This window comes from Marmota monax, unplaced genomic scaffold, assembly GCF_021218885.2.
Source record: "Marmota monax isolate L192 unplaced genomic scaffold, Marmota_monax_Labrador192_F-V1.1 WCK01_AAM20220418_F8-fsc00115, whole genome shotgun sequence".
In the NCBI taxonomy this organism is placed as follows: Eukaryota; Metazoa; Chordata; class Mammalia; order Rodentia; family Sciuridae; genus Marmota; species Marmota monax.
Genome location: NW_026694419.1, coordinates 2,684,895 through 2,756,983, shown reverse-complemented (window position 1 = coordinate 2,756,983; position 72,089 = coordinate 2,684,895). Strand labels below are relative to the sequence as shown.

Genomic DNA, 72,089 nt, shown 5'->3' with positions numbered 1-72,089 from the left:
ACAGCTGAAACTATTCTGTAGCTCATCTTAAAGTCTTAAAATCATGTGTTTTTAATCTATAAGGTTCATTTATATATTCATAGACCATCTCCTTCCAAAAAGTATCCAAGATAACTCAAAAAGATTTAGCCCATTAGAAAAGTTTCTCAAAATGCTCACCATCTCTAGCAGTCGGAGAAATGCAAATCAAAACCACCCTAAGATACCATCTCACTCCAGTAAGATTGGCAGCCATTATGAAGTCAAACAACAATAAGTGCTGGCGAGGATGTGGGGAAAAGGGTACACTTGTACATTGCTGGTGGGACTGCAAATTGGTGCGGCCAATTTGGAAAGCAGTATGGAGATTTCTTGGAAAGCTGGGAATGGAACCACCATTTGACCCAGCTATTCCCCTTCTCGGTCTATTCCCTAAAGACCTAAAAAGAGCATACTACAGGGATACTGCTACATCGATGTTCATAGCAGCACAATTCACAATAGCTAGACTGTGGAACCAACCTAGATGCCCTTCAATAGATGAATGGATAAAAAAAAAATGTGGCATTTATACACAATGGAGTATTACTCTGCACTAAAAATTGACAAAATCATGGAATTTGCAGGGAAATGGATGGCATTAGAGTAGATTATGCTAAGTGAAGCTAGCCAATCCCTAAAAAACAAATGCCAAATGTCTTCTTTGATATAAGGAGAGTAACTGGGAACAGAGTAGGGAGGAAGAGCATGAGAAGAAGATTAACATTAAACAGGGATGAGAGGTGGGAGGGAAATGGAGAGAGAATGGTAATTGCATGGAAATGGAAGGAGACCCTCATTGTTATACAAAATTACATACAAGAGGAAGTGAGGGGAAAGGGAAAAAAACAAGGGGGAGAAATGAACTACAGTAGAGGGGGTAGAGAGAGAAGATGGGAGGGGAGGGGAGGGGGGATAGTAGAGGATAGGAAGGGCAGCAGAATACAACATACACTAGTATGGCAATATGTAAAACAGTGGATGTGTAACTGATGTGATTCTGCAATCTGTATACAGGGTAAAAATGGGAGTTCATAACCCACTTGAATCAAAGTGTGAAATATGATGTGTAAAGAACTAAGTAATGTTTTGAACAACCAATAATAAAAATTTTAAAAAAGGAAAAAAAAGAAAAGTTTTTCATAGTAGTTTTTAACTCCAAACTTTCTTTTGAAAACTAACTTATACAGGCTTCCCTGTTATTTCATTTTCAAAGAGACTGCATTCCAAAACTGCATCTTGGGGTTGATTCTTTGGAAGATGGAATTCATTTTTCTTTCAGAAACACTGAAGGGTGAGTTCCCAGCATGGACAACCCCCCCTCCCCAATCAACCTCGTACGTACATTAATCACTTGAATTCTGGGTCCTAGAAGTATCACTGGGCAGAGTAGATGAAAGAAAAAAAAAACTATATACAGAAGATAATTCTAGAAAATGTGAAGTCTGTCTTATCTCCACCCTTTTCTGTATGCTTCTCTCTCTCCTGCTGGTGCTTCTCCAGTCCCAGTGCTATCTCAAGTCATCACTGCTTTCCTCCATTTGGGCCTGTTCCAACCCCTAATAATGTAATTTCCCCTAATCATTGCTTCTTTCTTAGCTAATAAAACTCCAATGCCTGCAGAATAACCTTATCTTACCTTCCCATTAAAACACTGATTGAACGTCCATCTGTGAATGACTAATGGATTCCACATATTTAGAGACAAGAAATATATATTATTTCAAACATTTATGATTTAGGAGAAAAGAATGTAGTGCATATTAATAGAAAGGGAGGAGATTTGGGTTAGGATAAGGTATTGCGGGTCCAGGGCCTCCAGAGTTAGATTCTTTAAATTCTTTATTTTATTTGTGTGTTCACAGTGTCTGCCTTTATATTTAAAAGAGAACAACAACTGATTTAAGCACATCACTTTATAAAATGCTTCCATATGTTGCCAAAAGCTAGGGTTCTTGTCCCCCATGCCAATCCAATAAGGAGGACATGGTTTTGAGAAAAAGGAAAAAAAAAAAGTGTATTGCTATTCTAGCAACAGAGAAACAGAGGGGATTCCTGTCCCAAAGGCTGCAATTCTGCCCATCAGCAGGAACAGGGGGGCTTTTAAAAAGGAGATTCAGAGAATATGAGACTAAGGAAGAGAAATCAGGAAGGAGATTAAGGAAGAGAAATCAGGGAGGAGAAGGTTAGGGAAAAGCAGATCAGGGAGGAGAAGATCAGGGAGAAGAAGGTTGGGAAAAAGAAAAAAATAAACATGTAAGTTTCAAAGCCACAAGGGATATGGTCAAAGCATCAACTGAACCCCTGTTACACATATATGTTTGATCCAGTAGGGATTATTCCTGTTTAACAGAAGAGGAAACCAGGCTCAGAGAAGCTAAGAGCATGCCTTTCCTGGGATTTCTAGCTATTGGCCTAAAAGCTTGGGATAGAAAGAACCTAGTTCCTAATATTCCACTTCTCTGTCAGGTCGGGGCCTTCGGTCACCCCTCCAAGCTTCCAAAGTTCCCAACATCTCCATGTTTGTAGGTAAGGTTTAGGCAGCGCTGGTGAAAGAAAAGGCATGTAAAATCAAGGATTTGGCTCAGGATTGCCATCCCAAGCGAAAGCTGTTTTTGTCAAAATTCAAATGTGCCTACTTCTCTTGGAGGAAAAAAATGGTTGCTATGCTAATGGTTGATGCAAACTTGAGATTCAGTCAGAAAGGAGTGGGGAAGGGAGTGGAGAATAAAAGGAAACAGCCAGGACCTGTGGCACCTACCTATAGTCCCAGTTACACAGGAGGTTGAGGCAGGATGGCTTGAGGCTAACCTGGGCAACATGACCAGACTCTGTCTCAGAAAATAAAAAGACATAACTCATGGGGCCATAATACCACGGTTGTAATCAAAATGAAAACGAAGTCCAACATGCATCAGTATCACTGGGGGGAAAGAGTGTTTACCACCAGCTCTGAACTTGGCAGAGAGCTTCCTATTCCTGAATGTCATGCATGGATGTTCAACTTGGTTTTCTTACCTTTTTTTGTATGGTGGGGGGTGGGTATCAAACCTAGGACTCCACACATGTAGGCACATGCTGTACCTCTGAGCTATATTCTCCAATCCTGTACTTATGTTGCCTTTCATTATATATAAAAAAATAAAGATCCATTGTCTATGTATATATATATATATATATACTGATTGTATATATATATATACACTGATTGAACGTCCATCTGTGAATGACTAATGGATTCTATATATATATACATAGACAATGGATCTTTATTTTTTTATATGTGGTTCTTTTTTAGTTGTAGGTGGACACAATAACCTTTATTTTATTTTTATGTGGTGCTGAGGATTGAACCCAGTGCCTCACACATGCTAGGTAAGTGCTCTACCACTGAGCCACAACCCCAGCCCTTGCCTTTCTCTTTTGAGGTCAACTCAGCTCTTCAGCAGTGCAATAAGTTAACACAGGAAAATATTGGTGCTCAGAAGTCCTAGGCATAGCTTTTTAGAATGAAGTACTGGGAGTCCACTGGGGTGCTCCTTGGGGCGCTTAAACCCACAAATTCCTGAGAGTCTTGATCTGTTTCCCACTAGAAGTGCTCTGAAGAAGTGATGGGGAAAGAACAGAGCCAAACAGTTTACTCTTTTCATTTTAAAATAGTACTAGGCAAACATTTATCAAAAGCCATACAACGAGGAAAAATCCTGACTGTGTTGAAAGGAAGGTGCTACCCCATTGCCTGCGTTTAAAAAAGCAAGTCAGAGCAGGGTAAGTAGGGCATGGCTGTAATCCCAGTGACTGGGGAGGCTGAGGAAGGAGGATCATGAGTACAAGACCAGCCTGGGCAATTTAGGGAGACCCTGTCTAAAACAAAAATAATCAATCAAACAAACAAAAAGTCATAGGACCCTGTTAAGAGGATCAGGGAGGAGGGTGGAGCAGGGAGAAAGCTAAAAGGAGGGCTGGAGGGCTGTGGGGGGTTTCTTTAAATTTCTGCTAGTCTGTCAAACCTAGACTAGAGAAAATCCCAACAATGAAAATGTAAATCCATTTACTTTAAAGGAAGGCTAAGTCTGTAAGTGGGCAGATGGGATCTTGTTTGTTTCTAGTTGAAAGTGATTGGATCCATTTGAAATTCAGACCTCCTCAAAGAAATGTTTTGAACAACCAATAAATAAATAAAAAAAAGAAATGTTAAACTGAAATAAAAGAAGCATTTTTTCACTTTATTTTGAGTTTTATTTTGATGATTAGGGTGATTCTGGTTTGTGTGGAAGAATCATGTTTGGGTTTACTAAGGTATAGTAATGTTTGTTTGCTGTACAATATTTTATTAATAAAATATTTTAAAAGCTGGATCTCACATATTTCTTTACATTGGTTATTCTTAATTTTCTTCCTGACACCCTCCCCACCACATTACTGGGGATTGAACCCAGGGGTACTCTACAACTGAGCTCCCTCCAGCTTTTTTTTTTAATTTTAATATTTTTGGAGTTCTGAGAATTGAACTCAGGGCTAGTAAGCACTCTACCACTGAACCACATCCCACAGCCCTCTTTTTTTTTTTTTTTTTATCTTGAGACAGGGTCTCACTAAAGTGCTAAAGCTGGCCTTGAACTTGGTTGACCTGGAATTTGTGATCCTCCTGTCTTGGCTTTCTTAGCAGCTGGGATTACAGATGCCTAGCAGTTACTCTTAATATTCTTTACTGTGGTGATATATTATTTATTATTATTTATTTATAATCTGTGGACTGGGGACGTAGCTCAGTGGTAGAGTGCTTGTATGCACAAGGCCCTGGGTTTTAGTCCTAGCATGAAAAGAAAAAAAAAATCTGAGCCTCTCTCACCTTAAATTTCAGTGCAAAATATTCTCCAGTATTTTCCACCAAAACACTTTGCATTATGTCAGCACATGAGTCTCACAGTTTAATAAAGCAGCTTCTTTAGTATTTATAGAGTCATTTACAGAACAAGTATATCTTTGAATGTAAATAATATATAAATGATGAGTTTTAAAATATTTTTTTTAGTTCTCAATAGACCTTTATTTTATTTATTTATTTGAGGTGCTAAGACTCAGGGTCTCACACATGCTAGGCAAGCGCTCTTCCACTGAGCTGCAACCCCATCCCTAAATGATGTTTTAGATCAATTTTACATTAAGATCTGCTACCTTCATAACTCTATACTGAGACCATTTTTTTTTTGTTTAATGAATATTTGTTGAGTAAATGAATTCCCATGTTAAATGCTTAAGGACAAAGTAAAAAAAAAATTAAAGCAGTTTGAATTGGATGATATGGAACAGATAGAAAGAGTAGATAAAATGAAGTTTCATTGGTAGCAGAGGAACTTAATGCAGTCCTCCTGCTTCCCACAAAAACCCCAAAGTATTCATAGCATTTTGTAGTTTACTAAGCTTGTTTAAATCCATCATTTCATAAGATCTTCATAATTACTATTCCCCAAATGTGTTAAGTATGTCTTTTCTCTCTACCTATACTGCTATTCCTTCATACAGACTTTTGTTTCCAAATTTGCTATTTAAGATTACAATAGATGGTTTTTACTCTATTTCATTTTCCACATAAATGGTAGAATATTTTCTCAAGGTGAAAATCAGAATATGTCACTCACTGGCTTAATACCCTCTTGATATCCCACAGTCCTTAGAATAAAATACATATATCTTATTGGGGTCTATAAGGCCCTATGGATCTGGACTGTGCCTACCCTCTGACATCATCTCCTGTCATTCTCCTTCCTCTTTTACTTCAATCCTGGAAAGAATCTTCTTTAAATATTATTATTATTATTATTATTACTGGAGATTGAACCCAGGATGCTAATCATGTACTCTGTCACTGAGCTACATCCTAGTTCCTCTCCAATATTATAAAGTTTGTCTCATCTCAGTGTCTCTGATGTCCTACTTCAAAAACTCATTCACCACCATGAGCTAAGCTATAAGCTAGTTTCTTCTCATGGCTAAAATAGTATCATCTTCATCCTCATCTAAAGTTTGTCTTGTTTTCTTTATAATATTTGTCACAATTTGTAAATTTATTTATTTATTCATTTTTAGTTTATTCCCCCCCCCAAAAAAAAAGTTATAAAGAAAAGGAGTTTATTTTGGCTCAGGGTTCTGGAGGTGCAATCTTGAGGGGCCATATCTGAGAATGGCCTTCTTGATTGGAGAGTCCAGAGACAGACAGCATCATGTGGCAAGAGACAATACACATGTGTAGTGTCTACTTAATTTTTAAAAATTCACTTCCCATCTTGACCTATGAGCATACTCTGTCCATCTTTTTTACTGATGAACAGCTAGTATCTAGCACAGAGCCTGCTGAGCAATGAAAACACAATAAAATTCTTGGAGAAATAATTAAAAAATGAACAATAACTCACTGACATGCATAGGCTTTTCATGGTGGCCAACATTATTTACTAATGACCACACAACTTTTAAGTGGTGAGCCAAATAAAAGTGAAGTCTTTCCAGGGTTTAGTCCATTCATTGCATGGCCATCTGGCTGTCTCCCCTTCCTGCTACACACTTCTATTGAGAAAATTGCTTAATAGAAGCAAAGCTGAGAACGCAGCATATTGTTTTACAGTAAGTCATTTTTTTAATAAGTAGAAAGAGTATTCTAGAAGGATGCTTTTTTTTCTTTTTCCCCCAGAGTTGGGGATCACAGGCTAGACAACTGCTTTTCTACTGAGCTACATCCCTGGCTATGGAGTACCCTAAAATAACTTTAAAAAATATAATGTAGTAAATACATAAATCTATAATAAGAGTTGTTCATTATTTTCAAATGTTATGTACTGTACATAATTGTATATGCTGTACCTTATAAACTGGGAGCATGGTTATGATATTACCATGGTTGCCACTGCCATGATGTCACTGCGGGTTATACATTTTTCAGTACCATTATAACCTTTTTTTTTCCTTCCTTTTTTGAGGTACAGGCAATTGAAACCAGGGCCTCATACATGTTAGGCAAGTACTCTACCACTGAGTTACATCTTCAGCTCTCTTTATTTTAGACAGTATCTCACCAAGTTGCCCAGGCTAGCCTTGAACTTGCCATCCCCCTGCCATTATTTTAGGCAGACAATTCCTGATATATTAAAGCCTCTTTAAAGCTTTTATTTATTTATTTGGTACTGAGGATTGAACCCAGGGGTACTTTATCACTGAGCTACATTCCCAGACCTTTTTCTTTTTTTGAGACAGGGTCTTGTTAAGTTGCTCAAGGTCTTGCTAAATTGCTGAGGCTGGCCCTCAAATTTGTGATCTTCCTGCCTCAGCTTCCCAAGTTGCTGGGATTACAGGTGTGAACCACCACACCCAGCCTCTTTAGCTTTTTTAAAGAAAGTCAGCATTCAATTAATTTTTTTTTTTTTTTTTTTTTTTGGTGCTGGGGATTGAACTCAGGGCCTTATTCATGTGAGGCAAGCACTCTATCAACTGAGCTATATCCCCAGCCCTCAAGTTAATATTCTTAACAGTAACAATAAAAAAATTTATAAATACATCTTCTTGTTCATATGGGAAAAAATAACAATCAGTCAATAAATGAATGAAGGTTTCTGAATTTTTTATTTTATTCTATTCTATTTTATTGGTATGAGAGATTGAACTCAGGGGCATTTTACCACTGAGATACATTCCTAGTCCCTTATTTTTTTTTTTATTTTAAGACTTTAAAACAGGGCCTCACTAAGTTGCTGAAGCTGGCCTCAAACTTGCCATCCCAAAAAACAAAACAAAACAAAACTTGCCATCCTCCTGTCTCAGCCTCCCAAGTCACTGGTATTGCAGGTATGTGCCACAATGTTTGGCTTCTTTCTAAATTGTAATAACTATCAAATAACTTACCCAAACCAAGACACAACATACAGGAAAGCAAGCAGCAGCTCCAGAGAAGAAACTCAAAGACTGGTAGGTCCTACCACATACAATAGAATCTCACAGAATACTAGGCTGCAAGTAGAAGTAGCTTGTGCAAATACAGAAATTCATTAGGAGAATTCTGGAGTGTTTGGTGGCACATAAGGAGAGTAATAAGAGTTCTGGGGAGTTGAATTCAGGAACCCAAGACTTGAATCACATCAGTCCACATAGTTTTGATCTCTGTTCCTATCCACATCTTTTCTAAGATTTAATTTTCCTAACCCATAGACACAATTAACATTTCCATTTTATGGATAAGGAAATTGAGGCATAGTAACTTGTTTAGAATCATTAGGTTAAAAATTAGTAGAAACCAGTTGGGGAGGCTAAGGCAAGAGGATTGCAAGTTTGAAGCTAGCCTAGGCATCTTAGCCTAAGCATTTTAGCCTACTTACTGTAGCTGAGTGGTAGACCACCCCTGGGTTTGACCTCCAATATTAAAAAAAAAAAAAAGAGAGAGAGAAGAAAGAGGAACTTTCTAACTCAATTTATTTCTTTACCACAAAAAGTAAATTTTACATTACACTATCTCATTTTAACTTCATCTACAATAAAAAATTAAATGGAACCATAAAAGAGTTCTGTGGTCTCTCTGACTTTCTGGTGTTATCCCACTAAAATCTCTGAAGGCACTGATGTTGATACAAAACCCCCAGGTATCAGCTAAAATCTGGAAAGTGATATATTTTAGTCATGGTCATGTGTTTGCTTTAAAGAACATATCACTCTAATTTTCATTGAACAAAATATGAAGAACCTGTTTCCTTGTTTTAAAAAAAAGAATAGAATGCACACTAATCAAAATACTCAAGAATGAATTGTTAAAATTCATGGTGCTGAGGACCTTGTGCATGCTAGACAAATGCTCTAGCACTGAGCTACATCCCCAATCCTTATTATTTCCTTTTTGGAAACAAGAATATCTGTAAATGTTTAAACCAGATGGTTAAAATTGTAGTTGCCTTGTAATGTATAAGGTTTTTCAATAAAGTTCTTGCACAACTGCATTTAAACGTACAACATGATAAATATGAAAATAGGTGATTAAATTGGGAGAAATAAACAGGGTAAGTTCCTAGGCAAAGGAAGAAACCTAGATTCCAAGATATACAGATAAGAAATTTTTATCCTGTTAATTCATTTTATTAGAGTCTAAGTTATCAATTTTTTTTCTTTTGGCTTAGGATATAATTTAGAAAAAATAAAAATGTACTTGTAAAATTAAGGCGATCTATCTTATTGAATACTGTTAATGAAGGAAAGAATGAGGCTTGACTACCCATTCTTTCTAGTTTTAATATACCGATTTTAATAGTCACTTGCTTGGAATAATAGTAATACATTTTTGTGGATTTTCTGAGGAGGGCTTGTGCTTCTCCAGGAAAAATTTTTTTTTTTGTTTATAATACTCTCATTTAAAAATGTGTTACATATAACAGCCCCAGTTTGGTTAGCAACCTTTAAATGTATCACTTAGTCACTAGAGATAAATAATTATTCATAACTGTTGCATTCATTTTATTTTTAACTGTTCAGTGATAATCCAGAGGATTTAAAGTATAAATCAGAGTTATTGTCCTTGTCCAGTCACTACATTTTATATTATTCATTTCATAATAATCAGTTGTAAATTTGCTCTTAACAGTGTTCTACTGCATCCACTGATGATGCAGTCTGCTGTTCATTCAGTCAATATCTTTGGTGAAATCACAGTGTAAGGAATTATGCCAATGTGTTATGGATACAAAGGTAATCATGACATGATGTCCCTTTAGAAAGCTGACAGCATGGTGTTGCAGAAAAATCCTTGCACAACATGTTATAATAACGTGGTAATGACACTGATGGACATGAGTCCTGGGTATTTTAGAAGCACAAAGGTGTTTGTAGGTAGGTAGGAAAGACTTTCTAGGAAGACTATAAAACAAAGACTGATGAGCCAACTGATGAAGAAGACAACAGAAATGGTAGGATGTTCCAGACACACACAGGAGAAATACCACCATTGCTAGGGAGCAAGTGAAAGTACAGGAGGAGGACAACAGACAAAAATAGAAGATTAGATGGGAGCCAGATCATAAAATTATTTAATTTCATGTCAAACAGCTGGAACTTTATTTTATATGCAATGAAAAATCATCAGGCTATTAATTAATTGATTAATTATTTTTTCATAGTGCTAGGAATCAAGCTCTTGTATGTGTTAGATAAGTGTTCCACCACTGAACTATAGCCCAGCTCTGAACTTTTAAGATAGAGAAAGAAATGGAAAGATTATGGACAGGGCAAGACCAGACATTAGAAACCTAGTTAAGACATCAGCTGCAGAATTCAGGATAAGAGGCTGAACTGGAACAGTAATAGCAGAGATGGAGAGCAGGAAAAGGATGTTAAGATCTAATTAGGAGAGAGATGGGTAAAGGGAGGAAATGTGGAATGAATTCTTTAAAAATCATATTATGCACATATATAAAAATACCACAGGGAACTTCACCTTTATGAATAAGTAAAAAGAACCAGTTAAATATAAACAAATAGATGAGCAAAAGGAAGTTTAGTAGAGGAAGGAGAACAGGAGAGGGAAGGGAGAAAGGATAGGAGAGAAAGGGGAGAGGATCATGAACTGTCATTGAATTCCATGCATGTATTGAGTTTGTCGGGATGAATCCAGCTACTATGTATAACTATAAAGCTCTAATTAAAAAGATAAAAATCATAAAAATAAATAAAACACATCTAATTTTTTTAAAAAAGAACGAATTAAGCATAGTTTGATGATTGGTTGAATTTGAGAAATACAGAAAATTGGAAGGCAACTGTGAAGCACAGCACTGACATCAAGTGATAGAGAATAATAATAATTATTATTATTATTCTCTATCACTGTAATAGAGAACACAAGGAGTAGGGAAGGAGTATAAGGAGAAGGGAAGTGATGTTTTCCATAATTTTAAGCCTGTTGGGTTTATGATGTACCCAGAGCATACACACGGCAGACGGCAGCTCTGGAGAAAGTTTTCAGGTTATAGCTGTAAACTTGGTCTCATTACAATATCAGTGATAGTTAAAAGCCATATCAGTGAGTCAAGTAACTCAGAAAGAATGCAAAGCCAGAGAATTTTTCTTTCAATTCACTGTGAAGTTGTGAACTTGTACTTTTAGTAGTGTGCTCATCTCTGCCATTAACTCTGGATTTTGAATACAGCACTGGTCATAAATGGATCCACCTGCCTGATTTATCATTAATTTGTGTATCTTTAAGGTTACTCTTTAAAGTTTAGACATGGAGGCTCATGTTAGGTGAAGAAGCACACAAGAAAAGAAACAAGCAACTGCCTAGGTGAGGTGGCTACTGGAAAGGCTAAGGAAGAAAGAGCTTGAGTTCAAGGTCAGCCTTGGTAATTTAGCAAAATTTTATTTTGGCTCAAATTAAAAACTACAAAAAGGGCTAGGGATGTAGCTCAGTGGTAAAGTGCCCCTGGTTTCAATCTCCAGTACCCAAAATAAGAGAAAAGAAGGAAGGAAGGAAGGAAGGGAGGGAGGGAGGGAGGGGAAAGAAGTATGAAACAAGCAACTAAACAAAAGTATCTAAAATTGAATATTTTGACTGTCCTTCAGGATTATTTCTTTATCTTCCAGGGTTTGAAAATACTCCCAACATACTAATTCTTCAGTTTGCTGTACTTCTTAGTTCAGTTTTTATATTGGACTCTACCTGTCCAGCAAAGATGTCATTGTATATTTAAACATTCTAATTCTTTGTTTTTTTAATAGGTCATTTGAAAATATGCTGTCAAGGTAACAATTTAGCATTGCCACCAGAAGATCTCCTGTGGAACTTTTAAAATGACAGCTGAATTCTTTGATTCTTTTCTAACCAAACAACCTCTATTACTTTTTGTTCACTTCTAAGTCAAATCAAGAGTACTTTCTGAGCAGCTTCAAGGAAAGAACCATGAATAAAACTCTTGTAATGACATTTCAGAACCATGTGTGGCAACCATGCAGATTAGCACTCCAAGGGCTTCTAAAAATAGACCTTGTATAACTGGGCAAAATGAGTGGGTGAGTAGATTTTTCAGTAGGGCCATGACCTCTAAGATTTTCTGTTGTCCTTCCTATGGTCAATAAACTGAACAAAGTGCTAATTCTTTTTCATAGGAAGAGTCTGTTATGAGTCTGGGATCAAATTTTAAATTTTATTTTGCTTTTTGTCTCATATATATATATATATATATATATATATATATATATATATGGGGTGGGGTACCAGAGATTGAACCACTGAGCCACATCCCAAGCCCTTTTTATTTTTTATTTTGAGACAAGGACTAGCTAAATTGTTTAGGGCCTAAGTTGCTAAGACTGGACTTGAACTTGCAATCCTCCAGCCTCAGCCTCCACAGTTGCTGGGATTATAGGTGTATGTCACCGCACCCAGCATACTATTGCTGTTTTTAATGGAAAATGTGGGTAACCTGTACCTCCTCTTCTATGTTCCATTTTCAGGGTAAACAGTTTAGTACCACCATTCCAACAATTCCAATTCGTGGCAGTATTTCATAAGCCAGGACTCTGATTCAGAATCCTAAACATCATATTGTTCAGCATTAATTAAGTTAATACTAATCAACTGGAACTGACAAAACAAAATGAAACTCCAGTGCCATTGCTGGTCCTTTGTCCTGATTCAGGACAGGCATCCAATATGATTTTTGAGATAAAATGTGGACTGAGAGCTGGGCTTAATGGTGCACTCCTGTAGTCCTAGCTATTAGGGAGAATTATTTGAGTCTAGGAGCTTGAAATCAGGCTAGGTGACATAATGAGACCCTATCTCAAAAAAAAAAAAAAAAGGAACTAAGAATACAAAGATAAGCAGAATCATATTCTGTCTCCAAGAAGCTCACAGTGGAGTAAAAAAGAGACATGCCAGCCATCAATGAGCAATACAATGAGACAAATGAAATAAGGGAGATTATCTCATACATGCAGATTAAATCTGCTTTTACAGTTTAAACAAGAAAGGGGAGAAGAAAAAGAACATTCTCTTTTTGGGGAGAAGAGGTACTAGGAATTAAACCCAGGGGCACTTCACTACTGAGTTACATTCCCAGCCCTTTTTTGTTTTGCTTTAAGTATTTTGTTTTTTAGTTGTAGGTGGACACAATACCTTTATTTTATTTTTATGTGGTGCTGAGGATTGAACTCAGTGCCCAGCACGTGCTAGGCAAGCACTCTACCGCTGAGCCACAACCCCAGCCCTTCCCAGCCCATTTTTTTGTTTGTTTGTTTTAAGACAAGGTCTCTGTGCTCGCTTCGGCAGCACATATACTAAAATTGGAACGATACAAAGAAGATTAGCATGGTCCCTGCGCAAGGATGACATGCAAATTCGTGAAGTGTTCCATATTTTTTGTGACTGCATGACCACTGTAATTCTGTAACCTGTATACTCAGAAAAATGAGAAATTATATCCCATCTGATTCAAATGTATGAATCATTGTACGGTCATGATCATTGATTGTACTGTCATGTGTAACTAAGTAAAACAAACAAACAAAAAGACAGGGTCTCACTCAGTTGCTGAGGCTGTTCTTGAACTTGCAATCCTACTGCCTCAGCCTCCCAAGCTACCAGGATTACAGGCATACACTACTGTACTGGGCAAGAACATACTCTTAATCTATTTTATCTATGCAAGTACATGGGATACATACAAAGTTGTTACCCTCTACCCAAACTGACATCCATAAGCTCAGGAGCAGATCAACTTGCTTCATTCATCACATAAGGGGATTGAAAATTATCATTCTGAAGTGTCACAAAAGGGACTTAAGGTTAACAATAAGCATAAATTTTTATTTCATCCAGGTAGACACGATCAAAATAAAGTCATTTGCTAAAAGTCCTCTATTTAACATGGAACAAATCCAAGATAGCACTGGGATACATAAAGTTATTCTATAAGAAATTTTTAAAAAATTCTCCAGTGATCCTCAAAGCGAATCTTGCAAGTCCAATGTCCAGCAACAGACTCTATAACTAAAGGAGGGAGATGGAGAAAGTGGAAGAGATTCAACAGAGAGTCACAGAGATGATTAAAGGGTTGGAAAAATAGGAGCTAGAAATTATTTAGCCCAAGTTAGAGCAGACTACTAGGTTTCTTAATAACAGTATTCAAGCATAGGAAGGGTTGTTATATACAAGATGATGAACAGCTGCTTTCTATCTCAACTGGAGAGTGAACAGAAGAAATAGACTTTGATTAAAGAATGGAAGGTTCAAGTTAGACATGAAAAAGAACTTTGAAAATGAGGATTATTGAATGTGGGATCATCCCATGATCCTCTTTCTGCACCTGTTCTTTAAATAATGCTGTCTCATAGGTTCTTTTTGAAGTTCTCTATCCTCACTTTACATGTTCTCTTTAGTTTATTTCATTTACTCTCATTTCAGTTACCTTTAAAAGCCCATAATCCTCAAATCTAGCTCTAAATATTTTCAATCCAGACTATTCTCCAAATGCTTACTAGGCATCAGTCTTTTTTTATTTTTATGTACTAGGGATTGAACCCAGGGGTGCTTTACCACTGAGCTATATCTCCAGCCTTTTTTATTTTTTATTTTGAGGCAGGGTCTCACCAAATTGCTGAGGCTGGCTTTAAACTTGTGATCCTCCTGAGATGCTGGGATCACAGGTGCACACCATTGCAACCAGGGATCAGGCTTTCATCAGTGCTCTTCCAGTGAACCACGTTCCCAGCGTTATCATGTTCTTTTGAATGTCTTAAAAGAACCTCAAAATCAGATTTCCAAAACTGAACTCACAATTTTACTCCCCCCCCAACTTTCTTTTTCTAATGTCAGTAGTCTCTGTGAATGGTGCCAGAAACCTGGGAGTTATTAACACAGTTCTTTTTTATTATTGTAATTTGTTATATATGACATCAGAATGTATTATGATTCATATTATACATATAGAGCAAAATTTTTCATATCTCTGGTTGTACACACTGTCATACCATTCCTTAACACCGTTCTTTTTAAATTCATCACTGACTTCTATAAATTTCCCTCCTAAATAGCTCTTGAATTTGTTCAGTCTCTCACCTTTAGCATTATCAGCCAATTGAAGCTTTTTTATCATGTCTTGTAATAGCCTCTATATGCTCAGTGTCTCTTCTCAATCATTCTTTGCAACAATGATGATGTCAAAATCCCAATGTGATCGTGGTACTTTATTCTGTCTCTTCTCCCTACTTCATTCAAACCTTCAGAAGCTTCCCATTGTTCTTTCTTTTTTTTTCCTTTTTCTTTTTTTAGTAAGATTACAAATTTCCCATTGTTCTTATCAAATAAGGACTATAAATTTTTTTTACAAAAAAACTTTAAACTGCCACAGGGTCCTGCACCATGGACCTCCCCACACTTCTTTTCACACACATCTTATCTTACATTCTGCTCCACCCCCCCAATAGCTCCAACTATTTGGGCTTGCTTTTCATCCTTCAATCCTGTGATGACCCATTCCTCTGCAGGCATTGCACAGGATGGAAAGCCATCTTTCTTCTCAAATTCACCTGGTTTACTCCTCATCATCATTCAGCTTGAGAGTTTTGTTCCAGGGAAGTATTCTCTGAACATCCTCAGATATTTCTATAACAAGCTCCCAAAGTGCCACATTCTTTCCCTTTTCCCTCCACATCCTTCCCCTCTGCTTTCTTTTACAGTTGTTGTTGTGATTGTCAACCTCCTCCATTAGATGATGAGCTTTATGAAAATTATGTCCATTCTTATTTTTAAAAAATGTTTGACACATAATCATTATATAGATTCATGGATTACAGTATGATCTTTCAATATATGTGTACAATGTGTAATGACCAGATTGCAATTAGCATATCTATCATCTGGACTGTTTATTCTTGCTTACCATTTTATCTGCAGTACCTGACAAATATAAAGTATTTGAATATGAATATGAATATTCAAAAATGAATATGAAGAAATTAATCTGTTGGTTTATTTACCAGGCACTGTGCTAAGTGCTTTAACTACATTAGCTCATTAAATCTTCACAAGTTTATGAGGTTACTACTATTTTCTTACTAATTCCATTTTACAAATGAGGAAATTTAAGCAATTTGCCAATGGCCTCACAATACAAATACTATCTCTACAGTAGAACTACGTGACAGTGTGACTGGAGCTCATCATTTGGGGATGTAAATGTGTTAACTAAAGTAACATGGAGCATATGAGCATTTTAGTCTGTGGAGCAAACCTGAAAATCCTGAAACATTTGAGTCAACCACAGAAACCCACAGTTGTTAGGTCGGGTTACTTAAACAGAAGAAAAAAGTAGGTTGTACCTGAATTGTACTTGTTTAATGAACCTAATTATTCCACTGACCAACAAGGCATAATAACTTTGCAGTGTACAACTCTGGCCCAGGAAAAGATAGCTCCATCAAGAAACATACCAAGCCAAAATAATGACTTCTCATTTCACCTACAGGAAAATAACACACCTGCCTCACTTGTTGATTGTCGTTGTGAAACAGATAAGACTAATGACTCACTGACATAAACTTACTATAGTAATGGCCTTATTGGAGTAATACTATAGTACTGATTCACTCCAACTAGTACAACTACTTTGAGCCAAAGGTACTTAGGAATTTTTCCTTTTCCACCCATGCTATCTGGCTTGCCCTTTTGTGAACAGAGGTGTAACTGCACATTTGTTCTTTACAGGTCTTGCTGAGCCAGAGTATTATTGTCTTAGTATTTCAGGGAAATTTTATGTTGATTGATCATAAATGTTTGGAAAAGCTTCAACTTTATTTCTGGTTATATTAAGGACCTTACACCCCGCCGCCCCCCAGTACTAGGGATTGAATCCAGGGGCACTTTACCACTGAGCTATAACACCATTCCTTTTTATTTTGAAACAGGGCCTCACTGAGTTGTTGAGTGCCTCACTAAACTGAGTGAGGTTGGCCTAGAACTTCCTATCCTCCTTCCTGAATTCCTGAGTTGCTGGGATTATAGCTGTGTGCCACCATACCTGGCATTTAGATTACTTTTTAATAGATCAAATTTGACAAGGTAACATACCTTGTTTTCAAAGGGAATTTCTCTCTAGTGGTTGAATAGACATAGAGGACAAATTAAAGACTGGTTGATTGATGAGCATATAATGAGAATGAAGGAAACTGATGTTAAGAAGTATCTGCTTTAGTCATTCCTTTAAAAAATCTTTCAGTTTCCCCGTTGTTAACCAGGATAAAAATCCAAACTCCTTTATTGATCACTTTGTATTGATCACTCTTCCTTTCTCAAATCTCACTTCAAGCATTTTTCTTACAGTCCAAACACACTTAACTCCTTAAGAATTCCTTACTTTTTTTTTTGTTCTGGTGATTGAACCCAGAGGTGTTTTACCTCTGAGCTATATCCCCAGCCTTTTTTGATTTTTGAGATGGTCTCGCTAAATTGAAGATTTCTTTACTTTTGTGGATAAATTTCATTTTTATCTCAAAATCCTGCTTAAAGACTATCTTTCAATTTGATTTTTCAAATCAGCCACAGTCGCATTTCCATAGAAAATTTTCATATTTCTATCAACAGTTAACTTCTGTAGTTACTAATTTGAATATTTTCCTCCCTTAATGGAATGTAAATTTCTTGAGAGTTAGGACAATTTATTAAATTAAATCCTAATATTTGGCACAGCAAAAACAAACAACAAAAAAGAAACTTTAAATTGCCTGCTTCATCCATTAAATGAGGTAGTAAATTGGCTCTCTATTCCTCAATAATTCCAAAACATTCTGTTTTAAAAAATATTCCATTTTACATTTCATTAGGTTCTCTGAGGGGCCTGAATTTGTGAGTTAACAAAAAGAATTCCTAAACATTTTGGAGAGTAACTAAGAGCACTTTAAAGATAACATCCATTCACATCACGATTAAAAAAAAAAAAACAGCTTAAGTCTAAAAACATCAGAGAGGATATAACTTTTGGAATATGAGCACTTTGTTTAAATTGAACATATTTAATTTCATAAAAAATTTTCTAGGGCTCTAGGGATACTAGTAAAATGCTCAGTAGTAAAATGTATTTTTCATTTCACCACCAATTGGTGAAAGATGGCATTTAGAAAACGCTGAACAAGATTAATGTCCTTCCTAAAAATGTTTTGAAAAAATACTCATCTATGCATTTTTTTCTTTTTCTTTTTTTGGTACCAAGGATACCCAGGGGCACTTAACCACTGAGTCACATCATCAGCCCTTTTTATTATTTATTTTGAGACAGGATCTCACTAAGGTACTCAGGCTGCCTTTGAATTTGTGATCCTCCTGCCTCAGCCTCCCAAGTTGCTGGGGTTACAGGCACACACCACCATGCCAGCCTGACCATACATTCTTAATTACCTGAGACATTTCATTTTAAGTTCAAATTATGATGATGAATGTCATTTCCAGAATGTTGTAAATATCAACACTGCAAAATTAAATTACATCATCTCAGAAATCCATGGAATGGAATCTAAACATGCTGATATGATATGACCATTAACTGAAAAATACAGGAAAAGTTTGAAAATTTACACTTTCCTTTTATTTCCATTCTGCTTCCCCACAGAATTTTGCAACATATTTTTACTCAGAAGTCTATTTTCAATTATTTTAAATTTAAATTTAAGAATTTCTGTGAAATGTCTAAAAATGTCCTGAACTGACTTACTGTTATAATTATTAGTGTACATTTGATCAAAGCAACATAAATATATTACAAGTATTTTGTTAAACATGACATTAGCATTTATTAGAAATGCATGTAATTGGCTGATTTTTTTTCCAAAAAAAAAATGCCAAGGATGGGTTTGCCAGAGTCAGACAGTGCTTGTCATACATTTCATTGTTTTTCCTTTTCTTTTGTATATGTGTTGAGAACATTTGTTCACAAAAATTATATATCATGGGAATAAAAGTAGTTTTGTTTTAGCTATATCACAAAATTCTTTAAACTCCTTCCAAGCTATGCATAAATATTCTTAGTGATCTACCAAAGTTGTTTACAATGATTAACTGACATCTCAATTAGGTCCTTCAGTTTTGTTGAAAGCAAAAGCTGGAAACTATGAAGTTTCATAAGTCTTGCTACTAAGTAATTAGGGAATTTACTTGTCTCTGATACTCTTCTTCCACTCTGGGACGATGCACCACACTAAGATTAGGAAGAGGTGAAATGTATGCTTATTTTGGTGAAGTGGGAGAGGGATGGTTGCGAAGTAGAAGTGAAAAAGAAAAACTAGTTTGAAAGAAGCAATCTTCAGTAGTTCAGTTTTTGGAAAAAAGTCCACTTGGAAGGGGAAAGCCTGATAACCATTCTCTTAAAAATAGTCCATGTGCTCATACACTCCTTGGAAATTCTTTGTGTACCTCTAGGGCTAAGCATACCCCAGTTTGAAGAACACTGTATTAAGCCAGGTACAATAGCATTTACCAATAATCCCCATGACTTAGGAAGAGAAAGTTTGATGCCAACCTGGGCAATTTAGTGAGATCCTATCCTTTAAAAACAAGCACACACACACTGGACTAGATTTGAAAATACTAGTTTTCTCTGAAGAGGTAACATTCTAATCCCAGGATGTGCCATCAATCTTTTTTTTTTTTTTAAGAAAAAAAGATTGGTACTGGGGATATTGAACCCAGGTCCCCCAGCTTCCCACTTAAAAAAATTTTTTTGAGACAGGGTCTCACTAAATTGATGAAGCTCCACCTCAAATTCATGATGCTTCTGACTCAGCCTCTAAACTTGCTGGGATTATATGTGCATGCCACCACCACTGGCTTGTACCCTCAATCTTAAACAGGAGATAAAACCATCCTAATCAAATCTTTGGCAATGCTGATTTCTTTTATAAGATTTATCTCTAATTTTTTAAATATTTATTTATTTTTTTGGTTTTTAGGTGGACACATTACTTTGTTTTTATGCGGTGCTGAGGATCGAACCCAGTGCCTCATGCATGCTAGGCAAGCACTCTACCATTGAGCCACAACTCCAGCCCATTATCTCTTAATTTATGATTGTCTACAAAGCATAGTATTTTCTGATCTCAATATTATTTTCAAATTCTGGGGGATGGAAGTTATGCCATTTGGAACCTAAAGTTCCCATGAAGTTAATGTATAAAATTGTGTAGCAAGTCCTGCTTTGTGGCATTTGTTTTGATACCAGGGGCATAACCACTGAGCCACATCCCCAACCCTTTTTATATTTTATTTAGAGACAAGGTCTCATAGTTTCTTAGTGCCTAAGTTGCTGAGGCTAGATTTGAACTCGTAATCCTTCTGCCTCAGCCTCCCCAGACACTGGGATTACAGGCATGTGCCACCATGCCCAGCTGCTTTGTGGCATTTCTTCATACACAGTACCATTATCACTTGATCCTTATGAAGGTAGTTGGTTTGCATTTGTAAATTTATGAAAGAGGTGTGTTATTGTGAAATCTGTTGCTATTGAACAGAGCCAAGTTAACTGATCCACAAGGGGAATGAATTTGTGAACCAAATAGCAGCTGTAAATATTTGGAATAGGTCTCCTCCTTAACAGAAATATCAGTAATATAAATGTAGTTTTAATAATTGTTTTCACCAAAAATAAACATCAAACCCTTACTCCACTATTTCCATTTATTGTACTGCATCATCAAAATTCACATTATAGCCTGGACATGGTGGCACACACCTGTGATCCCAGTAACTCAGGAGGCCAATGCAAGAAGATCACAAGTTCCAGGTCAGTCTTGACAATTTAGCAAGTCTCAAAATAAAAATTAAAATGGGCTGGGGATGTGGCTCAGTGGCAAAGTGCCCCTGGGTTTAATTTCCAGTACTATAAAAAAAGAAAAAAAGTGTTTTGATATGCTGGCCAACAAAAAATAATTGAAACCTTGTAGGGTTTTAGGGATGATGGGATCAGCAATCAAGAGTGTGGGGAGTGAGAGGATCAGATTTGCATTTTTAAAAGATCGGCTTCTGTAGAGAATGGATTGAAGGACCGGTCTAGCACATATGGTATATACTGTGATAAATGCTTCTCTGAAGATCTGCGTGTAAAGTTGACCTTTTGTAAGATAAATTACATTTTTAAAGGGTTGGAATTTTCTTAGGAAAAGAAAGCACCATGGTTTTTAATCCTTTGGATCTTTTGTTTGTTTTTAGGGGTTGGGAAACTAGTTCATAATTCATGGAGAAAAGGAAGGAACAGTACATTTCTCCAACAATCTTGAGGAAAAAAACATGTCATTAATAAATTTTTCTTCCAAAATGAAAAGTTTTATTTTTTATTACATACTCAATATAATTTATATTTTTTCAATATAAGATTACTGAAAATGTATTAAGAAAGTTTTGAACAGGGTGCAGTGGTGCATGCCTGTAATACCAGCAACTTGGGAAGCTGAGGCAGGAGGGTCATGGAGTTCAAAGCCAGCCTCAGCAATTTAGTGAGACCTTCACCAACTTAGCAAGACTGTTTCAAAATAAAAAAGGGCTGGAAGGTGGCCCAGTGGTTAAACCCCTCTGGGTTCAATTGCTGATATCCTGTCCCACACACACACACACAAAGTGTAGTATCAAGTGAAATTATACTATTAATCATTGACTCCATTCTGGTGAATGTCTTTTTAAACATGCCTATATTTGCATATGGATTTCTGTACCTGCTCTATTTTGTCACTGTACATGGGGCAAACAATCTCCCAAGTGCCTCTTTTTAGGGTACTAATCCCATTTGTGAGGACTCTGTCCTCATGATGCAATCAGCAATGAAAAGCCCCACCTTTTATTGTCATAACCTTGGGGTTTAGGTTTTAAGGGATTTTTTTTTGGCGGGGGGGACAGGGCTGGTGTTGGGGGTGGTGGTACTAGGGATCAAATCCAGAGATATTTTAACGTCGAGCTGCACCCCAGCCCCCCTTTTTTCTCTGTTGTGCTATTTTAAAAATTTTTTCCTTAAATTAACCTTGTTTGTACTTTATTTTTTTATTAGTTCTAATCAGTTATACATGACAGTAGAAAGCTCTTCAATTCTTTGTACACAAATGAAGAATTCTTCACTTCTCTGATTGTACATGAAGTAGAATCACACCATTCGTGCAATCATACATGTACCTAGGGTAATGATGTCCATCTCATTCCACCATCTTTCCTATACCTCATGATCAGACTGAAGGTGTACTTCACCCTCTCCCCCCTCCTCTTTGCCCCACCCAAAGTTCCTCTACTCATCCCATGTCCTGCTCGCCCTTATGGATTAGCATCCACTTATCAGAGAAAACATTTGGTCCTGGTTTGGGGGGATTGGTTTATTTCTTTTTTCTTTTCTTCTTTTTTTTTTTTTTTTTTTTTTTTGAGACAAGGCCTCCCTAAGCTGCTGAGGCTGGCCTCAAACTTGATATCCTTCTGTCTCAGCCTTCTGAGTCACTGGGATTACAGGTGTGAGCTATCATTCCCAGCTGAGGTTTAGTTTTAACATATGAAATGTGAGAGGACCCTGGGGCTGGGGCTGGGGCTCAGTGGTAGAGCACTTGCCTGGCATGTGAGAGGCGCTGGGTTCAATTCTCAGCACCACATATAAATAAATAAAATAAAGGTCATCAACAACTAAAAAAATATTTTAAAAAAAGAAATAAATTTGAGAAAACCCAAATGTCTGAACTATAGCATTTGTATTTCTTTTTCTGTAATTTCCCGATATATTCCTTTGTGTATATTTGTGTTTTTAAAATTTTATTTATAATGGCCCTTGGTATATCAGTGATATAAAGCCTTTGTCATATTTCTTTTCCTAGTTCACTTTAAAAATCTCTATTTATAAAAATGTTCATTCTTTTTGTCAGGAATTCTTCTTTTAGAATTTGTCTTAAGCAATTATCATATCAAGTTTTACTTTCAAGGAGGATGGTCACTAAAGAGTTATGTGAAAAAACCAAACAAAAAATGTAAACAATGAAATATTCAACAATGAAGGATTAATCAATTATGGTATATCATTAAAATATTTAATGATATTAAACATAGTAATAAATGTAACAAATATGCTAGGATCCAACCTATAAAGACCAAAATACAATTTTAGCTAGGCACTGAAAAGGAAGACTATATTACATGTTAGTCCTTAAGTCTGGAAATAAGCATATTTGCACAAGAAATTTAAAAATTTTGTGTAGTTAAAAATTATGCAGATATAACATTGTTAATACATACTTTAGTGGCAAAGGGTGCCTTAGATGGAAGGGTATTTTACTCTTGTGGGTAACCTTATAAACTTAACTTTTGCCTCAAAAACCCAGAACAAAATAGTTAACCTTTTTGTACCAGGGTTTCTCCATGTGTTAAATGATAATAATAATTGCTACCTTGATTTAATTCACAAGGACACTGTGTAAACTGATGGTAATTCACTGTAACTACATAGATAATGATACTAGTAATATTACTTAACTATAGTCATATTTTATTACATTTAATGTAAATGCAATGGAAACATTAACTCAATACTTGAAGAATAACTGTTATTTAACCAAGAAAAATAAAAATCAAACAGAAGAAAAGTTTGTTTATCAAAATAGATCGCAAGGGAAGATGCAGTAAATTACCCAATAAACATTTACTATTTATTTGCCTATTTTGTGCCAGCCTGGGCCTATAGGTTGGGGAGTATAAGGTGGTCTCCTAACCTCACATACATCCTTCTGGTGGATGATCATGTCAATTTCCACTTATAGCATCATAGGTGATTGTCTCTAGACCCTGAAGAGGCAAAAATGCTGATAGACGCAACATACCTCTACCAAGGACAGTCTGATCATGAAAGATCAACTACTGAGCCAGTTATAGGAGCTAATCACCATCAGAGTTATGGGAAAACAACATCAAGCATAACCTCCAGCAGTTTTACATTGCCTGAAGTGAAATTAGGGGACAAATTGGTTGGGGATGCCCCATTCTTGAGGGGTTCCCCTGGTAAGCATTAGGGGGAATTCCCTTAAATATGGTAGAACCCTAACAGTACATATATGGGTTATTGGGGAGAACAGATCCCTGCTTGCTAGTAAGAGACTGGAAGGGGTGGGGGAATTCCTAAAAACTCCATTTACAGAGCAGGAGATCCCCTTCTGTTACTCAAAGTTCCCTTGTTATCGGGTATTCTGAGATATTTGTGATTATTATCCCTTTAAACTTTTTTCCTGATTCCTTCAAGGTTTCCAATCTTCCTTCAGGGTTCAGAGGAAAACAACTGAATATGTATATTTATGCATGTGTGAGTGTGTATTTATACATATACACAGAGTGATAAATATATACACAAGTATGTATGTGTGCTTATGTGCGCGCGCGCACACACACACACACACACACACACACCAGACTGACTGGTGCTTGTTTGGCTGTTAGTGCAGAGGTCCTAGAATTTAAGCATTTTATTTTTATCACTTGAATCTAGTATTATTCATTTCTAATCAGTTCATGATAAAACAATTCCAGACAGACAACAATGTAGATTTTGTATAACATAAGGTAAGATATATGTTTGAACAAAATAGCACCATTAAGAATTTGAACACTTTTGGTTGATTCTAACACCATTAGAAAGCAAATATAATTACAGTAGCATAAACTAATAGAGTACCTATTGTGCAATAGGGATATAAAATGAGAGAAAGCAAAGATTTGAATTTAACAGTTTTGGAATGAAAACAAATTTTATAGTTGAAAAGTCCATTTCTACTTCCCATCACCTTCATCTCAGTTAAGCAATTAACTTCAGTAACTCCTTTTTTAAATGGGGAAAGCGACTATAACGGTTAAAATATAATATTTTAAAAATGCCTAGAATTCTAAAAATGCACTAAGGACAAAGAATGGTATTATTGTTAATTCTTTTATACATGGCACAAATTACATAAAGCACAATAGGGAGAATTCTCTCATTTTTTAAGGTACAAATTAGGTCCAGGTCATAGACCTACAAACTGCACCAACCTGAAGACCTGTATTGCAATTTCAAGCTTGTGGATTACTGGTGCCCAGGTTGGACAACAAGGATAGGTGACAATAAGCTTATCATTGGAAAAATAACTCAAAGTTCAAGTCCTTTGGTGGGAGGGTAGTAGTGTCATTCTTTATATTGAAATTACATTTAATCTGTAAGGTAGAACTAATGTTATTGTTTGATATACAACACTATACTGATGCTAAAATTACAGTGAATTAAGTGAAAGTGGCTTTGAATCAATCTATACAATCAATATATGAGTCTGGATGTGCAAGCATGTGCTTAGTTCATGGTATTTTATAATCTGTTCAGGAAAATTTGTTTTTAAAAGCTACCTTGAAAATAGCCTATTTCACATTATATATTTGAAGACTTAAATATTGTTTTTCTCTTAAAAACAGAAAAAAAAGACAGTAATCACAAGACTACATTAACGTGTTTTTTTTTTTTTTTTTTGGTATCAGGGATTCAACCCCCAGGGGTGCTTAACCACTGAGCCACACCCCCAACCCTTTGGTTACATTTTATTTTGAGACTTGGTCTTGCAGAGTGGCTGAGGCTGGCTTTGAACTCCCTAATCCTCTTACCTCAGCCTTTGGAGCTGCCTGCGCCTCAACCACGCCTGGCTCAACAATTATTTTGAATTTATTTTATATTAGTGTTCCGATTTCTAATAAACATATTTCTTGAAAGAGGAAAAAAATCTTTCCAGTTGGAGAACTTTTTTTTTACCCGAAATATGTTTGCCCCAAAATAAGATTTATCTTACATTGCAAATTAGTAAATGAATTTAAACACTTCAGAATTTGCTAAATTTAGCGTATTAAAATATTTAAGTCAGAAGTTTAAGGGCTTGGAATTGTAAGACCTTTTTCTTAAAAATCTCACTAAGATTATAGTTATGGGAGGTTCATTTCCAGCTCAATCTGCTCTAATCATTCTATGTAAAAATTCCATATGAAATATAAACAGCTAAAAAAAAGTCTTAAAAAATGATGCTTGTCATTAAACACGATCTTCGGAGTCACATACAATCTTCGGAGCCGCACACAACGCCCGTATAAGCAGACTCCTCCCCGCTGCCGGGGAAAACCCTGCCTAATATTTATAACGTTATGACATACTGTAATACTCACAAGGTGGTTTGTAGAAGTATAAACATGACTGGAGTTATCTGATTGGCTGCTGGTGATGTAACACCCATGTCAATACTTCCCAGTGAACGCACGTGTTCGACCTTTTATTTAAATTTCCATTTCATCACAGCAATAAGACACTCGGGGCGGTGCGTTTTCTGTGAAATGATTATTGCCTTGGGCCGGAGGTGCTGCCTCGCGCACACAGTGTATCTGAGGAGGTGTCCGTGGTTGTAACCTCTTCGCGTGAAAGGCACCGCCTGGTCCAGTCTTTGTGAAGAAACAAAATAAGTTCACTTCCTTGACCACCGCCACCCGCCCCCAGCAAATGACAAGGCAGGAGCGCAGCTTCCACCGCACAGTTATTTCCAAAGTCCCAGGTGAACTCGTGGCGAGGGAAGGAAAATGAGCGTCCCGGGCGAGAGTAGGTGCGTGTGGGCAGCGGGGAGGCGGCCAGACCCTGACAGTCGCCAGCTGTTTGTCCTCCGCTTAGCCCAGCCCTGGACGCACACGCCCGCCCCCTCCCCGGGACCCCCAGCCTGACGCCTGGCCTTTTGTCCCCCGCCCCTTAGCCGACTTCCTTCCCTGCGGCCGCACCCCCGCCCCCAGGCCGAAGGCGCGGCCCGGCCCCTTTCCCGGTCCCCTGGCGCCCCCACCCCACCCCAGCCCAACCCCAAGCCCAGCCCCCCTCCCCCCGCCCGGCCCCCACCCTTTCCCCCTCCAGCGGTTACTGCTACCCCGGTGCATTGTGGGCGCACGGTCCGTTGTTCATTTGCCATTCGACCTCCGCCAGGGCCTGGTCGGACGGAAACGCTCCGCCGGCTTTATTGTCGGTTCGTTATGTGTCGGAGCCCAGCAGTTTAACGTGCCTTTCGACCTCAGCGCCTCGGAAGCCGGCGGCGGCGTCGGGACTCCTCGGCGCGCCGGAGGAAGGATATCTGTTGGAGGGTCGGTGTGTGCGCGCGGCTTTAAAAGAGGGGGCAGCGGAGGGTCTCCCGCACTCCGCCTCTCAATTTCGAAGGCCCCACGCGCCCCGACTCGCCGCTCACCGCTCCGCCGCCCGCCCCCTTCTCCGCGCGGGACGCTGCCCGGAGCGCTGCGGGGCGGGGGTGGAGGACGAGGAGAGCGGCCGGAGGCGGCGGCCCGGCGGCAGCGGCTGCAGCGGACGCGTGCGGCAGCCCCGGGAGCGAGCGCGAGCCGGGCGGGAGGGTGAGGCTGAGCCCCGCGAGACCGGAACGCCGGGGGCGGGGGCGGGGGCGAAACGGAGGGGGAGACGCGGGGAGCGCGCGGGACGCGGCCCGAGGCCGGGCGCGAGCCGGGGCACCGGGCGGCGGCGGCGGCGCGCGCCATGTCGTTCAGTGAAATGAACCGCAGGACGCTGGCGTTCCGAGGAGGCGGGTTGGTCACCGCCAGCGGCGGCGGTTCCACGAACAATAACGCTGGCGGGGAGGCCTCGGCTTGGCCTCAGCAGCCCCAGCCAAGACAGCCCCCGCCGCCAGCGCCGCCCGCGCTTCAGCAGCCCAATGGGCGGGGGGCCGACGAGGAAACGGAATTGGAGGGCCTGGAGCCCCAACACTTGGAGGCCTCCACTGGGGCAGCCGCCGCCGCCGAGGAAACCAAGGAGTTGCTGCTCCCCCAAGACGCGGTCGGCCCCACCTCGCTGGGCGGCGGTGGCTCGGGGGGCCCTTTGCTAGCGGAAAGGAACCGTCGGACTCTGGCCTTCCGAGGAGGTGGCGGCGGGGGTCTCGGCAACAATAGCAGTAGCCGCGGCCGCCCGGAGACCTCGGCGTGGCCCCTGAGGCATTTCAATGGGCGAGGGCCGGCGGCTGTGGATCTGGAGCTTGACGCGCTGGAGGGGAAGGAGTTGATGCAGGACGGCGCGTCCCTGAGCGACAGCACCGAGGACGAGGAGGAGGGGGCGAGCCTGGGCGACGGCAGTGGGGCGGAAGGCGGCAGCTGCAGCAGCAGCAGGCGGTCGGGCGGCGATGGTGGGGATGAAGCGGAGGGCAGCGGTGTGGGAGCTGGCGAAGGAGAGACTGTCCAGCACTTCCCGCTCGCGCGGCCCAAGTCCCTAATGCAGAAGCTACAGTGCTCTTTCCAGACCTCCTGGCTCAAGGATTTTCCCTGGCTGCGATATTCAAAGGATACTGGCCTTATGTTTTGCGGCTGGTGCCAAAAGACCCCTGATGATGGGGGAAGCGTGGATCTTCCGCAAGTGGGGCACGATGAGCTTTCTCGAGGGACCCGTAACTACAAGAAAACCCTGCTTCTGAGGCACCACGTCTCCACCGAGCACAAACTCCACGAAGCCAACGCCCAGGTACAGTATATCCTGCTTTTTGAGGTCTTTTGGGAAAAGGCTTATCAACTTAAATAAAAAACCATTTTCCTGGGCGAAGGCATCGTTCCGATTGACAGAGGTGCGAGGAACTTAAGCGTGGGGGTTTAGAAAGCCTGGGAACAAAGTTTTGAAAAGTTGTCTGTGTGTGTGGGGGGGGAGGGGATGAAATGAGAATTTTCTAATCTTAGCAATGAATTTGTTGTATTTTTTGTATGACTCAGACTGCTTATCAGATTGAATCAGAAGGAAAGTTTAACAAAATGAGATTGAAGGTTTTAACCTAAAAGCTTAACTTTGGGCTAAAAAATTATTAGCTGTGATTTTAGAAGCCGCCTTAGGTTCCTAGATATTTGGTGTTTAGAGGAAGTCAAATCTGGCAACGCTTTGCGAAGAGTGGATTAAAAAGTTCCCTTAAGTTTTAGACGCTACCTCTATGAGGAGAACATCCACCCGAAAAAATTCTTATATCAGGTCAAGATAATGTGAAATCTGAGAGTTGTATGTAAATATAGAGGAAGTTATTTGAATAACCCTCCTTTCTCCTGTGAATCATTTTACTAAATTCATCTCTATTGAACTTGTTGAACCTTCTTTGCCAAGCTTGCTTTTGTCAAATTATTGTTTTTATTCACTTCATTCATATTTCTGTTCCATGATATTTCTATATTAATTTTTTAAAACTTTGTCTTGTAAACACAGTTTACATGAAGTATTTTAAACTTAGCATTGGAAGTGTTTTACGTGAAGATATTGAGCATTCGATTGGGACTGTTAGGGAATTTATTTACCAAACTGTGAAAAATCACAAGTCCTTGGTTACAAAGTTGTGTGGGTTTTTAGTCCTTATTTTAACATTTCTTGTCAAAAGTTAGTAACCTAACCATCTTGGTAGGCCTTTTCAAGACTGTTTATCAGTCTTCCTTTTTATGACTTTAATTTTAGACAGCCTTGTAGCTGGGGGATGAAATCCATTCTTTTTGTACTGATAGCCAGTCATTGATTTTAGAAAGTCAGTGCTCAGATAGTTCTACTCGGGTATTAATCCCTTGCTATGGTGTTTATGGGAGCAATCCTGCCATTCAGTACACTTATACTGGAGTTAATTAAGTACACCAGTAACCCCACAGACATAGCCCAAAAATTTCTTGGAAGTTAGGGATGAATTTTTTTTTTTTTTTTTTTTTTTTGGTGGAGTAGGACACAAATTATAGTTGCCTCAGCCCTAGAAGGAAGGTCGTTTTTTAGAGAAATAAAACCCAGAAAGTTTAAGTAAAGTTCTGGGTGACAACTGACACTAGAACCTATTAGGAATGTTGTAGTGGGAAAATAATGAATTTGGAGTAAATCTGAGTTCAGATCCCAGCTTTGTGCTGTTTCTAGCTTTGTGAACTTGGGCATTTGAGTGAGCTAGAACATTTTCTTGTCTTTATGTACCAAAAACACATTAACTTTAGTCCACAAAGTATTTTTGTTTCCATTTCACAAAAAGAGTGATCTAAGGCATTCAAGGGTTAATGTATCTCTAAAGTTATTTATAAGATAATAGAGGCCCATAACTTGTGAAAATGAAAGCTTAATTTTCTCTATTATGGTAGCTTGGTATTTAGAAAAAAATTAAAAGACAATTGGAATGAATTTTCTTAATCTACAGTGGACCAGTTATTCTTATCAGTCTCTCCCTGTAGGCAAATCTGAATGGGAATACAAATTATAATTAGCTGCTTAGTGAACCTGAAGTCAGAGGATGGGGGAATTAGTTGGGTACCCTTATGGTAGACTTTGTATGGGTGTATCTCTTAGTATGGGTGGATCACAGAATTCATTTATAGTTAAAACATTTTCCAAACTTGACTTCTGAACTATTCCTTCCCTGTTCCCCTGTGGAAATTGCCCTTTGATATAATCTATAGGCTATCTACTTTTAGAAAGTTTTTTTTTCTATTAAATTTAAAGTCCTGTTTGTCTTAAAGATATACATTGGTTCCTTTGATTGGATTTTGGATGTTTCCACTTTGATCTTCCTCATTTCTCTAAATTCTAACCTAGTTTAGAGGATATCTTGCTATCCTAAGTACTGTGGTATTGTTGCCCTCCAGGCTTTGATTACCTATAGGAGGCAGTATAACACAGTCTGTGAGAGGATTTTTTTTTTTGCCCAAGGTCAAGACCTTGGGTCCTGATCCTCTTATTTTCTTAACAGGAAAATTAATTAACTTGTTTCTTTATGTATACAAAGTATATTTGGCAACATATAATTTTTTAGTAAATAAGAATGATTATTTATTGTCATGATTACTTATATTTAATACAGGCAAACATCTAATACAAGATTTGTTTAAGAATTTTAAATTTGGGCAGTGCTGGAGATTGAATCCTGGACCTTACACATGCCAAGCAAGTGCCCTACCATTAAGGTACACCTCCAACCCTAAGAACTTTTTTGTGGCCTGCTACATCATAAGTTAGTGTCACCAGTTTTTTTCAGCTTTGAAGTCTTTTTCATGGATTCACTCTTGATTCTAGAGAACAAACCATTTTCCATTTTTATACCCCCAGACTTAGCCATTTTGAGCCTGCCCCTCATCATGTAATTTTTCTTGGCTTCCCAAAGAATATCTTGCATTTGCTTTATATTGTTTTAACATTAAATTGAATTTTGGAATTCGGGCAAGAATTTAGAGGCTTAAAGTAGTTCATTCCCTTTATTTTTTCCATCATTGTTGTTTTGGTGGGTGCTGAGGATCAAACTTAAGGCCTTGTGCATGCTAGGCAAGCACTCTACCACTGAGATATACCCCCAACCCCTTTCCTTTTAAAAAGGTCTGGTTTTTTGAGAGGTGTTTGAGTATCTTAGTAATTATCACAAAGGGTTATTTTTATTTCTCATGCTTTCTATAAACAAGAAAAGTCGCTTGTTAATTTTTTTGGTGGTGCCAAAAATATTTGAACATAACCGTTAAAAAGTTTGGTATTTTGTATATGATATTGCATGTGCATACGTGACTTGGGAGGTTGAGGCAAAAAAAAAAAAAATCCAAGTCCAAGGCCAGTCTCAGCAATTTAGTGAGGCCCCATCTCAAAATAAAAATTTTTTTAAAGGGCTAGAGATACATGGCTCAGTGGTGGATTGCTTCCCTACATTTGAGAGGCACTTAGTGAGAGGCCCTGAGTTCAATTCAAGTACATGAGGGAAGGGCTGGAAGAAAAATTATGACTTTTTTTTTTTTTTTTAAGATGGGGATCTCCTGGTAATTATTCAGATTGGCCTCAAACTCCTGATCTGAAACCATTCTCCAGTCTCCCAAATAGCTGGAACTGTAGGCATGATGACTATTTGTATTCTTTAAATTAGACTACTCTTTAAATTAGACTACTCCTGGAGAGTCTTTTTAAACATGCTTTTTGAATTTGTGTTCTGAACCTTCTATGTTAGAGGTGTTCTGTATTTGGATATGAGGAAAATGTATTGTTGGTTTTTGTGGGGTGGTAGTGGTAAGGACTTAGTTTCTTGTAGTGGGGATTTTAACCACTACCATGCTAGGCATGCCCTAAGCTCTATATTCCCAGCCTTTGTTTTATTTGAGATAGGATCTTGCTAAATTGCCCAGATCAGTCTCAACCGTGTGATCCTCCTGCCTCAGTCTCTCAAGTAGGTTGGATTATAGGCCTTTGCTTCTATGCCCAGCTGGGATCTACAGTTTTGAGTAACTGGATTATCTTTTCATAGTCAGAGTCAATGATTAGCTCATTCATGATTTGACCATTTGGCCCAGAGGACTCTAAAATTGCTTTAATTACAGTTTTGACTTCTGTGTCTTGGTTCAAACCATTTTTATTTTTTGATACTGGGGATTTAACCCAGGATCACATTACTACTGAGCTACATCCCCAGCCCTTTTTACTTTTTATTTTGAGGCCCAGTCTTGTTAAGTTACATAGGTTAGCCTCAAGTTTATGATCCTCCTGCCTTAGCCTCCTGGGGCATTCACTTTCTCACCAGCTCAAACCACTTTCTGCCCAGTTGTGAAATTTTCATTTCCTAAATCATTCCTTCTGTCAACCCTTTCTGGTTTAGTAAGCCTACAACATGCACCCAAATAATTACTGTAACATCCAGAAATAGTGAATTCAGATCAATGATCTGATTGAGATTTTGATGCCAGGTGGAACAAATAAAGAAGATAAGTCATGTCTACCAGCCTTCTTTATTTTGGGCAAAAATTAGGCCTTCAAGGTTATTCTAACCATTTAGGAAGAAAGTCTGAAAGACCTTTGAAAAGGAGAAATAAACCACAGGCTCATCCTTAAATATATTAATAAATTACCATTGTATAATGATTGTAATTCATTTATTCATTGAGTAAGTAAAAATCCTTGTTTTCCAAATGTTTGGTAATATACCTTATTGTATATCTAGGATTGGCATCTTACTTCTTAAATTTATCTATATTAGGTAAAAGCAAAGCACTGAAGATAAAAAAAAAAAACTTATAAGATTTTCTGTGCCCTCAAGGAACTTGTAATCTAGTAACAACAGACTGACATGATGATAAAAATAAGATACTGTCATGTTCAGGGTACAGTGAAGACACTAAAGGGAATCAGGCAATCAGTTTTACACGCAGTGGGTTGGAAAAAAGCTCACAGAATTGGTTCTTGAACCAAACTATGTTAAATAAATAGGCATTGACAAGGAGGAAAGGGCATTCTGGCATTGCAGTTTGAAGCAGCATGAGGAAAGTGAATAATGGTGTCTTCATGTATCTGAGAAAAGGGATAGTTTGGTTAGTGAGCAGGATGAAAAATTAAGTGTGAATAGGTCATGAGGATCTCTTTATGTTTTAAAGATTGCATTTTCTGTTAACAAATGGGCAATGATAGCAGTTTTAAGTAGGAGAAAAGTATGATCAAATGTGTATGTGTTTTTTGTTAGTGGCACCTGTGTTTCGTGCTGTGGGTTGTTTAGAATTTGAGGAGGGAGCTAGTAATGAAGCATATCTTCGATAATCAGAGTTGGCTGGATGTTAAAATTACATGAAGTTCATCTCACCACCACCACCACAGAATTAGAATTTCTGAGGAGCTGCTTAAGCTACAAAAGAGAATGTCATTACTGAAGGACATCATAGAGGTGATAGAAGACTGCAAAGGAGTAGAGCTTCTGTTTTCTCTACCAACTATTATAATTAGTATCATTAGCAGGTATTATTTATTATCCCATTTGCCATAGCCTCGTTTATTGTCATATTCTATAAATCAAATTTGATTTTTTTCCCTAAAATCTGAATTTAGAAGTGGAAACTAATGTTTTCGTCTAACATGCTGTTCTGTTGGGTTGCAACAAAATGCAGATTTTGGATGTTTTAATACTTTTACATTACACTTTGATTGTATTGGAAATGTCCTCTCTGCTAATCATTTATTGAAAAAGGTCTGTAATTCTGAGTACAGAAGTAAATATTACTTGTTGATTTTTAGCTAAACAACCTTTTCCTCTCACTAATGGATTGATTTTAAGCTGTTTGAAGTTTGTATTACTTGCAGCAAAAGTTAGCTTCTCTCCTTCTGTTCCTTACAAGGGCTGAGACCAGGTAGTGGTCTTGTTTTCTCTACAAGTTGGCATCTAATTTCTCAAACTAGAATGCTAAAAGACAGGACAGGTTTTCCTCCCTGCCTTTTTATCCTGTGTATTTATTTCATCGTTTAAATTCTGCTGATTTGGGCTGAGGTTGTCCTCAGTGGTAGAACGCTCGCCTTGCATGTGGAAGGCGCTGGTTTTGATCCTCAGCATCATATAAAAATAAAATTTAAAGTATTGTATCTATTTACAACTAAAAAAATTTTAAAAATTCTGCTGATTTAACCTTTCAGTTTTTTATTAGGTTCTGCCTTTCCCTCTCCATTAATAATCTGTCTTCCCTAGTTAAGGTTCTTGTTGCTTGTACGTACATTGTACTATTAACAGTAGCTTCAGTATTGGTCACAGGATCTGCAGACTAGGTTTGATTTAATCCTCCACATTGCTGCCACCCTCCATTAATATCTGTTTTCCCTACTTAAGGTTCTTGTTGCTTGTACGTACATTGTACTATTAACAGTAGATTCAGTATTGGTCACAGGATCTGCAGACTTGGTTTGATGTTAATTCTCCACATTGCTGCTACAGTCACATCTTCTGCCTACCAGTTCAGTCTTGTCATTGCTTCTAAAAACTCTGGCCCTGGGTTCAATCCCCAGCTTTAATTTATATATGTGTGTCTATCTCTGTTTCTGTGTCTAAATATATCCCATGCTTTTATTTACATACACTTTACACTCTAAAAACTCTGTAAGGTTCCCATAGCAGTGATTCTTTTTTTTTTTTTTTAATATTTTTTAGTTGTAGGTGGACACAATATCTTAATTTTAGATTTATGTGGTGCTGAGGATCGAACCCAGTGTCTCATGCGTGGTAGGCAAGCACTCTACCACTGAGCCACAACCCCCCCCCCCCCCCCATAGCAGTGGTTCTTGATCATATTTTGGGCTTTTGGGTTTTTTTTTTTTTTTGTCTGTGGGGGGGTGATGGTGGTGTGGTGGTACTGGGGATTGAACTCAGATACTCTACCATTGAACTACATCCCAGTCCTTTTAAGAATTTTAAATTTTGAGACACAGTCTCATTAAATTACCCAGGCTGGCCTCAAACTTGATCCTCAGCCTCCCAAAATGCTGGAATATAGGTGTGTACCACTGTGCTGGGCAGTTTCTTCATCTTTCAGGGATCTAATTCTTTTATAAATCTGAGGAAAATGATGAACATTTACCCCTGGAAAAAATGTTCATATTTGCATAAGTGGATGAGCGGGGCACCTTGAAGTTTTTGGATGGATCTAGAATTCTGGGGATTCTGTTGACCATTTTAGGATTTTTTTTTTCCTCATGCTGTCTCATTTGCTTAGAATCTACTTCACCCTCTTATTCACTCTTCTTTGAGTGTGCTAAGATCTCCTTTCTTCTCAAAAAACATTGCAATACCTATTAAAAAAAACTGGAATAGAAGACCTTGGCTCTGCTCTTATAACATCTATTTATTTTCTTCAGTACCTGAAGGTTCTCTCTACTAATACTAACTTAAAAGTTTGAAACTAAATTATTTTGTTTCTAAGCATAGGCTTTGACTAAAAGTAGGTAATCTGTTAATGATTATTAAATGAATGAGTAAAGTAGGATTTTTTTTAAGCTTTTAAGAGCTTTTTCCTCTAAGTGTTAATTTTATTTGTTAGCATCCTGTGGAAATAAAGATAAGTTAAAATTTAAGTGGACATTTCTCTAAACTTTGGAAGAACTGATCCTAAGGTCTTATCCAGTTTAAAATTAATGATTTTACTTGAGCATTTTCACAGATTAAATTTAAGACTTCATATTTAGGTCTGGATGTCCATTTCTTTAAAGTCTTCTTGTTTAGATCTTTCTACGCTTGAAGAGACCAGTTGTGCAGATATTTAAACTTCATCTTTATATTTAAAAACTATCTGCGATACCTAATGCCACCAAAATATCATGTGGAAATAGAATATTGAAGAAACCAAAGAGAGCAATACCTGGAGTTTTTAAGAATCTACTGTAAGATTGTGTTACTAGTACTAAGAATATTTTAACTTTTATTTGGTTCAGCAAATAATATTGGCAGTTTATTTTATTATGTGCATATTTAGCTGTATTGCTCAAATTCCTTAAATAATAATCTCCTAGGAGAGTACATATACTCTTGACTTGGAAACAGTTCATTTTGAAGGGCATATTTAAAAGTTGTTTGAAACACAGCATAGTCCTTTAATAATTAGTGAAAAGAAATTGCTGGTATTGCTTGTAAAAGTAGGGAAATGTTAATATTTTTGTACAGTAGTATGAGAAAAATAGCAGTTGCATAGTGTTTGATATGTCAAAATAGAATGGGCAAATATTTGGTACATAAGCTTTTGACTGGGTTATTTTTAAAAAATTAGAACATTATGGTGTGATGAAGGCAGAGACTCTTATACAAATTGATGGGACCCATCCAGAAAATACAGGACATGTTGACTATAACCTAGGAGATGGTTACAATTAGACATAACCACTTCCCAAAGGGCTTCCAACTGCTTGTTATTTAAACATTAAGTGGTACTTGATTTGTAAATGTTAGTTTGCTGCTTCCACAAACACTTTATGGATGTGCTGCCAAATTTTTATTCAGTGTTTAAAATTTTTGTTTCTTTCAAATATTGATGCTTTTTTTGAAATATCTATTAGAACTTTGAACCAAATGAGCTTGCTGACTAGGTACAGCATGTATAATAAAGTTTAGTGTCAGGCTTACACTAAAAGAAGATTCCTATTCATGTTCAGAATTTTCTATAAAGAGCATAGACAAATTAATAAAATTTCATTCAGATAGTCTCAAAGGGGAGATTAAGTAAACAGTATGAGGCTTTATTGAAAATTATGCTGTAATTGTAATGATTATAGGCATTTTAGTATTGTCTTAGTTCTTTATATTCATGAGCACTAAATATTTTCATTACCATTTGCTTAATGTTTTGATATTTTACACCATACTAGTTTATATATATGATCTAAGTAAAGCAACCCCTTGGAGCTTGTGTGTATGTATGAGGCTGTTGGTTTGATCCTCAACATCACCAAAAATAAACAAAAAAACCCTGTAACTTCACTTCTCTTCCCTCATCTGCCCAAAAAAAATGAAAAATTTGGAAGTTTGCTCATGAATGGATTTGTTTTGATTTATTATTTATTTTTACAGAGGATTGAGTGGGTAGGAGAGAGAAATAGCTAATTGAGAGCATGGAACATTTTGGTATGATGTAGGGGGACATGGGGAGAGGGGAGATTTGCTGTGGTAGAATGGCATTATGCACCTGAGACATGAAGAGGGGTTAGGGAGACTGCTAAAAGTCAAGTGAAAATGAAAAGAAATTCTCTACTCTGATTGCTTCATTTTGTAGCAGTCTTATAGTACTAGCTCCATTATCCCTATGGAACATTGAAGTGTTCTGGAATTCTAATATTTTGTTTCTTTTGGTTGGCCACCCAACCCTGGAAATAGCACAGAAATTCTCAAATGGGCTATGTTTTAGTTTCAGAGAATTGCTATTATTTTGTGTATAGCTTCCTTTGACCAGGATTCAGACATAAAGCTATACGTTTGCCACACCTGCAGTTGGGTTAAATGAAGTTTGTTTTTTGTTTTTGTTTTTGGTATGAGGAATGGGTGCTTTATCATTTAGCTGCATTTCTAGTCCTTTTTATTATTTATTTTTGAGGCAGGGTCTCCTGAAATTGGTAAGGCTAACCTTGTATTCTTCCTCAGCTTCCTTGATAAATGGAGTTTTGTGATTAAGAATCAACCATTTAGAATAATGTTTCTAAGAATTCTTTTGCAGTCCTATCTTCCTTACTACTGCTTCCTCTCTTCAGGTCCTTTCTGGACCTGTATTTTTCCATGTTTTTCTCTATTCTCATAAAATAGATTTTGTGTGTGTATGTGTGTGTGTAGCTTCATTTATTGTGCACTTAATTTTAGCACTTAAAAATTTTTAGCACTCAAGGTCAGCCTTTTCAGTCATCCTTATTCTCCACCACCCGGGATTGAACCAGGGGTGCCTAACCACTGAGCCACATATCCAGCCTGTCCTTTTTATTTTTTTGAGACTGGGTCCATAGGTTACTTAGAGCCTCCCTAAGTTGCTGAGGCTGGCTTGGAACTTGGTATCCTCTTGCCTCAGCCTCCTGAGCTGTTGGGATTATAGGCATGCACCATTATGCTCAGCTTCTGTCATCCTTTCTACTAGAAATGTCTTAGCAGTTTTTCTCTTGGGAAAAAAATGATTAGTTATTTAGCAAAGTTTAATAACTGCAAAGCACTATGTAGGATTATAGGGATATTATAGCTCTGCTTGAAGGAAGTTTACCAGCCTAGTCATTGAATGAAGAAAGTCATAAGGTTGTTAAAACTAATATTTGTAGTTCTGCTTTGTTATTTAAGAAGACAACTCAGGGATAGTGACTTTTCCAAGAACACATGATTAATAACTAGAGTACAAATAGCATTCTGAAATTAGATCATATTTTATAATGAACCACACAATTTTGATTATTGTATAGGAATTCACCTAGAGCAATGCAAAATTGAACAGTAGTGAATACCTGTAAGATTGATAAGCAAAATTGTAAGATTTTTAAATTCAGAAATGTTAACTTATGCAGTTTATAGTTTTATGACCTTAGGTGATATGTCCATTGTATTATAACTTGGATATTTTATGTTTTGTCATAGAGGAGATTGCTGCTTTCCTGTTAAGAGATTAAGCAAACTATTTTGATTTCCATAAATGAAAGTTTCTTAAGAAAATAATTGCTGTTTTGATTTTAATTTTAAATAATTCTCAAATCATGTCTTTATTTTATATTTGAAAAGAAAAATCAATGAAATCTTGCTTATCCTGTCAGATATGTTCCATTTATCTTTTAATAGCAATGGGTTGCACCATACTATTCACTCCATTCCTTTCAATATTTGGGATGATGATCATTTTATTCTCAAGGCATGATGATTACAACATTGTTTGATTAGTACATTTTAAAAACTTACATTGGTAATGAAAATGTTTTCCTTGTGTTAAGGACTTTAAAATGTAAATAAAATGTAATATTAATGTTTTTTATTCAATTACAGGAATCAGAAATTCCATCAGAGGAGGGGTACTGTGACTTTAATAGTAGGCCAAATGAGAACTCTTATTGTTATCAACTTCTTCGACAACTAGATGAACAGAGAAAGAAAGACATTCTTTGTGATGTCAGCATTGTGGTGAGCGGGAAAATCTTTAAAGCTCATAAGAACATCCTGGTTGCAGGCAGCCGTTTCTTTAAGACTTTATATTGCGTTTCAAACAAAGAAAGCCCTAACCAAAACAATACTACCCATTTAGATATTGCTGCAGTTCAAGGTTTTTCAGTCATCTTGGACTTCTTGTATTCTGGTAACCTGGTGCTCACAAGCCAAAATGCCATTGAAGTGATGACAGTGGCCAGCTACCTTCAAATGAGTGAAGTTGTTCAAACTTGCCGAAATTTCATTAAAGATGCCTTAAATATAAGCATTAAATCAGAAGCTCCGGAGTCTGTAGTTGTGGACTACAATAACAGAAAACCAGTTAATAGAGATGGTCTGTCTTCACGGGATCAAAAAATTGCCAGCTTTTGGGCAACACGGAATCTTACCAATTTGGCAAGTAATATAAAAATTGAAAATGATGGTTGTAATGTCGACGAGGGCCAAATAGAAAACTACCAAATGAATGACAGTAATTGGGTCCAGGATGGTTCTCCTGAATTGGCTGAAAATGAATCTCAAGGTCAAACAAAAGTATTTATTTGGAATAACATGGTCTCCCAGGGAATTCAAGACACTGGCAAAACAAGGAGGAAAAACCAAACTACAAAGAGATTTATTTATAATATACCACCTAATAATGAAACAAATTTAGAAGATTGCTCAGCGATGCAGCCACCTGTTGCCTATCCAGAAGAAAATAAGACCCTAATCATTAAGGAGGAACCAGGTAAATATTGTATATACAAAGATAAATCAGTTTTCATTCTAATGGGCTATAATCTTGAAGCATATTTTTAATTGAAATTTTATTATAAAAATAATAGTACTCAATGAATGTCTGTAATAGAGTAAGGGAGAAATCATTCAAATGTAAAAATTTTTGGTTTATTTTTGTCTTTTCTCAAACATGTATATGTGAGTTTCTCAAAAGTTGGTATTAATAACCAGGCATTACATACACAGATGCTCCTTGATTTAAGATGAAGTTATAGCTTCATGAACTAAGAAAAAAAACTACCAGGTCATATAAACATGCTATATACTTAGCACCCTGAACATCATAGCTTAGCTTAGCCTACCTTAAATATGCTCAGAACACTTAGGTTACAGTTGGGCAAACTTATCTAACACAAAGCCTATTTTATAATAAATGCTAAGTACTAAGAGTGAAAAAGAATGGTTGTGTGGGTGCAGTTGTACACCATAAGTTGGGAATTTTTAAGCTGAACTATCTTAAATTGGGGACTGTATTATTAAGGAATGTGAACTCTGTGTGCACTTCTTTGACTTTTCTCATGTTTAACCTCTGTAGTAATTATTTTATTAGTACTAGAAAAGATAGTCTTTTTCATTATATACAATCATGGTGTCATTTTGGAACCTTTTGTTTTTTGGCAGTACCAGGGCCTTGTACACACTCTACAAGTGTTCTACCACGGTATACAGTACATATTCCAGTTCTTTTTATTTTATTTTTAGACAGATATAGCTAAGTGGTTGCCTACACAGGTTTCCAACTTGTGATCATTTGCCTCAGCCTCCTGAGTAGCTGGGAGTAAGGCATGTGCCACCATGCCTGGCTCATTCTGGAACATTTGTAAGACCTAGTTAACACTTTGTCTTTTTTATATTTAATTTTTTTTTTTTTTTTTGTACTAGGGATTGGACCCAGAAGCATTTACAACTAAACCACATCCCTAACCCTTTTTATTTTTTGTTTTGAGACAGAGTCTCACTAAATACTGAGGCTGGCCTCAAACTTGGATCCTCCTGCCTCACCCTCCCAAGCTGCTGGGATTACAGGTGTGTGCCCCTGTGCCCAGCTGTATTTAAAAATATTTATTTTATACAATTTAAATAATTATGAAATTATTCTAACTTCTGTTTGTTTTTTGGTACCAGGGGCACTTAACCACTGTACCACAACCCCAGCTCTTTATATTTTATTTAGAGAGACAGGGTCTTGCTGAGTTGCTTCGGGCCTTGATAAATTACTGAAGCTGTCTTTGAACTCAAAATCCTCCTGCCTCAGTCTCCTGAGCTGCTGAGATTATAGGCATGCACTACTGTGCCCAACTAAATTATTCTAATTTGTTTAGAGCTACTGTTCTGTTTTCATTACAGATTTTATATATCCAATTACACCATCTAATTTTCTTTCTCCTTTGCATTAGTTAGAAGAGAGGCCACTGAAAACCTTTTCTTCAGTATATTCTTAAAAGAATGTATGCGAGAATCTTAGCATATCACCTTGATGATGGGGATTTCTTATAGAATGAGAAGGAAGACCACTGTTATGAGTATGAATAGAAAGAGTAGAAATTTTTATCTTTAGTTTAATCTGGCTGTGCCTAATTTTATTTGAAGAAGGAGCTCAGTGAGTTTGAGGTTTCTTCCTACACATACCTCTTAGGCTTGTGCACTACTATCAAGTGCTTGTATCTGAGAACATTGTGACTATTCATTGACTGATTTTTACATGATGATGATCATCTGATGGAATACTTTCTTATTTGGTACTAGGGTTTGAACCCAAAAGTGCACTGAGCCACATCCCCAGCCTGTTTTATTTTTTTAGTTTGAGACAGGGTCTCACTAAGTTGCTAGGGCTTTGCTAATTTTTGAGACTGACCTTGAATTTGCAATCCTCCTGCTTCAGCCTCCCAAGCCATTGGAGAGTACAGGCATGAGCCCCTGCACCTGGCTGAGGATGGAATACTTTCTATTAAAAAGAATTATTATTATTATTTTATCTCCCAGGGGTCAAAATGCCATAGTAAACCTGTGAAATGGGTTTTTCTTAATTCTTGGATGTGGACTATTTTTTTGGTAGAAATTTTAGTTATGTGAAAATTAGTATATATGTTAGTGAATAGTATTTGCTATTGTTTTTTTCTAGTACTTTATATCAAGTTTTTAGAAATAAGATCCCTGAGGCTTCTTTGTTAAATAAAATATTAAGGGTACTTTGTTTGGACTTAATGGGACCTTATAATATTTTAAAACACATGTATACATATATATACTTGAGCCCTTGCAAATATGTGCAATGCATTTCCTTTAAAGAATAAGCTGTTCTTTTGAGTAATAGTTGATTGATGGCAAAACTATATGATTGGACTTATTTAAAGAAAAGCACAAATACTGAATCCCAATGCATACTTTCAAAAATAGGAATACTATTAGCAATTGTTACCTAGCTTCTTCTCACTATCCTTGTATAGGATTAAGATTAGTTCTATACTAAATTTAGGATTATGTCTTGTTTTGTTTTGTTTTGTTTTCCTAGAAATTGAAGCCAGGGATGGTTAACTATAGAGTCACATCCCCTTCCCTTTTTTATATTTTAATTTAAAGACAGGGACTTGCTCAACTGCTTAGGGTCTTGCTAAACAGCTTAGGGCCTCACTAAATTGCTGAGGCTAGCTCTGAACTCGAGATCCTCCTGCCTCAGCCTCCTGAGATGCTTAGGTTACATACACTACTATGCCCAGCAGGTTTGTTTTAAACTAGCTGCTATTAGTCAACCATGTCTTCAGTTTTAATTCTTACCATCTTATAAAAGATAATTTTATTCTTATGTCATTGATAGAACTTTGTATCTGCACTTAAACTTACAAATTTGTTTGTGTTAGCAATGTGCTACCTTCCAACCATTTGAACTTACTAGTGCTTCTAAATTGACCATTATTCCTCTTTTAAGTTCAAGAGGTGATTCTGCTGTGAGTCAAGGTTGAGATCTGCTGAGACAGTGAAAAGGAGCCCAAAATGAGTCAGATGTATTGGGCTTGAAAGTCAGCTTTGCCATTTACACATTATGTTACCATGATCAACTTAAGTTAGTTGTTCTCACTGTTGTCCTCTTCCTTTAAAAATGGTGCTTATTTTATAGGGTTATTATGATAATTAAATGACAACTATAAAAGCACAAGAACTATTATGGTCACCTCAATCTCTTAAAATTGGGAAAGAAGTTGTATGTTTTCCTATGTTGTGTGCTTTCTACTAAATGCTAGGTAGGTGGTCTTATAGCTTCAGTCGTTGTGTTTGAATACTTTATGATTACCTTCCTAATCAGCCTATTTGAGTATAGGGTGATTGTGATTAGGAAGTCCTCTAAAATGTAGCCAAAGTTTGCTTCTCCCTAACTTCTTAATTCTGCCATTTTTCAGTGTGTAATTTGAACCCAACCTCTAATCCCTGTAATCTGCCAGATAAACCCCCAAATGTTAGACATTTTAAAAATTCCCCAGAAGTCCTAGGCCAAGTTCTATTCCTCCCACCTTGTGAATACAGGAAATTGACTTAGGTTTCCAGGAAAGTTCTGACCAATGTAGAGCACAGTGGATCTGTATTTACCATAGTTAAGGCTTTTCCCAAGGTCATTTCTATTAGTAAAAATAGAGGCAGGTGTCATATTTAGGACCATCTCACATTAAAACCTTGTTATTAACCAGTGAAGTGATAGATCCCTGCCTTTTAAAATAATTGGTCCCTTTTAACTTTAAAACATTGTTATGAACACCCCCCCCCACACACCATTGGTTATGGTTTAAATAAATGCTTTTAAATGAATTTAAAGTTCTACTGAAAACATCTGAAAAATCGTAGTGAATTATTCAGTCTATAAACAAAGCATGACACAAGTGGGTTTGTGGTACCTTGGGGAGGAACTGAGACTTTCTTAGGGCCTTAAGTCTTTTAGTTAGTTTGTAAGCCGTAGCTCTAATAACAGTGTCATCTTCTTGATATATAATCTTGAAGCTGCTATTTGCATGCCTCATCAAGATTAAGATAAGGTGTACCAGAAGCTACCAGGGATCTTATTCAGATTTTTTTTTTTTTAAAGAAGAAGAAGCTAGTATGTTTTGTAATTCACTACTGAGATTCACATATACGTGAACTCAGGAAGATTAGAAACTTCTTTTATTAGGTTGTGGAATAATTGTCAGCAAAAACTAAAATCTGGGTAATCAAATGGGGGGAAAGACGGACTGGAGTGATAGCTCAGTGGTAGAGCACTTGCCCAGCATATGTGAGGCAATCCTCAGCACCACATAAAAATAAATAAATAAAATAAAGGCATTGTGTCTGTCTACAATTAAAAAAATTAAAAAAGTGTGTGGGGGGGGAGAGATTGTTAGTGAATCTAATAATGTAAAAATTTAAAATATTTGTCTTTCTGATTTGCAACAGAAAACATTGTATTTTAGCCAAATAAAGTAGATAAAAATCTACAATTAGAAATTAATTTGTGGAAATGAATGCTTGAATTGTTTTACCAAGTATATTCATGCAAGTAGTTGTATATAATCAGAGTAAATTAGATGTTAATCCCATTTTTGATCTTGATGCCTAGTATGTAATTTGGTTTTCTAGGTCTAGATTTTTGTATTTATACCAGTCATACTGTGAGTTTCCACCTATTGTAAATAATTATACTCTGTAGGGTGCTGACACACCTCATTTTGAATAAAGATTTTTGAAACGACAGAAGCAAATTAGCTAAGTATAAGTAAATATTAGCAAAAAAGTTAAATGAATGCTAGTCCTGGTAAAGGTATGATAGCCCTTAAGTTTTTAATGGATTCTAAGACACTAAACATCCTTTCTCAAAAGGAAGAGGTATAACAGTTTTTCATGATGACAAACTTTCTTAGAACTGACTTCTGAAAGGAATTTCTCCATTGGGGTTTTAGAAAGTTGACACCAAAAGTAGGACAGTTTCGTCAAGTGTTTTCTAGTAAGTGCACCAATAGATTTATTTTTTAAAAAATATTTTTTAGTTGTAGTTGGACACAATACTTTCATTTCACCTACTTATTTTTATGTGGTGCTGAGGTTCAAACCTAGGGCCACACACGTGTGAGGCAAGCACTCAACCCCAGCCCCACCAGTAGATTTATTTATATACAGTAATTGACTTTTATTTTTGACAGAAGTTGATATAGTTCCACATAGAGGGTTGATTCCTCCATCAGTGCCATATAGGAATTCAAATATAAGGCAGTTTTACTTGATCAAAAGGTAATAGAGTTATTTTAAGTCTGAAAGTTCCTCTCTCACACTCACCAGACTTCTAATGAGAAATATTTGAAATTTTTACATCATTAGATTCACTAATGACATAGTTTCAGGCATTTATAGCTAAGTTGTTGGGGTGGGCGCTGAATTTGTGGTCCTCCCGTGTCAGCATCCCTGAGTCTCTGGGATTACAGATGTTTTTGACCACTCCCAGCATAAACCATCTGATTTGACACCTCCCACTATCCTGACTGTCAAATAAATTTAGTGTACAAACTACTTTAAATATGGTTAAAAATATATGTGGAATTTGGCTTTGGTCAATGAAGTGGGTTTAGGGTGAGTTCTGCCACTAACTAGTTTGAGTGTATCTCAAACAACATATGTATTGGGAAAGAAGTAGTAAAATTAATACTTCATAGTTCTGAAATCAAAGGCTTCTAAGCTTTTTCTTATTCATTTTGGCAATAAAACCTAGTTACTTAGGTATTTTTAAATGTATTTTCTTAAATGTTAATATTCTTGTTTTATTGCATAAATATAAATGTTTTGGTTACAGGATGCTACCCATGTGACCCCACTGGGCTCTTGTAGTTATCACTTTTACAAAAAGTGGAAAAGCTTTGTATTCTCTATTTTTACTTGGAGGTTTTCATATATAGTAGATTTATGGACCTGAATCCATTTTTTTCCTCAGGATAATCCAGATGTTCAGGTAAACCGTTCAGGTATCCTTTTTGTATGGACTAAGTTGTAAAAGATGAGCTACAAGTCAAATGTTAAACTACTTTTCATTGGAAACTTATTGAAAGTTTGAAGACCTATTGCTCCTTTTTAAAAAGAAATGTCCAGTAGTTATTGGGCTATAAGATATTCTAAATAAGAATCTTCAATATTTAATTTTAAAAAGGGTAATGGTGGTAGTAATAGTAGAAATAATTTGCCATCTTTTTTCTCCTCTACTTTTATTCTGTTTCCTATTGCTTTTCTTTCCTGAATGCCTCTTTTGGCCTAAGAGATGGCTTTATTGGTAATCATGGCTCATAAATTTGAAATCCCAAGACTGAATCTGGGAGCTGAAGAAGACTTATATGAATCAGTTATAAGAGCTTTTTTTTTTTTTTTAAAGAGAGAGAGAGAGAGAATTTTTTAATATTTGTTTTTTAGTTTTTGGCGGACACAGCATCTTTGTATGTGGTGCTGAGGATCAAACCCAGGCCACACGCATGCTTGGCGAGCGCGCTACCGCTTGAGCCACATCCCCAGCCCAGTTATAAGAGCATTTTTGTGACTTAAATTGTCTAACCTTTATAAATGTCAATTCCTGAGGGTTTTATAATTTTGGGCCTTAATACAGTAAGGTAATTAGATAAAAATTTTATTCTCAGCTTTACTCTTCAAAAAAAAAATGTATGTTATAACCAAATATTAGTTTCCTGGGAAATTCCAAAATATCTTTTTAGGTCATAAGAAATTTGAAAACAAACTTTTTTTATTTTTTATTTTTTTAATTCTAAGAAACTAGGGCCAGATAATGTCAAGATTGACGAGTCTCTTACCTGGAACTAATTCACAACAGTGTGGTTATGGGGTAGATATATGTCTGGTGCAGCTGATCATGGTGGGCTACATGTTTGTGATTCTAAGGAGGCTGAGGCAGGAGGATTGCAATTTGAGGCAAGCCTGAGCAACTTGACCCTGTCTCAAAATAAAAATAACACAAAGAGGCAGGGAGAGGTGTTGGAGATGTAGCAGTGGTGGAGTTATCACATAGCATGTGTGAGGCCCTGGGTTTGATCCACAGCATCACAAAATAAATAAAGTCATTAAATAAAAATAAAAGGGCTGGGGAATGTGGCTTTGGGGGTAGAGTGCCCAAAGGTTTATTCAATTCCTAGTTCTATACGGAAAGGTGGCATGGAAAAAGAAGAAATCTGGTATAGTGTGAAGATGTTAAAATAAGATTTAGAATTATGGCAAAGAGTGCATTCGGAGGCCCCTAGCTGCTTAAGAGTTGGAGAAAGCCTCACAGAGAAAACTTTAATGGATATTGTATTACATAGGAGTTTGCCAGGCAAAAGAACAGAAGGAGGACTATAGGAACCTGAGAAACTATCTTGTATGCCGTGTTAATAAATTATAAATTTTGTTTTACAGATTGAGATAGGAATTTTGTTTGTGTTGCTAGGATTAAACCCAGGGCCTCTTGCATACTAGGAAAGCATTCTTCAGTTGACATGTATCCCCAGCAATGATGAAAGGATCTGTTTATATTTGCATTTAAGACTGAAATTTTGAAGAGAATTGTTCATGAATTTGGGTAGTGCGTGGGAAAACCTGTTAGGGACAATTTGTGGTAGAAACAAGTCTTTTTGAGTAATACAAAGGAGAAACTCGGTGCTATAGGAACTGTCAAGGGTGATGTATATAATATGTATATATAAGTATTTACATATCCATTTGCAGCTGAATTTCTTGAAAGGAGAAAAAAATGAAGAGAAATCTATACCTTTTTATGAATAAATAAGTTCTGAATCTTGTCTGCAGAGAACTTGGTTTCTGATGTATATTTATATGAAAATGAAAGTTTACTAGATCACAGTGAGACTCTTTAAAAAAAGAGTTTTTATACAATGGAGTTCAGCTTTATCTAAAACTTTCATTTCTGATTTCTTATATCTCGTTCTTTTCAATAGTATTTTTGTTCTAAGAAAATCTGGATTAGTTTGCATGTGTGCAATATTGAATGCTGAGAACCAGAAGCAAATGGTCAGGCAGACCTTCTTTCCATTCCCAGTCTTATTTAATTTAGCACTATAGGCAGGTGCTGTACCATTTGCTTCCCAGATTCGGAAGGGTTGCTAGCCCACTCTGGTCCAATGGTCCACAGTAGGCAAGGATGCCTACTGTGACCACAGCCACCAAGATTAACCTCACTTAATAATGGTACTTTGCTTTATTGCATTTCATATAATTATTTACTTAGTATTTTCATTTGCTAATATCACTTTTTGTTGCAACTCTGTGATATAGGTAAATATTGCTACTGTTTTCTTTGTGAAGGAAAGTTATATAAACATGTTTTGGTAGGCTGAAATTTATAGGTCTTCTATTTCCCTCTTGTTCTATTTTCATTGCTTGTTAGTCACATTTTTAAACCCATAAATATGAAACAATTTTTTTAATAATTATAATACTTGCATAATTGGAAATATAAAATATTTGAATTCTGAAGAGGAGGTTGAACAAAAAGATGATTGTAAAGAACAATGATAACCAATAGCTTGACACCCTTAAGATTTTGGGATGGTTTTGTTACTTAACTACAGGGAAGGCACTCAAAGTGAATGCTGTTAACATAACCACTAACAAAGCTATTTGAATATACTTTTCAGTCTCATTCCCAGGTTTTTTTTTTTTTTTTTTTTTTGGATTCCCTGCTGTGTTCTGGGCCGCAAGACTTGATACTTCTAATAAACCAGAAGCAGTGTAATGAAGTTAATTAATGGTAGAGCTCTGCTACCAACTTGTTACTTGACCTCATTTGGTTTTGGTGTCCTCATTAGTAAAGTAGAAGATAGAATTTTTATTTTCTAATACCAGGAATTGAATACAGGGGTGCTTAACTACTGAGCCACATCCCCAGTTTTATTTTGAAACAGGGTCTTACTAAATTGCTTAGGACCTTGCTAAGTTGCTGAGGCTAGCTTTAAACTTATCTTGACTCAACCTCCCTAGTCACTAGGATTACAGGTGTGCACCACGTGTGCCCAGTAGAAGATAAAATATCCTTAATATTAAATATACATAATGAAATTTAAATGAGATACTATATGTAAAGACTGCATTTCTTACATACTGCTGAATGTAAAAAAAATATGTTTTTATTTAGGGGGGCTGCTGTTATCTATCCACTGGGGAAAGACTCTCTTTTACTCTGACAAAAACAGAAGAAATTACTCTGTTTATTTAACTCTGGTCATTTGGATATTACATTCCATACATATACCTGCTCCCAATCTGAAAATAACTGGCAACATGTGATGAAAGTAATGTTTTTTTGTTTAATATTTTGTTTTTTGTAGTTGGACACAATACCTTTTTTTTAATGTGGTGTTGAGGGCCTTGCAGGTGCTAGAGAGTGCTCTACTGCTGAGCCACAACTCCAGCCCTGAAATTAATGTTTTAATAAATCTTCAGAAAATCTCTGTTTCCAAAGAAACATTGGCCTTTAAAAACTAAGTTAAATAAAGTGAAGCATTTCTATAGCAGGGTTTTTAATATTCTGAAACCTCACATATTTGAGTTTATTTTGTAATTCTGTAATTTTGAAGAAAAAAGTGATGACTGAGAGTTACTGTCATGCTTCCTAATGAAACTTCTTATTCCTGTGTCAAAGGAATCATTGGTTTCCTGACTTTGAACCCACTTGTGTCGGCATTACTAGTAATAATTTGCTTGATGCTTTGGCTGGTTTTAAGTTACAACAGGCATCTGATATATTGATTCCTAAAGTCAAGCACCCCTGTTGACAAAGGCTTATCAACTTGTAAGAGCTTACCTATTTTTGAGATTTGTTTTTGATGTCAAGTAGTTGAAACTATTTCAAAAGATATAATTGAATATCTGTAGTATTTGTATTGTTTTATTTTTGAAAGGGAATTTTGTACATAGGAAGACTACATTTGCTGAGGAGTTTTATATTTACTTTCCTTGTAGGATTAAAGAACACAAATCCTACTACTTTAGGGTAGGAGATTTAAAAAATGCCTCTGTTAAGAAGTAGTTGAAGAAAAGCCTCAGCAAATCACTGTAGTGTTACATGAATAGAAGCACCCTGTATTTAAACTCCCTGACAGAATTGTAGTAAGAAATGGCCTCTGAACATACTTTAGAATAATGAGTTTCTCCCCCAAAGATTGAGAAATGTAATAGTTTGGATAATGATTTAAATTTTGTTTTTTAATTAGTGAAATACATTTAACTTTGTAGAAAAACTAAGCCACTAAATTTCCATTAAATATTTTGAGCTTATGGATATGTTTCAATGTAATTACAGACCAAGAAGTTGAGAAATTATTCAAGGTACTGTTAAACGAACTTATTTTAGCAATGCAATTTGCAAAAGACAGGATGTTGAAGTCAATATTTGGTATTTTTGAAGGTCTTTTATTTGCCATGCATTGTGATAAATACTGGGGAAATAAACCTAAGCGGTATCCCTGCTCTTAAGGAGTATGGAAAGCAGTCTGTATTTATTATTTCTGCATTCCACATGAACTACTTATTCATTCTTCTGACTTCCAACCCATTTATTCTAGGTAATAATCTTGCATTATACCTTACAGAAAAAATAGATGCTAATAGTCTTGAAAAAATATCCTTAAGTTATACAGCTTCATACCCCCCTCTCTCTCTCTCTCTCTCTCTCTCTATATATATATATATATATATGTGTGTGTGTGTGTGTGTCTTGATATTTTCTACTTTCAAGTACCCACGCAGGATTGTGCTTCTGGATCCCAGACTTCTTAGGAATCTTACACAATTAATAATTTCTTCTAATAACTTCAGCGTCTTTAACTTCTCCCTTTCTTAGTGATTCCTGTTAGCATTTAAATGTTTGCTTCCACCTTAAAAATTTTTTTTTCCTATTTTTCCTCCCCTTCTGGTACTGGGAGTTGAACCCCAGGGCACTTTACCACCAAGCTATATCACCAGTCCTTCTTATTTTTTTATTTTGAGGTAGCATCTTACTAAGTGTTGGAGGCTTTCCAGAGCTTGCCATCTTTTTGCCTCAGCCTCCCAAGTCATTGCTATTATAGATGTGCTTCACCACATCCAGCTGTCAAAACCAATTCTGTTTCTCCCTCTTTTCTTTTATAGCTAAATTTTCCAAAAGATTGTCTATTTTATCTATTAATTAGTCGTATTCTATTCATAACCCTGGCCATTTCTTATTCCTTTCATTTGCCCCACTGACCTACCAGAATCACTCTTAAGATTACTTTACACATTACTTTAAAATGAAAGTAATGTGCATTTTTAGACCTCATCTTGAATTTAGGCACAAATTCTGAAAAAGTAGATTACCTTTTCCCTGAAAGCTTTTTCTTTTTCTAACTCATTAAATGCTAAGATTTTTCAATATACTTGGTCAGAGTTTCTTTCATGTTTCTCAGTTTTACTTCCCATCTGTATTCTGACAACTCAAAAGATTTTTTTTTTTTTTTTTTTTTTAGTACTGGGGCTTGAACCCAGGGATGCTTAACCAGAGCCATCTCTGTAGCCCAGCCCTTTTTATTTTTTATTTTGAGACAGGGTCTAGCCAAATTGCTTAGGGACTCACTAAGTTGCTGAGCTGCCTTTGAACCTGCGATGGTCCTTCTGCCTCATCTTCCCTAGCCACTGGGATTACAGTTGCCTGGCAGACGTTTTGATTTCCAGCTTAAGCACCAAATCTTCAGTTTTATTTATTTAGCAGTACTTGGGTTGACCCAGGCTGTACTCTGAGTTAACTCCCAGCCTTTTTGTTTTGTTTTGAGACGGGGTCTAAGATGCCCAGGCTGTCCTTTAAGTTAGGATTCCCCTGCCTCAGCCTTCTGAGGCATAGGAACTATTGATATGTACTGTTCTCAGCCTTTAGTAACTATTAGAATCAGACTGTGTATTTAAGATTGCTGGGCCTCACCTCTAAAGTTTGTGATTTGTCTAGAATGGGGCCTAAATTATAAATTGTACTTTATAAATTGTACTTCCAGCAAATTTCTGATGATGCTGGTTTAGAGACTTTGAGAACCACTGGGTTAGAGAAATGAGTTCTTTCACAGTTGGGATTCAATCCCAGGCTTACCCCTTTAATTCACCACCCTTATCCCAAACATAATTCCACTTTGTAGGTATGTCAGATTTTAATATGTTCATGGTAAACATCGATTATCTTCCCCTCCCCCTCCTAGGTTTCCTTGGCTACCATTGGTATATACTCGAAATTTCCCTGGAACTGACCTTTCACCCCAATATTCAGTCTGTTGCCAAGCCCAGTATTACCTACACAAGTGTCAAATTCATCCACTTTTTTCCTTTACCATTCTCATCTCTCACCTGGGTTGCTAAAATAGCTTTCTTAGTGATCTTTTAATGTATTGCCCTCCTTTAATTTGTAACAAGTCATATCACATGCACTGTGTGTGTTGCTTGTTGCCAGAGGATCCAAACTATGATCTCCTATGTGCTAGGCAAGCACTGTACTACTGAGTTATACTCCCCACCCCTGCAATGCTTGGGTTGACCCAAGCTGTACTCTACCACTGAGTTAACTCCCAACCTTTTTGTTTTGTTTTGAGACAGGGTCTAAGATGCCCATGCTGTCTTTAAACTTATGTTCTCCTGCCTCAGCCTTCTGAGGCATAGGAACTATGGACATGTGCTGTTAACTCATTTTTTTAAGGCAAATGAGTTAACTTCCTATTTAAAGATTTTTTTAAAATGCTTACCGTAGCCTGTAAGGATCTATACAATCAGTTACACATGCTTGACCATCATTTTATGCGACTTTTTTTTTTTTTTTTTTTTTTACAATCGTGCAATCCTACTAACCTCTCAGTATTTCAGAATGAAATTTGGTGATTTTGGACTTCATAATTATACACTAGAACCATTGCTGTGTAGTGCTTCATTGTAAGAATATACAGTAATTTATTTGCGCACTGTAAATATTTTTGAATAAGTATCTAATTAGGTAAGAGGTTTTTTAAATATTTGTTTCATTGTTTAATCTTGCGTACAGACCATCAAGGATGGTTGATAACAAAGATAAATGAATCTTTATTGGGAAGTATAGGGGAGATCGTTCACAGGGACATTTTAAAAATGTCTTCACACATCTAAGCATTTTTAAAAATAGAGGAGAGTTTGGGACAGTTGGTATGATACTAGAGCAGAATCAGAAAACTATATATTAATCTACACTAAAAAGTCTGAAGTTCATCCTAAAATCTCTGGTGAGCCATCAAAAATGTTTAAAGACTTGTTTTAGAACAAGAAATATTAGGAAATTAGAAGAAGTATGAACATTTATAATTTGGAAGAAAGGAATCCAGAAACTCATTTCACTAGTTGACTATTCCAGCAAAGTACTGAAGGTAGTGGAATTGAACAGATTTGCAGGAAATTTCATAGATTTGCAACCAGAAGTATTCATTTCATTAACATCCTTTTTTTTCTTTACAATCCTATAACAAATCCTTTCCATATATTAAGATTAGTTCTTAAGAATACTTCTTTTCTGAAGTCATTACCTACCATTCTAACTTTAATTTACCTCTTCCAGTTTTGAACCATTAGAGAAACACCAGTCTGTCTTCATATTTTTTACTTCTTGGTATAAGCAATAACAGGTATCTTTTTGGATGTCAGGCACTATTATAATAATATTTGGCTTGCATTATTATCCAGTTAAATTCCTATATCAAATTTATGATACAGTGGATTTAAATGAGGAAACTGAGGCAAGTGGTCAGGTAGGCAATAACAGTTAGGATTGGCACCTAATTGACCTTGACTCTAAAGCTATTCCTAACCAGTATTCTGTACTTACTGTTTGCGTGTTCTTGTGGTTGAGAACCACGTCTAAATCTTAAAAATTATCAGTTCATAAATTATTCAGGTATATTATTCTATCTCCTCATTCATATTGAGTAATATTTAATTAAATTTAGTACATCTAACATGATTTTTCACATTAGTTTTCCAAGTACTTTAAATAAAAAATATCAGGAACATGTTAGCATTTGTTGAACGAGTAATTTGGAGAGCATTTAGAAAGACAGCAATAAGAAATGAACAGTTCTCGCTGTCCTGGAACTTAACTTTGTTTTCTTCCGATTTGTTTTCTGTGCCTTATTGTGTTCAGTACATAGTACATAACCAATACTTGCACATGATCCTTTTATTTAATCTGCATAAAAATCAATTCTAAGAAAGTGGTATTTTGGATAGAGGCTATGGTGTGACTTGTCAGTAATATCCTACATGTTATTTTCAGATTTGGATGGTGCTCTACTCTCAGGGCCTGATGGTGATAGGAATATGAATGCAAATTTATTGGCTGAAGCCTGCTCTGGTCAAGATGGAGGTGATGCTGGTAGGTACAGTTAAATTTTTAGCAAGAGTGCATTTAGGAGGGTTTGGGAAGTGTTTGTATTTGTGTTTACTGGGGTCTACTACAGTTTCTTTCCCCTAAGTGTAAAATTACTTTCAGTCTGTGGTAATATTGCTTATGACGACTTTGGAAATTTGGTAATACAAATTGATGTTTCTGGTTTTGTTTGGGGGGGCTCATTTAGAGTTTTTAAAACTCAAATATCAAAGAAAATATGGCTTCCTGCTAGTGAATAAATGGAATAATAATTACCAGACTGGTACTCTAATGTATTTTAATTATTTTTGATGCAAATATAATAGTATGATTGTTGATGGTTATAGAAAATGTTGATTAATTCTAAGTAGCAATATTTGTATTGGGAATACTTGGGATACTTGATGCATACAAAGATTCCATGATTATGTTACTAGTAAAATAGAGTTAAAATAAATGGGTTTCTCTGTTAACTAATAAAGCTAGTAGAAGAATGATCGAATTAGAGAAATACCTGTTTATTGATTCCAATAGAAATGTTTTAAGATCATCAGTGGATGTTAAGCCACTATTGGGCTTGTCCCACTATGATTGGGTGAAAGATTGTTAGGAAACAACATATTCACATCATCTCAAACTCATCCCACATATTTCTTCTAATTTCAAAGGAGAAGAGCTATCTTTTGAGAGATCCAGGGAACAAAATAATAAAAGCAACTATTAAAACTTAGTATTGTTAACAATGGAACAAACAAATTGAGCTGATGCATTGCACTAGCTGTCACACAACATAACCTGTGTAGTAGTCTTGAAATGTATTTATCCTGAATATAATTGTGAAGGAAATAGTCAGAAAAATCTAAGTAAATCCAGCCACATAGCAGGTGGTCCAAACTCTATCATGTCATGAAATACAAGCTGAGGAACCACTAGATTAAAGGAGACCAGCTAAATATGCAGTATGTGTCTTGGATAGATAAGGGTCAAATAGGATTTAAAGGGCATGGCATTTGGGGAACAGTTGGAAATGTGGGCTATGTGGTATGTGTTAATATTCAATTTTAAATTTCTTGAATATGCTATGGTTTTGCAGGGGAATAGTCTAATAATAATAATCCTGTATTTAGGCTTAAATTATGTTTTTGTGAGCTTTTTGACCACTGTGACTAAAAATCCTGAAAACAATAATTTTGGAGAAAGAAACATTTATTTGGGTCTCTCGGTTTCAGAGATCTCAGTTGATAGATAGCCAACTTTACCCTTTGAGGTCTAAGGTGAGGCAGAACATTGTGGTGAAGGTGTATGGTGGAGGAAAGCAGCTGGGAGCCTGGCACCGGGAAGCAGAGAGAAACTTCTTTCATCAAGGACAAAATAAATACCCCAAAGGAATACCCCAATGCCTTACCTCCTCCATCCACACCCTGTCTGCCTGCATTTACCCCCATTTAGTCTGTATCAGGGGATTAATGCACTGGTTAGGTTAAAACTCTCATATAACCCAGTCATTTCACCTCTAAACTTTCTTGCATTGTCTCACATGTGACCTTTTGGGGGGGGGACACCTCTTATCTAAACCATAACAAAGTACAAGTTTTAAAAGTGTATAAAAATGTCTGTATACACACAAAAAACATGGCAAAGTTAAAATTATTAAAGGTGTCAAGGGTTATGGATCTTTAATTATTCAACTTTAATTATTCAACTTCTGTATCTTTGGAATCCTTTTCAAAGTTGATGGAAATGAGAGGACATCTAAGGGAAATCTATAAACAAAGTAGTTAGGAGGCTCTACACACAGTATACACTAAACAAAATTAAGTCAGTGGTTTTGAAGACATTTTCTCAAGGTGGTTTCCCCTGATTGTTGAAAAGTATTTTAAAAGTTTTGAAATTAGTAATATGGGAGTTAGTGATATTACTTTTTTAAAGATTTTCTTTACTTATATAGACAATAGTTAATATTTATCAAGAGTATTTTATTGCACTTGCTTTCTTGATTCAGAAATCTAAAAAGCTAAGATTTCTGACAGTAGTTTTCCAGGTATTTTGGAGGAGTCAAAAATGCTAAATATATTAACTTTTCAACAAATAATTGGAGGGCATATATTTTGCACATTAGATATATAAAGGAGAGAAAAACTTCCTGGAGCCCCAATTTTATTTAGAAACATGGAACTTAAAATTGATAGATTGTGCTCTCACTGCCGCCTCACTTCAAAATTCTGAAAACTTTCTCCCTAATAGTAGTACATTAAAGTTAAATTATATATAATTATAGTTTCAGAGGCCTTTTTTTTTTTAATTTCCTCTCATAACCTCATTGCCTTTGTAGCTTAAAAGGGAGCATATGCTTGTGTCATCTGTGGCCTCATTGCAGCTCAGAAGTGGGGCCTTTCTTTTTCCATATTTTTTAATTGGTTGGTTATAATTATTTAAGGGTGGGATTTATTGTTACACATTCATATATGCACATGCTGTAATTTGACCAGTATCGTTTCCCAATATTTTCTCTTTCCCTCTCTTGTTCTTTTCCTCTGATCACTTAGAGATCTTTCTTTCTTTTTTATATTTTTAGTTGTAGACACAATATCTTTATTTATATTTAGTTGTAGACAAAATACCTTTATTTTATTTTTATTTTATATTTTTAATGTGGTGCTAAGGTTTGAACCCAGTATCTTAAATGTGTGAGGCAAGTAAGTGTTCCCCTTGGAGGGCTTTCTTTTTAATTTTTTTTTAGTTGTTGGTAGACCTTTATTTTATTTATTTATACACAGTGCTGGAAATCTAACCCATTGCCTCACACATGCAAGGCAAGTGCACTACCACTGAACCAAAGCCCCAGACCCCCTGGAGGGCTTTCTTGACATCAAAAAAATGGGTGAAATAGGGGCTAGGGTTGTGACTCAGCAGTAGAGCACTTGCTTAGCACATGTGAGGCACTAGGTTCACTCCTCAGCACCACATAAAAATAAACAAAATAAAGGTATTGTGTTCATCTACAACTAAAAAATATATTTTAAAAAAGTGGGTTAACATATCCCAAGGAAAAAAACATTTGGTAGTAACAAAGTATATTTAACAATATTTTAGAGACCTTTTTACTTCTTTTGGTATTGTTTCACCAAAGAGACATTTTAAGAAAGGTGACATGTCTGGTTATAATATGGTAGCATTTCTTTCTTTCTTCTTTTTTTTTTTAATCAAAGCCATGTGGCATTCATTATAGAAAATTTTATTGCATATTGAATATCCCTTAAACTGAATGATTGGGATCAATGTTTAAGATGTTGGAGTTTTTGAGTATTTGCTTAGACTTTACTGGTTAACAACTTTAATCTGAAAATCCAAAATGCTCCCAAATCTGAAACTTTTGAGCATTATGTTGGTGCTCAAGATTTTGGGTTTGGGAACATTTCTGAAAGGACAGGTTTTCAGATTAGGGATACTCAACCTGTGTTGCTGCATGAATGAGCTATGCATATATATATCTTAGAAGATGAAAGTGTAAGTTCCTTAAGTAGGAGCCTGATTGCCACGGAGGAACACTGAGGCTGGTATGGTTGAAATGGAGTGATAAAGGGCATGGTGCCAGGGATAAGACTTTGAAGAATAATGGAGGTCTTTTTTGACTTTTTAACATGAATTGAGGTGTGTAGCCCTTGAAGGCTTTTGAGTAGATTGGTGACAGGTTTTAAAAGAATCTGTGATTACCAGGCAGAGTAAACTCTCTGGAATGGTAATAGTGGAAGCCAGGAGACAAGTTGGCAGTCATTGAAAATAACCCCAAACAAATAAAATTTATTAAAAAAAGAAAATAACTCCAGAGGCTAGAATTGATGGTTGATTGGACCTCAGTGGCAATAACTGGAGGATTCTGGATATATTCCTGTTGTTCAAAGATTCTTGGATTCAAGGAGTTACATACAAATTCCTGATGGAAAAAATCTAGAAGAAGGTAATTCCTGCCTGTGTTACTCCACTTTCTGTTCCTATAACAAAGCACCAGAGATTGAGGTATTTTATAAAGAAAAGATTTAGTTAGCTCACAGTTCTGGGGACTTGGGTATTTTTATTCAGCTAGTTTATATTAAGATGTTCTATCACTGCTTATAGGCTATAGATTGTATTTTGTTTTTTGACTGATGAAAGAGATCTTTACTGGCATCATTACTTCAAGCTCACTTTTCTATTGTATTAGGTACTTCACATGATTTCAAGTATGGTTTGATGCCTGGTCCATCAAGTGATTTCAAGTATGGATTAATACCAGGTACTTCAAATGATTTCAAGTATGGATTGCTACCAGGTGCTTCAAATGATTTCAAGTATGGATTATTGCCAGAATCGTGGCCAAAACAAGAAACTTGGGAAAATGGCAAGTATTGGTCAATCAAACAAATTCAGAATTCCTAAAGAATTTTTAAACATTAAAATCTTCCATATTCTAGGCTTTAGCAATAGCCCTATATCATTTACTGTTTTAGAGATACAGATAGAAGAAATTTTGATAGCAAGTCTTCTGTTTAATAATATATAATGAGTGCTCTTTAAATTTTTTTTCTTAATTCTTAAAGGTGAATCATCTCTAATCATGAACAAATTAAAATGCCCTCATTGTAGCTATGTAGCCAAATACAGACGAACACTAAAAAGGCACTTGCTCATTCATACGGGAGTGAGATCATTTAGCTGTGATATTTGTGGAAAGCTGTTTACTCGGAGAGAACATGTAAAAAGACATTCCCTGGTAAGTAACTTTAAATACAACTGATATTTGAGATAAAATATAGTTATGTCAGTGATGTTTAAAGTATTTTAACAGTTACTTACAAATTTAAGGATGATTCTTAAATCAATTCTTTGTTTAAAGCAATTTATGTCAACTGATGCTCATCTTCATACAGAAAAACATTGGCATATTCACTCATTATTAAATGCATGATTTGAGTGGTTCAAATGCTTTCTATTTCTATACTATCCTTATATTGGATTTTTCCCCCCCTTTAATTAGGTGCATAAAAAGGATAAAAAATACAAATGTATGGTGTGTAAGAAGATCTTCATGTTAGCAGCCAGTGTTGGAATAAGACATGGATCTCGACGCTATGGTGTTTGTGTAGACTGTGCAGATAAATCACAACCAGGAGGGCAAGAAGGTGTAGATCAGGGGCAGGATACAGAATTCCCTCGGGATGAAGAGTATGAGGAGAATGAAGTAGGAGAAGCTGATGAAGAGCTGGTTGATGATGGAGAAGATCAGAATGATCCATCTAGATGGGATGAATCAGGAGATGTCTGTATGTCTCTGGATAATTAACTGACCTGCTACTATACTCCTCAAGGATGCTGCATTTGGACATAATATGAATCGACAATTTGGATTGTTGAACTTGAAGGCTTGCAAAATATGGTACATGCTGGATGGTAGTTATGTTGCTGTGAAAACTGTAGGGTCAAAGCCTTATAGCAAAAAAAAAATATATATTTGCACAGGACTATACAGCAAACAACCATGTGGTTGGATTACATGGAGTCCCCACATATTCAGTTAACAAAGTAAAATATTTTTTATTTATAGGATATACAGTAACTATTTGGGTACTATGAAAATATAGTACCTATCCTTAATAGAGCTTACATTCATGTGCCACTTTAACATGAGTGAAGAAAATCCATTTATGGAAGTACAGTGACAGTTGACCCAATCACTTTGTCCATCAAACCACTCAGGCTAGTTTGTACTAGTAGAGTTTTGTTTCTATTTTTATTTTTATTAATTTTATTTTTTTTAATACAGATTTTCAGTGAGGGGCTTTTTCAACCCCAATGGTTCTATTTTCTTGTATTTTTCCATTTTAATTTGCTTCATAACTTAAACCAAGTCTCTTCTGGTCTTAGGTATTTCTCAATTTTGTGCTGATGGGCATGTTTATAAGAACTGGAGAGGTAATTTATTGGAATGAACTAACTGACTTCCCCCAACCCTTCTTTCCTTTTTTTGACATGAATTTTACTACTTCACAAATGAAGAATGATGTTGCAGAGTTACCATGGTGAAGTTGACAAATACCACTAAAATGATTATGATTTATAAGTAACTTTCTCCTGCTGCTCTAATCTGATAAATGGTTACTATATGACGTTTTCTGACATGGTATTTGGTTTTGGGTATCTGTTACTTTGGCACTATTCTTGTTTGCCTCTTATTATTTTTGCCAGTGTACTATACCTCAGCCTTATTTGAAAGACAGAAATCTGATCAAAAAAAGTCAGAAACAATAAGTAAAATGATTTGTTTTATAATTTATCCTCCATGTCCAGTTTGGTTAGCTTGTTATGCAATATAAGTGAAATATCAGGTTTTTACTCCTGTGCCCTCTTTATCATTAAAATTAACGCAAAATGTTCATTCTCTTTTGTTTCATACTTACCAGATATTGAGTGTTTCGAAATTATGGTTAATTTATTTTTCCATTCTTCAAAGTCACTACACCTTGAATATAGTCTTACTAGTCCCCATGATTCAACAATCTACAAATGTCTTTATTTTATAAATAAAGTTTTGAGAGGCTTTATTAAGTTCTTTAGGGTACAAAGGAGGCGATATATTAAGTTGTAATTATTAGATTATTTAGCCTGGTGATGAATGAATTGCTGTATGTGGAAGTCTCAGAAACATTTCACCTATTATTAATGTGGACATTTATCAGGAGCATAATATATAAGATTGAGGGACATCATTTTCAGCTTTCTTTTAAATAAAAATTGAGTATATTTTCCTATTTTATATCAGGTAACTAAATTATGTTAGCTGTGTGGAAATTTTTGCAAAGATGCTTTGACAGATAAATTCTTTTGGTGCTCCATCTAATCAAAGTTGAAAAGTTGATTTTTTTTTTTAAAGAGACAAGCTTTTTCATTGTCTCTGATTTCAGTAGAATAATGGTTTAATGTTAGTGATGTTTCTGCTTGGGTAAATCAGAAATAAAAGGTTAGTTACATGGTAACTAACTTTTTGTCATCTTTATTACAGTTTCCTCATAACTATAAGCCTGACAGATGAACAGTTTTGGTTTGATTTTTTTGTTTGTTTAAAACTGAAGAGTACATCTTATTCTCAGTGTTCTAGACAAATAAGTAAAATGTAATTCTAGTGAGGTCCAAAGTAGAAATTAGTTGGGCAAAGATACTATGAATGAAAAAGTATTTTAAGCGTAAAATGTTCTGCTTTGTGAATAATGTAAGTATAGTATAAAGATTTCTTTCATCCCATTTATCCCCTTCCTTTAAAATAAACCATAGTTTACAATTGGTAGATCTGTCTATATATAAATATATATTAAAGAGCAAAGATATATATCTAAAAAAAATCACCTAAGTCTGCTTTATTAGACTATAGTTCACTTATTGCATAGAAACTGGACTTGGCTTTACATTCTTAATGTACTTTTACTTTTCCTCAAGATATGAACTTATTCTCTTGAAACTGAATTTCCTTTTATTACTTAAATCATTTATGTATATCTGGTAAATTATGACCAAATTTTTTGTTAGATTGCATACAGTAAATTGAAATACATATGTGGTACACTACAGGATTGTTGTGGATTTGTTTTGGTTTTAGTTGGAAACAAGGTTTGATGTAGATGGTTTGTTAATGTTAATTTAAAATATTCTAATTGTCCATTACCTTCAATGTTGTGTTGTGACAGATTTGGCTATATTTTTAGTCATCTGAAATATGATACTTTAAAAGTTTGTTTTTAGGTAATCCAAAGGAAAAAATGTTTATACTCTTGAATATATTAGCCTCAGCCTATATAAAAATTTCTTTGAAGTAAACATTTTACCAGAAACAGAATTGACAGATTTTTCTACTTGCCGTCTGCCTAACTTATTATGTTTCATGATCTCGAGGGACTGCCTTTTTCCCTTCTAGATCTTTTTTAAAAAATAGTTTTAGTACTAAGGTATACTACTGGACGTTTCTATTTTTTTAAGTATATTCTTTTTCTGACTTACAGTACAACAATTTCAGGAAGTTAATAGATACTAAGAACTTATGATTGGTCTTGAGGTAACAATGAAATGAATACTCATAATTTTGTCTGGAATTCTGGCAGAATTATATGTTAAACATTTGGTGAAGTTTTCTCGTGATTTATATTTTAAATAAAAAATATTTTAGAGCTTTTAATTTTAATGAAGGGGAAGAGTTTAAACTTTCATATTTACTTTAGTAACAGGCCCTCTCAAGTCAAGATCTTATATTTCTTAGGATTCTGAGACAGTTACTTCCATATGGTCTCCTCTTTGTCATGGTTCTTGGCCCTTGTTTTTTTTTTTGTTTGTTTGTTTGTTTTTATTCACTAGATAATTTTCTGAATTTTAGTAAGCAATTGAGAGTTTAAAAAAGAAACATAGTAGGAAGAGGAAACTGGACAGTAAAGGAGTATCTTTGAAATTTGTGATAGAGGGAGCTCTAGCTGGTTAAAGTTGAGTCATCCTAATGGAGAATAGTGAGCTGAATGAGTTAATTCATTTAAAGTTTTTAGAACACTGGAACTTACTAGTACATAATACATTTCAGTTTAACAATAGATGTGAACCAAGAGGAAAAATAGAAATAAAAGATGGCAGAAAGGAGGAAAATAAAGGATTAGGATTTGGAAATTCATTAGTATGATTTAGTATAAAAGGCCTGAAGATGACTGGAGTAGTATAATATGGGGGATGGTGTGATGAAAAATAGATTTTAAAAACAAATCTTAAAATTTAAAGCTTTAATAAGCTTTTGTTTGTAGGGTTTTCTGAACATAGCATGAAAGGTTTAAATTCATTTTTCTGAATAAGATTCCAAAAGCTACCAGTTTCTTTTGAGTGCCCACACTTGCCATTGTTCTGTATACATTATTTTGTGTAATCCCTATAAAGTAGGTGCTATTGTCTCCATTTTATAGATAAGGAAAGGCTCAGAAATTTAACGCAGCTATAATAAGAGCTGGGATTTGATCAGGTCTGATTCTGAAGCCCAAGCTCTTTCTGGGAGGCTCTATTGCTGCCTCATTAAACAACTTTTTTGTAGAATTCCAGCTCTTTAATGGAGTCTATGGAGATTTATATTTTCCCTACAAAATAGCTATGTTAGGAATTTTGTGAGTATCCCTCCTCCCGTCAATAAGCATCCTTACTACTCTTTCCTCCTGACAAAGCAATTGTTTAGTCACTTTGACTTAAATAAGACACAACCTCAGTGTAGCATATATTATTAGTGGGCTGTGGCATTTTCATTTTTAAAAGAATGATTTTTAATCTGAAGAACTAGATTTGAGCCCCAGTTTTTGTGCCGTTCAGTCACCCGGATCCTTAAACTTAACTATGGTACATAATATACACACTTAGAACTACAAACAGGCATTTTCTTAGTCACTTTAGGATAAAGTTTTTTGTTTTCCTGCTGTATCCCTGCGTTCAAGTGAAGTTGAACAATCCTAAGTAGTATGAAATGTGTTAGGGATAAGCACACATAAAGATGTTTTCTAGCCCTGAATTTTATGACATTGTGTACTTAAAATTAGAGTACACTAGCCAGTGAGAACAAGATTCTGGGTTGAGGAGAGAGATGGTTGAGGCCATTATCAAATGGGAGAATCAGCATTTTAAACACTGTAAACATAGAACACTTTCTTCTGCCTGCTGTTTGTAAAAGCTCTCTGGGAAGATCTTTTACGAAGACCAATTTTTTAAAAATGTAATTTACCTACCTAATATAAGTGTCCTAAGACATGTATGTAACTTCCAAGACTGTTTTGTTTGTGTATTTAGAAAATACACAAGAATCTTTATCAAACCTAAAAATATAAACTTGTGAGCACTAAACTGCACCTGGCTTTGTGAATTTTATTGACTCTGGCATTTAATTCAAATTTCTTTGTATAAATTTAGACTAATTGGGACAAGGGGAACACGTTTGGAAACTTTGACTTATGTGTAATTTGGAAATCTCTTGTTTTTAAGTTTTACAAATTTGAATTGTAGAATATTATGAGGGGTTTATTTATTTGTATGTTTTTATATGAAAGTACATAAATGACTCAAACTACCTCCTAGTCCTCAGAGAGTTGCTTTAATTAATTAATAGCAGTTATTTGTGTATTAAGTATATGTCTCATCTTTATTTAAGGACTAGCTACAGGTTTTAGTAAATATCTAAAAAATATAATTACCTTATAATTACATTTGTGCATAAACTTGGGGGAAATGGGTTAAAAAGCAAAAATGAGCTGCTTTTTTCCATATTTACTGAATATTGGACCAATGGATTACAAGTAAATATATAATATAAATATCAAGCCTTTAAAACATTGTTAATGTAGAGAGAATATACTTAAATAATTTTCATAGTTTTTTTAATAGCAGAGCAAAGTAAATCACAGAATGGTTAGATACTCTGATTTTATTAAAATGAACTTCAGTTTAGTTTGGAGAAGGGCAAAGTGAACAGGAGGTTGGGGTGGTACATAGCATATAATGGCAAGTTATCTTTAAACATCTAAAAAACTGTTGTGTAGCAGAATTATTAAGATTTATTGTAGTGAACCAGACATGCTAGCACAAGCTTGTAATCTCAGCTACTAAGGAGGCTGAGGCAGGAGGATTCCAAGTTCAAGGCCAGCCTATCTTAAAATAGAAAATGGTAGGGATTTAGGTTAATGATAAAAGTATGGGGTGGGATGTGTGTCAACACACATTCTGTGTGGTTCCAAAAATTAATGATTAGGATAGCATGGCTCAAGATTAAGAAGTAGTTTTTATTACTTAGTTGTAGTACTGGGGATTGAACCCAGGTTGCTGATTTCAGCTATATCCTCAGTCTTTTTTGTTTTGAGACAGGGCTTTACTAGCTTGATTAGGATGGCCTCAAATTTGGTGGTCCTGCCTCACTCAACCTCCCCAGTCAGAATTACAGTCATATACCCCCATGCCCAGCATTAAGCAGTTTTTTAAAAAATATTTTTATTTAGTTTTAGGTGGACACAATATCTTTATTTTTATGTGGTGCAAAGGTCGAACTCGGTGCCTCATGTGTGCTAGGTGCACGCTCCACCACTTTAGCCACAAGCCAGCCCCAAGCAGTTTTTTAAGATGAAAAATTTGGGTTGTTTGGGAGGAGGGATAAGGCAATCTACTACTGCAGATGGTCAAAGTAAAGTTAAAGATTACCTGACAATCACTTTAGCTAAGGCAGTATTGACCAAACATTTCTGTTTCAGAGTCAGTTTTTTAAAAGTGTTGGGACCATCATAATTCTTAGCTTTTTGTTTTAATTAGTAAACAAAATAATTGGCTTGTGTATTGTGGTTATATATAAATATTTCATGAATATTTTCACACAAATTTGGAAAATTTTAGAATTGAGAATTTAGAAGTTGGGTTAGAGCTATAACTTAGAGCACTTGCTTAGCACATGTGAGGCCCTGGGTTCAATCCTCCTCACCACATAAAAATAAGTTAAGTGTATAAAAAGAATGTAGAAGTCAAATTTAGCTTTATGGGGAAAAAAATGCTACATTAGCTTTTTTCTCTTTTCAATACAGACTAGATTGTCACAGACCAGATTTTGGAGCTGGCTTAGAAAACTGAATTACTGAATTTATGGTTAGATATGAAAATTAAAAATACTTTAGAACTTAGTCTTTGTTATAATTATCTTTTCGAAGTTTGAGCCAAAGGAGGAAATCTTAAAAATGAACTATAGAAAATTATATCCTGTTAATTAAATAACAAGTAGGCTCCATAACTGCATGGTGCCTTACCAGCTACTAATACTGCCTCCTAACTGTCAACCAATTTAGTTTTTCAAAACATGACCCATTCTTAAATTTGGGAATAGTAAATGGGCTAGAATCTTAGTGAAAGTTACAAAAATGGCTTTTTGGGGGAGGTGGGGGTGGTATTACCGGCGATTGAGTGCCTCTGCACTCAACCACTGAGCCACATCCCTAGCCTTTTTTGTATTTTATTTAGAGACAGGGTTTCGCTGAGTTGCTTAGTGCCATGCTGTTGGTGAGGCTGGCTTTGAATTCTCAATCCTCCTGACTCCCGAGCTGCTGGGATTACAGGTGTGGGCCACTGTGCCTGGCTACTGTCTTGACTTATTGGTGAGAGTACAATAAATAAAATGGCTTCAAGATAATTACAGAATTACTTAGGTTGAAAGGGACTTTAAAATACTATCTAATGAAGATTATCCACAGAGGTTACTATAATGACTTTGCAGTCAATTTTAGGACATGGGAATCCGCTTCCATTTCAGTATTTTTCTCTGTATCAAACTCAGTTAATAATTTGAAATCAAAGAAAACTGAAATTAAAACTTTGCCAAGTATACTCAAAGTACCTGGCACATAGTCTGTGCCCCCAAAGTATTTACCTGTGGATGACTAAAGGTATAGCAACTTTTAAGGATTTTGGTAGTTTTTATCAAGTGACATGTAGGTAACAAGTGTTGCCAAGCCTATATGGGGATCACACTGCACTTTTGGGACTCTTTCCCCATACCTAGATCACACTATTCTACACTGTGATGACCAAACCCAACTTACAGCAAATATTGCCTTAGAGATCTCAAAAAAATTGTGATTGATTGTTACCTATAACTCTCCATATCAGAATACTTAAAAGTATTAGTCATGCTGCAAAATAGCTGTTTTAAAATGATGACTGGAATAGCTACCACAGCACCTAAATGCTGAGCATGGATATACATGTGAAAAACTAGAAAGAAATCCCTATTTGAATTTTGATGGTACATCAATAAAGATTTACAATGTTTTAGTTTCCATTATGATTTGTTTTATTTATGAAGGGGTATATTGGGTGTTGGCATTTCTATTTTGCCATATAAAAGGAAACTGTATTTACATAAAAGATTGTGTGGTACTTAGTACTTCGTCAACTTGTCCCCCATTCTTAAGTCATCCATTTGGATAATTTTTCTCATCCTCCAAATTGGGATATGGGCATTTACATAGAAACCTGGGTAATTCTCCAGAACAGGATTTGCCACACTAATTTTTCAAGGACACTTGCTCCTGTGTATCCACAGTTTTCATGTCTGTAGATTGAACCAACCTCAGATTAAAAATTGTTGGGTGGGGGGATTGCATGTGTACTTAGAGACTCTTGTCATTCTTTTAAAAATGCAGTGTAACAACTATTTACTTGGTGTTTGCATTGTATTAGGTATTGTAAGTAAATCTACGAATGATTTAAACTGTACAGGAAGATGTATGTAGCTTATATGCAAATATGCATCCTCCAGTTTGGGCATCCATCAGGAGTCTTGGAACCAATTTGTGGAGACATCATCGCCTTTTTTTTTTTTTGGTACCAGGAATTGAATCCAGGGATGCTAAATCACTGAGCCACATCCTCAGCCCTTTTTATGCTTTTATTTTGAGACAGAGTCTCACTAAATTGCTGAGGTTGGCTTCCAACTTTCTATCCTCCTGCCCCAGCCTCCTGAGCCCCTAGGATTACAGTCATGTGCCATGATACCCAGCATCTATAAATTTTTAAATAAGAGTTTGCTCATTCCAAAGATGAGCAAATGTAAAAATCAGATCAATCCCCGAGAGTATTAGCTCAGTATAATGTCTTCATTTATAGCAAAGAAGATTTTAATTTAAGATTTTACCTGAAGACTAGTGTTTACATATGTAGTTATGACTTGGTAGTCTTAATTTGCTTCCTTTTTAGAATTTTATTGTTTCATAGACTTAAAGATTTTTTTTTAAAGTCTTAAATGAGACTGATGGCAGTATTTTGGAGCCAGTAATCATCCTAAACTTTCGCCTTTTTCTTGCCCTGTGAAAAGTAGCTTTCTCTTTAGCACCCTAGTCTATATTTGCTGGCCCTTGTTCGATTTTACTGGTAACTTAAACTACATTCAGAGGTGGGCTCCTACTTCAGTCTATGGCCTCGTCTTTGATCATGCATGTATATTCTATATTATATGTGCACATACATATACAAATGCATATTTTAAAATGCCCATTTATACAAAGTGTTTGGCCTTTTTTGTGTATAGTGCATTCTGGTGTGTATACATTGTTCATATTACTGAAAGCTGGTCGGTGTGGGAAAAGATGGAAAATTAGACAAGCAGAGTTACATCAAAAAGGCCCTTCATTGCCAACTGCGATGGTATACACCTGTAATCCCAGAAGCTCAGGAGGCTGAGGCAGATAATTGCAAGTTCAAAGCCAACCGTAGCAACTTAGCAAGGCCCTGTCTCAAAACTATAATAGGCTGGGGATGTGACTCTGCTGAGTCACATTCTGTGTTCAATCCCTGGCACCCCCCCCCCCCAAAAAAAAAAAAAAAAAAAAACCTTAGCTATTTTTTTTAAGGAGTGTGAAAGGTGGACAGTAGGATAAGTAAAAAAATGATGCACATCAAGTTAAGGTAGTATGTGTATATATAGCACTTTACTTTGTTTCCTTTCAACATAAAAGGAAAAGACTGCTTTCATTTTGAAAATACCAGTGTTTTTTAGGTTTACTCATTGTGTCATGTCTAAACTGGCAAGCCTAAAAAACTAATGTTAGCCAGTTTTATCTCTTTCTATAGCAGGAAATTTTATCTCATTTCTGTCAGCTTAATTGAAAAGGGCTTGTGTGTGTGTGTGTGTGTGTGTGTGTGTGTATTAATGGAAATTGAACCCAGGGCCTTACCATGTGCTAGGCAAGCATTCTACCAATGAGCTATATCCCCAGGCCCTAGAAAAGGCTCTTTTTCTCAGAAGACTCTGCACGTACTCAGGGAAATGACACTTTATTGAAAGTTTGCCTTCTATTTTTGGAGCCTCTAGGATGAAGGGGCTTTGAAATAAAGGAGTTTTCCCATCCCTTAAAGCAGTTTGGTAAAATTGCAGGCCTTAGGGTTAGTTTTTATTCTGCATTGTTTTTATTTTGTTCTGTTTTTTGGTAGGGGGAAAAAAATCACATTTTCTGAGGATGAAATCACTAGCTTCTCTAAGTTTTTTTTTTTTTTTTTAAGGTTATTCCCAAGGAAAGCTAAGTGTCTATTCAATTATGATGTGTGTTTTGTGCAACTCCCGCAGTTAATCTCTTGATGCCAGATAATTTAGTCAGTTGTTCAAGTTTCCAATTGTCTCATCTGTGTGTGGGGGTGTATGTGTTGCCTTTTAGTCAAGATTCTGATCTTTGTAGGAATCAGCAAACTTTCATAAATGACCCAGATAATGCATCTTTTTGGCCTTGTGGATCATGGGATCTCCATTACAACTCTGTTGTACCACGAAAGCATCCTTAGGTGACTTGAAAGTGAATAGTGTGGCTGCTTTCTGATATTTGTTTACCGAGTTAGGCAACAGACCACAGTTAACACCTGATCTGCAGGTTCTCCCAATCCCCCACTTTTGTTATTTTAGTACAAACATTGAAGACTTATGTGCCTTCTTTATATCAATGCATTATTTCCAGAGTTAACAAATATGTAGTAGCAAAGAGACTTAACCTTGTTGGCACCATTTTAGCCCAGGAGCATAAGTACTTTACCATCTCAACTCTGATCAGACAAGTAGATCTTAATAGGAATCCAGTAATAGTATATCCCCATACTCATGTTCTCCAATACCCTTATTCTTTGGGAGGGAGAGTATTGGGAATTGAACTTGGGAGTGCTCTGCCACTGAGCTACATTCCCAGCCCTCATTTTATTTTGAGGCTGTAAATTACTGAGGCTGGCCTCAAACTTACGATCCTCCTGCTTCAGCCTCTTGAGTTGGTGGGATTACATGCATGTGCCATGCATACCGGGATACCCTGATTCTTAAAATATAAATAAAGAACTTCATGAAGGGAGACTCTCTTGCTGATAAAATAAATACCTTTCTAATCTAGACCTTTTATTTCCACATTATCCTGTGTCAGAAGGTCTTTTTTTAGATGTGGTTTCATCCTAATTGAGTTCTGTAACATTGACTTTCCATAGCCTTTGGAATGTAAAGTACTTGGGATGCTTTCATTAAATATATTCATTAAAAGTGTCAGTAAATTTGTCAGTCATCTTGGGTGTAACATGAAAATGTAAGTTTGTGAGTCAAAATGTGACCCAAAAAACACTTTGCATCAAGTCCCAGAAGAAGTAAATCCCATCAAAATCTGTTTCAGACACACTGATTTCCCATTGTAAGCCCCACTAAAAACATTCTTGCAGTCATTGTGTTGGCCTCTCAGTATAAGTGCATGCCAAATTCTTTATATATAGGAAACTTCTATGTAAAACAATTTCAGTATTGATCTAAAATTGTTCCAAGAGTTATCCCTTAATTTTAAGGCTAAAATTAATCAGAACAGATAGTTTGATCCTAAAGGATTGGTTTTGGTTTTGGTATCCACAACTTCTGTTGCTCTTCCTGTCTTGAGATAGTGTTCCACCAGGATTGTTAAATATAATCAGAAGGGACATACCCTGAGATAAACATAATCACTGAAGAATACAGCAGATTACTATGAGGGCATCCCAGACATTGCTTGACCCACTGCAATCTAGGTTCTCTAATATTTGAAACTGTCCCACTTTGCATGCAGCATTTGGCATTATTAACGATATCTTTCAGATAACAAGTCTCTTCATTTGACCCCATATGGTTGACTTTCCCAACAGGCTGGACACTCTATAATCCATGCTACCTGGGAGGATGAGGTAGGAGGGTCACTTGAGCTCAAGAATATGAGGCCAATGTTGGGCAACACCACAAGACCCTGTCCTCAAAAACAATAAAAATTGGGGGAAAAAAAAAAAAGGTCTTCCCTTGGTTCTTCACTGTGCACCTTCCCTAGTGTTCTTTCCCTTAGTGGTCCTCTTTGGTTCCAGTTATCACATTGGCTTAAACTGGTGACATTTGTCCCTCACCTCTCTTTAGAGCTCACATATATTTAAATGACAACATGCATTGTCATTTGATGCACAAAGGATTTCCAATTACAGCCCTCCTCTGGGTTATAGTCCCTTAGCTTCTCTTCCATGTTCTCAAATATCTTACCATTTACATTTCACTGTATAGAGTTTCACCTTAGGTTGATGTTGCTTAACAGTCACATTTAGAAAAACTATAACTTTCACACTTCAAAATATATTTAATGCATACAAGTCATGTTAACACTATATTTGATTAAGTGGCATCTCGCTTACTTCATGTCACTGCAACATGTACATGTCTCTTAGCTATAACAGACAAGAACAATCTTAGAGCTGAAAGAACATTCGAAACTGTTCATGGCCTGAGTTTAGTCATTGTGTCCTTTTACTCATTACTTTACACTAAAGTCATTACCAAGGGTCTTTTTAGTCGTTCCTCCGTAGACTGGGTCAAGTGGAAACTTGCCTCCTTATATTCCCACTGGTAATCCTTATTCCCAACTCTTAAGCCACACACATATGATCAAAACTTTCACATGGT

General features: G+C 36.2%; 1 protein-coding gene, 1 long non-coding RNA gene and 1 other non-coding gene across 4 annotated transcripts; 2 read left to right on the top strand and 1 right to left on the bottom strand.

Annotated features, from left to right (window-relative positions):
• The first annotated feature begins 13,299 nt into the window (after positions 1-13,299).
• On the top strand, positions 13,300-13,406 carry LOC124109586 (U6 spliceosomal RNA). The gene has a single exon (XR_006857028.1). It is a non-coding gene; the product is annotated as a U6 spliceosomal RNA (small nuclear RNA).
• Positions 13,407-23,057: 9,651 nt separating this feature from the next.
• LOC124109562 (uncharacterized) lies at positions 23,058-27,389 on the bottom strand. The gene is made up of 2 exons (XR_006857018.2): positions 26,950-27,389; positions 23,058-26,482 (listed from the first exon to the last, which is right to left on the bottom strand). It is a non-coding gene; the product is annotated as an uncharacterized LOC124109562 (long non-coding RNA).
• Positions 27,390-27,514: 125 nt separating this feature from the next.
• Zbtb10 (zinc finger and BTB domain containing 10) lies at positions 27,515-64,477 on the top strand. Of its 2 annotated transcripts, none has more exons than XM_058570708.1 (6): positions 27,515-28,532; positions 39,271-40,159; positions 54,503-54,601; positions 58,797-58,868; positions 59,173-59,345; positions 59,610-64,477. In XM_058570708.1, exons 1-6 carry the CDS (start codon positions 27,561-27,563, stop codon positions 59,913-59,915), a joined length of 2,511 nt encoding a protein of 836 aa, XP_058426691.1. In that variant the 5' UTR covers positions 27,515-27,560; the 3' UTR covers positions 59,916-64,477. The 2 variants fall into 2 exon arrangements, with proteins under 2 accessions (XP_058426691.1, XP_046324187.1); XM_046468231.2 differs by having other exon boundaries at positions 58,797-58,973.
• Positions 64,478-72,089: the final 7,612 nt, after the last annotated feature.

Bases quoted from the DNA above. Each gene is read 5' to 3' on its own strand.
- Zbtb10 (XM_046468231.2), top strand. From the start codon at position 27,561: ATGTCGTTCAGTGAAATGAACCGCAGGACGCTGGCGTTCCGAGGAGGC. The intron at 54,602-58,796 runs GTAGGTACAGTT...CTATTGTATTAG, and splicing joins TCAAGATGGAGGTGATGCTG to GTACTTCACATGATTTCAAG. The intron at 58,974-59,172 runs GCAAGTATTGGT...TAATTCTTAAAG, and splicing joins ACAAGAAACTTGGGAAAATG to GTGAATCATCTCTAATCATG.